This window comes from Balaenoptera ricei, chromosome 4, assembly GCF_028023285.1.
Source record: "Balaenoptera ricei isolate mBalRic1 chromosome 4, mBalRic1.hap2, whole genome shotgun sequence".
Lineage (NCBI taxonomy): Eukaryota > Metazoa > Chordata > Mammalia > Artiodactyla > Balaenopteridae > Balaenoptera > Balaenoptera ricei.
The window spans coordinates 89,857,875-89,916,128 of NC_082642.1; the positions used below are offsets into that span (position 1 = coordinate 89,857,875).

Here is a 58,254-nt window from a genome sequence, read left to right on the forward strand (position 1 = left end):
ACGAGGCTCTTACGGGCTCCCAGTGAATGAGGGGAGATGGCCACACACAGATCCTTATAGGACACCGAGCCAAGAGTTCTGATGGGACAGACAGGGACAAGGGGCCCTGGCAGCACAACCGGAGAAATGTGTGAACCTAGGTGGATGAGCGCTTGCCAGGCACAGAAAGCGGAAGTTAGAAGAAACAAAGATCTGGAATCACAGAAGCACTCGTGTGGTAGGAAACGGTGGCTGGACAGGGGTGCGGGGAGGTAGGGGAGAGCCCAGAGGAAGCGCTGGACGGGTGGCCTCAGGGGATGGTGTTATCTCCGTGACCAGGTCTCAGGTTCTAGAGAGCAGACCTGTATCTTGCCCCTCCTTATGTGCGCCGGGCAAGGGTTGCTTTCCTCGTTTTCCAGGCCAGTGTTTCCCTCCCCGTTATAACTCAGTGGCTACTGTTGGGTGCTTGGAATACATTAACTGTATTTCTGTAAGATGCACACACTGTCTATGATGGCAAGTCACTGCCCCCCCAGTCCCATCCTTCCCTGCCAGAACCAGAGAGGCCCGTCGGGGCACGGAGCATCCCTGGGTGCGGGGCAGGCCTCCGGAAGGACTCAGCCTGGAGGGAAGGTGCCCAGGTCTCCTCTCGGCCTGCCCACCCCTCTCACTTACTTGCTTCCCCTCAGAACCTCGGGGTTGACATTGGCCGTGGAGGTGAGGGACAGCTGGTCAGAGAAGGATGGTAGAGGTGCAGAAAACAAACATCAGGCCCATGTTTTGGAGGAGTGGTTTGGCTGCTGAAGGCCTTGGGGTTGTGAGGACTCTGTCATGTCTGATAGTCATTGTCTGTTTAACCACAGCCTAATTCACAGGTGAAAAGCCTAACAGCTTCCGCTAATATGCAATTATTTCTCTTTGTCTCATTTACAGAGTTCCCATTTGGAATAATTCCTATTTTTAACTCCTTTGTTTCTCTACTAGATGTTTTTAAATTTCAAGTATTAAATATTTCCAAATATGCCATCTATCTATCCATCCATTCATTTACTCATCAACAAATATTTCCTGCATTCCTACTGTATACCTGGCACTGTGCTAGGAGCTAGAGGTATAGTCATGAGCAAAAGAGAAATGGATTACCAGGCATGGAGGCTGCTTAAAGTCAGATCAGCTATTGTTCCATCTATTGTCCTCCCACTAAAATAAAAGAGTGGCTTCCCGCCCCCCACCCCCCCACCCCCCCCACCCCCGGCCGAATAAAACATTTTCCTTCTTTACTAAAAGAACATTTTCATTATGGAATTTCTGGAACATAGGAAAATAGCATCTTCAGCTCATTTGTAGCCTGACACTTGAATACAACCAGTGCTTAACATCTTGGTATTTGTCTTGTCTTTGTTTTTGTTTTTGTTTGGTTTTTACTGTATTCACTTCATCATAGATTCATAAGCATAGTCCATTGAGTACATGTGCCAAATATTCTTAACCATTGCCCTTTGGTTGAGTATCGAAGCAGTTCCTACTTTCCTTCTATAATTCTTATTGCCAAAGCTAATTGTCCTAAATATATTACTATTTAACCAGCTCCTCTCAGTGCTTTGCATTTAATCTGGTGCATTCCTTTAAAAAATAGTAATTACCTGTCACGCTATTTTAGCAAATTATTTATTAAGGATATCTAAATATAAGAACCTTTTTTCTTGAACTGTGCACATTTTGGTAAAAATGAAATCCTTAATGAAACCTATAGAAGCCTGATAGTACTGAATTCTCCAGAAATATAGAAAGTTCAGGAAAACAGGTATTTCTGCCACTGATTGTATGACCTTAGGCAAGTCCTGGTCCTTCCCTGGTCCTGAGTTTCACAGACCGTAAAGGAGGGGGTTGGAGGAGGGTCCTTGTCCCCTGCCTCTATTAGTCTGTGTTCCGTCCCTGGGAGGAGAAGACGGATGCTTTGACTCTGCCCGCAGCTGCCATCTGTGCTCCCCTCCCTTGTCCCTCTTGTCTTCTCTGTCTAAGGAGCCCAGGGTTATAAGCAGAAGCCCTAGTTTGAACCCCAGCTCTGCTACTCACATTCAACCTCATCCCTGTCTTTTAATCTCTCAGGAACATCAGTCTCCTCCTCTTGAAATGGGAGTGAGCAATTGTGAGGGAGTCGACATGTCAGGGCTTCCAGCTGTGAGATCTAATTAGCTGTTCACTTTTGCTCCTTCCCCCGGAGCCCCAGTTGGAGGTGAGTCCTCCTTCTGTACCTCCTGCTGTGTGCAGAGGAAAAACTACCAGTCCCTCCCTGTAGGCAGCTTATACATGGAGGGGGCTCATCAAGGAGGTGGTTAGAAAATACAGCGGTGGGCTGGAGGGTAAGCACAGCCAGCTTCTGAGTGGGGGGCTAGGGTGGCTGGTCTAGGAAGGACTGGGCAGATTTAGCCACATGTAGGCCTCAGGGCAGCAGCATTAAGTGTTCTGGGGCCAAAGCCACTTGGTTTGGTGCTGGCTTTCCTGCCCGACCCTCCACACGTCATCTTTTAAACCCAAGGAGCCCTTGGGCTGCCAGTGGCTCATTCTAGTGTGGTACCCATCCAGTGAATTTTTTGTTTTGGTTAAATATTATGTTGTGAGACTCTAGTCTCGCTTAAAGCCTATGGAGAATGTTGGTTTTGTTTGTTTGTTTTAGCAGGCAATGGATTTACAATGACAAGTTCCTACTTGCCTTGTGAGCTGGGGTTCCAATGTCAGTTCAATTTTCAAGTCTTTGCTAGTGCGTTGTAATGCTATTTGGATCTGCCCATGTGTGCATCACCCAGTGGGCAATTTGGGACCTGGGTGGCAGACTGTCTCTTTCCTTTGGTGTACTGTTTAGGGAAAGACCAGGCATATGCAGTGTGGGCATGAGCCCAGGAGTTCCTCTACAATTTTATAGGGTCGATTTCTGGAGCCTCCTCCTCCTCACAATCTCCTTGGCACTTTCTGGTTCCCAGGGGCCTCCCTTCCAGGTTCTGTGGCTTGAAAGCCAGGGCTTTGGTACTTCCCTGGTGGCGCAGTGTTTAAGAATCTGCCTGCCAATGCAGGGGACACGGGTTCGAGCCCTGGTCCAGGAAGATCCCACATGCCGTGGAGCAACTAAGCCTGTGCGCCACAACTACTGAGCCTGTGCTCTAGAGCCTGCATGCCACAACTACTGAGACCACATGCTGCAACTACTGAAGCCCACGCGCCTAGAGCCTGTGGTCCGCCACAAGAGAAGCCACCACGATGAGAAGCCTGCGCACCACAACGAAGAGCAGCCCCCGCTCACTGCAACTAGAGAAAGCCTGTGTGCAGTAGCGAAGACCCAACGCAGCCAAAAATAAAATAAAATAAATAAATTTATTTAAAAAAAAAAAAAAAGCCAGGGCTTTAGTTTCCCTGCTCTATCCCACACTTCCCATGACGGCAACTGCCTCTGACCACGCAAAAGGAGAATAAAGAGAGAGAAGAAAAAGCAGTGTGATTCCCCCCATACTTTGGGGGCCACAGATTCTCTGGTCAGAGAGAAGAGTTCTCTCCCTTGGAGCTTTAGGTGCCTGTCCAGCTGTTGCCAGTGCTGCTGTAGGTTTGCCAGGAAACTGAGGTGGAAGAGAATGAAAAAACAACAGAAAATGTAGGAGATCCCCTCCACTCACTCTAACCCATGAGCCCCCCTTTCTGCTCCTTTGACCAGAAGTAGAGAGCTTCTTTGGAGCTCTTTCCGACCACGGCTCCAGGTCAGCTGTCCTAGTCCAGGTCTGGAGAGGCCAGAGCGGAAAAAAGGAAAATTCCCTGCTGGTCTGATATAACTTCAGGTTCCGGTTTTCTTCCCCATCCACCTGCCACCATTTACTTCTCAGAGTCTCCAATAGCGGACCTCAGACTAGGACGGGCACCTGCCTCCCAGGCTAGTGCTCCTGAGGGTACTCCTGCAGAAGAAAGCCACAGGCCAATCAGGATTTACCCCGGTGAGAAAACTTACATTGGCCTTGACACTTAATTAACATCATCACCCTGACGACCCCGTCCCACCCACATACCGACCCCACCTCAAAGGTAAACACTATATTTATGGAGCACCTACTAAGCAGTCGGCACTTTCGCAGACCTTATCTCGTTTAATACGGTAACCCCACAAGCTGGAATTTATTGTCCCATTTTACAGACAAGGAAACTGAGGCTCAGAAAGGTTTGGTAATTTTCCCAAAGGCACAGAAAGAGATAGCACTGGAATCCATAGCTGCTGGCTGCATAAACAACCAGCGTGGCTGCCAAGCTGGGTCCTGGGAACCCAGCCATAAGGAGAGTCAGTCACTGGAAGAAACCACATGATTGCTCGGAATATCACTCGCTGCCCAGAGCTCACCTGAGGGGTGAGCTTGTGCATTTTGGCCACTCTGGGCAATCCCCTTAGAGAGTACTTTCGCCACCCTCCGTCTGCCCTGAGCAGGGTGACCATCCCTCCCCAGTTTCTCTGGCGCATCCCTGTTTATGCCCATTGCTTCTGTGTATTGCTAATAGCAACCCTTTTCACACTCAAAGGTGTGCCAGTACGGACCCGGACCCTAGATTATAGTAGCGTCAGCCTGCCCCTGGGGGATGCTCAGTCATGCCTCTGACCATACGCTCAGCCTTGTTCTCGGGACAGGACAGGCACTAGCTCCTCCGATTAAACCTCCACATTGACCAGAAAATGTTTCCTGAATCTTCCCTCAGCCTCTTCTTCTCCAGCCTGGAGAGTCCCCAGAGGGCTTCTGGCAGGCTGCACGCTGCTGTGCAAAGGGCATGAGCTCTGGAACCCAGAGTTCTGGGTTCTCTACTGGCCACCCCTGGCGAAATATTTAGTCTATTTGAACCTTAGTTTCTTCATCCATAAAGTGGGCATAATAAAACATAAATTTTAAGGTGGTTGTAAGGATGTGATGAAAAAAAGTGTAAAGCACTTGGCACAAATGGCTGTTTCTCCTTTTTCAGGTTGGAGAAGCTGGAGAATAGGGATGCAGAAGAGGGGGCCGGGAGGGGGACTCTCTCTCCTAGTTGGAGGCTAGGATGAGGCTGTTGTGGAGGGACCACCGGGGCCTCCTGCTCAGGACACATCCCGCCCCTCCCCTCCTTGACCTAGAGACTCCTTGGCCCCAGTCTGTGCACATCTCTCTCAGGAAGGAGTCAGTGAGGGTCTGGGTGCTGGGAGACACGGTGGAGGAGGGCCACAGAGGGAAAGAGGCCCAGAGTGGGTTCAAGCACTCAGTGAGAATGTAATGAATACATGAATGAGTGAATGAATGCATTAAAGGATGACCCAAATCCTTCAGAGTCAGAGCAGAAGCCCAGGGCCCTGTGTCAATGTGAGACATCTATGAAAGGCCATCCAGACCTCGAGCTCCCTGAGGGATCCTTCTATGACTGCCTCACAGCTCAGCTCCCTCCGCCTTTCCCACCCCTCACAGGGGTTTCCAACACACCTCAGGCAACCACCTACACGGAAATATCCCTCTCAGGGTGTTTCCTGGGAAACTCAACCTAAGACAATGTTCTAACCGTCATACAAAGGAGAAGTGGAATTTATAATTTATAATGAAGCATGTCATGGCTCAGGTGTGACTGCACCAGGACCTTGTAGCATTGGCCTCTCCTGGGGGCTTGTGAGAAACGCCGGTCTCAGTTCCCCACCTCAGACCTGCTGGAATCCCAATCTGCACCTGAGCACGGTCCCCAGGGGATGAGTGTGCACTGAGTTAGAACACATCACTGAGACATCACAAGGGTCAGGTGTGATTACGAACGTGCACTGACACACAGTTATCTCATGGCCGCTCAGAGACCACAAGTAGCAGTGCTGTCAGTGGTGAGATTTTCTAAATCAGTGAACAAGTCTTGGTAAAGTGCCAAACAAAACACATGAAATTCCCTCAATTCATCCAGTAGTTGCATTCCTGGAAAATTCAGTGTCTCTTAATATCGTGCAAAAAACCCTCCTTTGCCACATGTAGAACAGAGGACATTTCCTCACTGTGCATAACTGCTCCGTGTAAAGCAGAAGATCCCTGGCCTTTTATTTGGGTGAGCCAAAAGTTTCGTTCAGTTTTTTCCGTAAGCTGGCTCTAGTAGCACTTAGTTGTCTTTAACTTCATTTGAAACAATTTTGTTAGACTGTATGCGACAGCTGTCATATCAGCGTGCATTTTAAAGAAGACTTATCAAAATTGGTGAATTTTTGTGTAGCCATTTTAATATTGAAATGGAAGAAAGAAAACAATTTTGGCATATTATGCTTTATTATTTCAAGAAAGGTGAAAACGCAACTGAAACGCAAAAAAAGATTTGTGCAGTGTATGGAGAAGGTGCTGTGACTGATCGAATGTGTCAAAAGTGGTTTGTGAAGTTTCGTGCTGGAGATTTCTCACTGGACGACGCTCCACAGTTGGGTAGACCAGGTGAAGTTGATAACGATCAAATTGAGACATTAATTGAGAACAGTCAACGTTATTACCACGTGGGAGATAGCCGACATACTCAAAATATCCAAATCAAGCCCTGAAAATCATTTGAACCAGCTTGGTTATGTTCATCGCTTTGATGTTTGGGTTCCACATAAGTGAAAAAACCTTCCTGACCATATTTCCAAATGCGATTCTCTACTTAAACGTTATGAAAACGTTCCATTTTTAAAACAAATTGTGAGTGGCGATGAAAAGTGGATACTGTACAATAGCATGGAACGGAAGAGATGGTGGGGCAAGCGAAATGAACCACCACCAACCACGCCAAAGGCTGGTCTTCATCCAAAGAAGGTGATGTTGTGTATATGGTGGGATTGGAAGGGAATCCTCTATTATGAGCTCCTTCTGCAAAACCAAACGATTAATTCCAACAAGTACTGCTCCCAATTAGACCAACTCAAAGCAGCACTTGACAAAAAGCATCCGGAATTAGTCAACAGAAAACGCATAATCTTCCATCAGGATGACGCAAGACCACATGTTTTTTTGATGACCAGGCAAAAACTGTTACAGCTTGGCTGGGAAGTCCTGATTCATCCGCCGTATTCACCAGACATTGTGCCTTTGGATTTCCATTTATTTTGGTCTTTACAAAATTCTCTTAATGGAAAAAATTTCAACTCCCTGGAAGACTGTAAAAGGCACCTGGAACTTCTTTGCTCAAAAAGATAAAAAGTTTTGGGAAGATGGAATTATGAAGTTGCCTGAAAAATGGCAGAAGGTAGTGGAACAAAAGGGTGAATACGTTTTCTATAAAGTTCTTTTTTGTTTGTTTGGTTTTTTGTTTGTTTTTAATAACATTTATTTTCACTAGTTTCCCAAACCCATTGCTGGTCAGTGTTTCTACAAATTCTGTTTCTCTACAATTTAATTCATATGCACATAAATATATATAGGTCATTTTTAAACTTTCATATGTGGAAGAAGATTGGAAACATTTTTATAACAGTCCAGTTAACTCTGGATAATCAGAGGGCAAATATTTATCACTTAATTTATCTTTTTTTTAACATCTTTATTGGAGTATAATTGCTTTACAGTGGTGTGTTAGTTTCTGCTTTATAACAAAGTGAATCAGCTATACATATACATATATCCCCATATCTCCTCCCTCTTGCATCTCCCTCCCACCCTCCCTATCCCACCCCTCTAGGTGGTCAAATAAAGTTCTTGAAAATGAAAACTGTGTCTTTTATTTTTACTTAAAAACCAAAGGCACTTTTTGACCAACCCAATACATCAGTAGCCTCTGGCACAGTGACAACTGAAAACACCCCAGCACTTCCCAAACTGTCCCTTAGGGGTCATTACTGTCCTCGTTGAGAACTGCTAATCCCCTAGAGAAAACCCTGGGCTTAGAAATTTACATGTTATTCATCCACTCTTCCCAATAAGTTTAGGAGGTAAGTATTATTATTCCCTCTCCTGAGCTAAGAAAATCAAGCTCAGAGACGTTAAGCAATTTGTCCACTTTCACGCAGCTAGTAATTGGGGAGCAGGCAAGATTGAACCCAAGTCTGCTTGTCACCAAAGCCCATGTTTCCCTCTATGGGTTGCTTTGCAGGTGTTTAGTTTATCAAGGGTTGTGTAGTCACCAGGGCATGGCCAGGTTTGTTTACAACAGAAAAGAATAAACCTTCTTTAGGGACTAAAGAAGGCAACTGTAGGAACCTGAGGCTGAGAGCAGCTGGGCGTCCCTGGGGAATCCCCACCTGAACTTCCCTGTACCCTCAGAGCCTGGGTGGGCACATGGAACCATGGCCCCAGGACCCCTTCCTCAGGTGGCACACCAAGTGGTCGTCTACCCCACACACCACAGACAGACCCCCAGGGACACCAGCAGGCCCAGATTGGGGAGGTGCCAGTGACGTGGTCTCTGTGGGTCCCTCCCACCCTCCACGCCTGTGTCCCAGATGAGCAGGGAGTGCTCCAGTATCCAGCTGGGATGCCATGCCCTTCACCCGGAATTAACTTGACCCCGAGTGAGGCTTCGAAGGACAGCTAAGTTTGGCAGGTGTACGTGGGAGCTGACAAAGTCAGGAAGGGGCCAAGACGGGAGTGAGCTCTCCTCAAGCTGGCCTGGTGGAGGAGGAGGGCTGAGGGGCGCTCGCTCCGTGTGCACCTACGCTCCTTGCTGGCAGAATCACGCTCAGCTTCTTCAGTGAGTTGGGTTCAGCTGCACCTGAGGTTGTGCGAAAACATGCACAGCCCGACTGCATTAGTCCCGGATCCTCCAAGAAGCAGTCACCAAGGATTGGGATCAAACACCCAAGGTCTTTATTTGGGGAAGTGATTGTGTGAGAGAAAATAAGGAAGGAGCTGGAGGCGCTGGGAGAGCTTCCAGGCCTTGGTGCAAGTCTGAGCCTGAGTGAAGGAGAGAGGGAGAGAACGTGAAGTGGGGTGTCCTAAACCGCCTCCTGCCCCGCCACGGAGCAGTCTGTAGAAGTTTCGACAAAGCCGTCGGGGAATCCTGGAGCCTGTATCTCTCAGGAATGGGTTGATATCCCTGCCACAGTCAGTCACTGTCTGGGAGTTGGGGGCATTTCTGCTCTGACCCTAAGGACCCACCACACACACACACACACAGGCACACCCGCTGGGTTTTGTAGGCCCTTCCATCAATCCAGGGTCCTGGCTCTGCCAGATTTTCCTCCTCCTGGAGTTGGTGAGGAGACTTCAGCAGTGTGAAAGAGGAGGAGAAGATGAAGGAAAACGGCCCTCCATGTCCAGCCTCAGAAAAGCACATCCACAAAACCAGCAAACCTTTCTTTTGTCAGTGTCGACGGCCTTACCACGTTGGTGCACTGCAGGTATCATGCTAAGAGAGTCTCTATTTTGCCCCCTCCATCTTCCTAAAGAGCCCCTCCTAGGAAGAGTGCGGGTGGGGTGAGCACGGTCGTCTGTCCTGCTGTTCATGGGTTAGTAGGAGAAACGTCTGGGAAGGTGTGACTTTGGTCAACCCCAGAGGCGGGGCAGTGTGCTCTGAGGGCTGTTCAGCAGGAGGGGGCGCCCACCGAGGGGGGCCATGCAGCTGGGCAGCATGGCGGTGGGCAAACTGGAGTTGGGGAGCCTGGGGGGGTGATTAGGGAGGAGGGCCCTGCACGGCTCCAGGGAGCAGGTGAGAGGCGCCGGGGCCATGGTGCCGAGCAGGAAGTATGTTGATTTGTGACGGACTTGAAGGGGAGGGGAGAGTCAGCGCCGGATGGAACACCCCCGGGCCGCCGGCACTTCTCTCCTCTGGCTGAGGAGGAGAGCACTCTGGGACCCCACAGGCACCTCCTGCCTCAGCGAGGCCCACTGTTGTCTCTGCTTTCTCTCCAGGACAGCCTGGCCTTGGTCATTCCAGAGCAGCCCAGGGGCTGTGAGACCCCGAGCTGAGTCCTTGCTCCACCTGACTTCCTCCTGTCCTCCTCATGACCCCAGCATCTCTGCCATCCTGTGCTCTCTGAGCCAAGTGAGTAATGCACAGAAACCTCCCCAGGAAGAACAAGACCAGGCTGACCTCCAAAATGGAAACCAAGCCCAAAGGGGTGTGGTTTGCAACCTGGGCGGCCCCTTGTCATAGCTCATGGGTGCCAGGAGAGAGATCTGAGGAAGAGGAAGGAAGGTGAGAAGAGGGGCAGGCGGAGGGAGTGGGTGAGGAGGGATGGGAAGAGATTTCCCGCTGGATTGGGAGCTCCATGAAGGCAGGAGCCAGGTTCGCCTCATGTCCCAGGGCCGGCAAGCAACTGGCATGTAGTAAGCACTCAATGAACGTTTGTTGATTGATTGATCGATCCACCAATTGATTGATTTTGAACAAGTTCATCTAGAGGGGCTGTGCAAAGGATGGTGAAAATGTTTGTTTTTTTTTTTTAATTAACTAATTTATTTTTGGCTGTGTTGGATCTTCGTTGCTGCATGCTGGCTTTCTCTCGTTGCAGCAAGCCGGGGCTACTCTTCATTGCGGTGCTCGGGCTTCTCATTGCGGTGGCTTCTCTTGCGGTGGTCTCTTCTCTTTCACCTCTGGGTGAAAAAGGCAGGAGTCTTTTTGTAGAATAACTGTCCTTTAGAGAACTCTAAGCAGGGGCATGGAGGGGATCTAGAGTGGGCACTTCAGGGAGAGACCTCCAACTGATCCTGTGAGTCAGTCAGTCACCAATGTCCCATAGAGCATTCAAGGAGGAAAGAAGACAGGACGTGAAGGATGCTTCTCTGGGATGTGCTGTGTAGTCATTTCCTGCTGTGTCCTTGCCATGCACATATTCTTCAAAGAGGACACCTGCATGGTCTAGTATGACAGCCACTAGACTTGAAATCTGGCTGGACCAAATTGAGATGTACGATAAGTATAAAGTACACCTGGATTTCAATGAGTGGTAGTATGAGAAAAAACATTAAGTATCTCATTAACACTTTTTCATATTGATATGTTGAAATGAAACTATTTTGGATATAATTGGGTTAAATAAATTATATTGTTAAAATTAATTTCACCTCTTTTTACTTTTAATGTGGCTATTAGAAAATTTAAAATTATATGTGTGGCTTGCGTTATATTTCTCCCGGACAGCACCACCCTGCACACTGTTGCACATCTTGCTTTTTTTCCATGTTGTGGAAATTATTCCAGATCAGTACATATGGAGCTGTCTCATTCTTTCCAATGGCCTCACGGTATGCAATTGTGTAAAGATATTATGATGAGGTTGCAACATGATGCGTTCGTAGGAATTACAAAATCCCCAGGAATTCATTGCTGGGAGCTCTGAGTCTTTCATTACACAATTTAAAGGCACAAAGGGAATTCCAAGTGGGACCTTGCAGGTTGCAGGCAGTGGGAGAACTTAGGGTCAGATGTATGGACCGGTGAGCCATCCACACAGAGAGACCCAGATGCCATTGAGGGGATGCGTCACACGCTGGAGAGAACTAAGACTCAGGTGTGGAGGAAAGCTCACAATTGGGAGGCGAAGGAAGAGGAAGAGGAAACAGGAAGCAAGTAGACAAAGGACTAGTCAGAGTGAGAGAAGAACCAGGATGGCCCAGGGCCACAGAGGTCAGAGAGTGAAAAGCATTTCCTAAAGGAGGAGGGAGTCAAGTGTAGGTGTGCATCATAGGGACACAGGGCCTTTAACTTCTGCAAAGAGTCTTCAGGTTTGTGACTTAAAATCATGATGTGGTTAAAAAAAAAAAAAAAAGCTATTTTCGCACTGAACATACATTAGTCATTTAATATATATTATTGAGTCCCTTCTGTGTGCCAGGCCCTGTTCTGAGGTTGGGTTGAGAGGTAAATAAGATTCCTGCTCTCAGGGAGCTTATAGTTTAGTGTGGAAAAGAGATAATAAACAAGCAAATAAATTTAAAAGACTACAGGTAGATGTAAGTGCTAAGAATGAAATGTGATATCTAGAGACTGGGGTAGGTGGTGGCATGGTGTCATCAAGGAAGGCCTCCCTGTGGAGGTGACACTGAGTGGAGATTGGAACAAGGAGAAGGGGTCAGCCACGTGACCGCCTGAGCCAGAGGTAAATATGAGTGCAACCCAGTGTTCTAACTGCCATGGGGAGACTTGTGAGGGGTCTAGTCCAGTTTGCAGGGTGGGCAAGAGATCAAGAGAGAAAGTGGTCACCAAGGTGAGTCTTGATGGATGAGCTCCTACTTGTCCAGGAGACAGCCTGGCTGGCTCAGGACAGAGCTCAGGCAGTTGGAGTGTAGATGCAAGATGAGGCAGAGGGCCAGGCAGGGCTTCTGTCCTGGAGGGATTTGTAAGCCATGATGAGAAATTTGAACTTTATCCTGAGGGCAGTGGGAAGGCATGGAAGGGTTGTAAGCAGGACAGAGACATGGTCAGCTCTGAAAATAAGGGTCCCTCCCACCGCAATGTAGAGAATGGACAGAAGGGACAGAGCTGGAGGCAGGGTGACAGTTCAGGGGATTGGGGGAGTCATCTGAGTGAGAGAGGAGGGTGTCCTGACTGGGGGTAGGGTCCAGGATGGGAGAAGGGTGGGGAGGAGAGATTTAGAGAGGGATAGAATCGGCAAGACTTCAACCTTGCCTGACTGGATTATGAGGGAGAAAAAGATCAAAGAAGACATCCCGATTTTTGGTATGACACACAGGATGAAGGCTGCTACTCAGTAGATAAACAAGACGGGCATAAGAGCAAGTGTGGGATGAACAGACGGCTGTATAGCTATACAATGGAATATCATTCAGCCATAGAAAGAAATGAAGTACTGATACATGCTACAACATGGATGAACCTTGAAAATTTATGCTAAGTGAAAGAAGTCAGATACAGAAGACCACATATTGTGTGGTTCCGTTTTTGTGAAATGTCCAGAGAATAGGCAAATCCACAGGGATGAGTGGTTGTTAGGGGTTTGGGGGAGAGAGTAATGGGGAGTGACTCCTTAACGGGTACAGCGTTGTTTTGGGGGGCGGTGTGATAAAAATGTTTTGGAATTAGTGGTGATGGTTGCACAGCATGGTAAATATACTAAAACCACTGAACTGTACACTTTAAAATGGTTAAAATGATGAGTTTTATGTTTATGTGAATTTTATCTCAATAAAAAAAGAAAAGGAACAGGTTTGGGATGCAATGATTAGTTGGGGAGAGGTGAATTTGGAGTGTCTGAGACACATCCAGGGGGAAATTGTGGGAGGAGGGAGTTGTGACATTTGACTCATAAAAGAGGCCGCAGGTGGAGTTATCAATACAAACAGAGCCACAGAGAAGCCACTTCAGCCTCAAGCTGTCCCTCTCCTTCTGGTCCATCTTATTTTGGGGGCCCCTGCTCACCGCCTTAGGTCTGTGACCATGGAGACAAAGGTCAGGCTACCCTTCGTGTTAATCATTACTCTTCTTTGTGATGCATATTTCTTATTTTCACGTGAGCCCTAGTGCACACACCGTATAACAGAAAGAGCTACCAAGGCAGCCCCAGCCCACCACGACTTATACATTTTGTCACAGTGCGACCTCAGAGGCAATTCTATGGCACTACAGATTTCCCAGGGGCAATGCTCAGAGTTACTCACTGGTTGGTTTCTCTGGGGTCATATTAAACCCCAGGTCCACCTGAAAGTCTTCCCACACTCACTGTAATCGCAAGAGTGTTCTTTTGTTTTTACTTCTTTGATTCTTATGGACTGAGCTTCTTTTCTACATTTCACATCTCCATTTATAATTCTTTCCGCTCAGCAAGAGGTTTATAGTCATTCAGTTACCACGTAATGCAAATATTTGATCTTTTCATGTGACTCTTCATTTTTTTTTTGGTTGACTGGGTAAAAATCCTACCACTCATTTCTTCTCCCGACTCTTACATTTTTATCATCTCCAAAGAATTAATGGTTTCCTGTTTTCTCTTTATAATGTATCAGGTGTGTATCTATTGACAAATACCCTGCTAGGCTGTGAACTTCTTGAAGGACAGTGTCCCTCTGTGTCCTGTGTCCTAGGCACCCAGTTAGGGCCTGGCATAAGGGAGGGTCCCAACTTGGGGCTATGGAATCACCCCCAAAATGCAAATGGGCTTTAGGTAATGCCCAGGGCCATATGCACAGTTTTTGTCTTCCTTCTTCCTTCAACTTCCTGAGTCCACATAAAGGCCTTTTTTGTAACCATGGTTTGCCCACTTTTGTTTTCCTCCATAATCTTGTCTAACTGGCTCCTAAAGCATAATAGTGGTTATTCAGAGCTCAGAATGAGGGATCCTTCTTAATGCTTGAATAGGGAAGAATCAAGAGACAGACATGGAAACCAGCTCAGGACTCAGAACCAAACAGACGTGACTTCAAATTCTCATTCTCCCTTGTGGTGGTGGAGTGGCCTTGGGTTGATTATTAAGATCACTGCTTTTTAAACTATTTGTGCTGAAGTATTAAGTTTAAAGATTTTTAAATTCATCATAGATCAATATTTTTATACAATACAGTACTTTCTGCAAAAGGCAAAATTACAGCGTAATTGGTAAAAAGATCTGTGGTTGCTAAGGGGAAGGGGGAGGAGGAGGAGTTGAGTAGGTGAAGCACTGGGGTTTTTAGGGCAGTGAAACTGTTCTGTATGATATTGTAGTGGTGGATATATGACACGACCCATGTGTAAAAGCCTGTAATACTTTACAGCACAAAGAGTGAACCTTAATGTGTGCGAATGAAAAAATATTAATTTAGGAGGTCAGGAATCCCAGGACAGGATGCAAAATGTGTCAAAACAATCTAACTGTATTACAAATGTATGAAACAATCTCACTAATAGAGATGGAGGAAATGGTGCTGACATAAGTAACTGTGCAGATGAGTGGCCTATATAAGACTAAAGGCAAAAGAAACTGTATATCAAATTGTTTCTCCTTTGGGTACAGGTTAACAATTCTGATGTACACTGGTATTGAGCAATTAAGCAAACGGTGATGGCAGCAATCAGGTACCTCCCTCTTAGAGTGGGAGGTTACAGGTAAGCAGGGGAGAAAGACAGAGTTATCTATGGAAATGGATTGGTGTTGGAGACATCAGCATGAACTCATGTTTAGCTTAATATAGATACAGATGATTTTATACAAAATATTTATATATATATGTGTGTATGTATGTGGGTTAGTATATACATATATTTTCTTGTTCTGTCAGCTTAGAGATGCTGTGGTAGCAATGGGCACAGCTAGCATCAAGGATCTTGGTTTCTAATGCCATTCTCCAATAAAAAGGAGCCTGGGCTCCTTGGAGAAATGACTAATTCTAGGAATCAGGCAAGAAATACAAAATATGAACTGGAGCATCTTGGTTTTTTTTTTTTAATTTTTTAATTTTATTTTTTTATACAGCAGGTCCTTATTAGTCATCAATTTCATACACATCAGTGTATACATGTCAATCCCAATCTCCCAATTCATTACACCACCACCCCCACCCCGCGGCCGCTTTTCCCCCTTGGTGTCCATACGTTTGTTCTCTACATCTGTGTCTCAATTCCTGCCCTGCGAACCGGTTCATCTATACCATTTTTCTAGGTTCCACATATATGCATTAATGTACAATATTTGTTTTTCTCTTTCTGACTTACTTCATTCTGTATGACACTCTCTAGATCCATCCATGTCTCCACAAATGACCCAATTTCGTTCCCTTTTATGGCTGAGTAATATTCAATTGTATATATGTACTACATCTTCTTTATCCATTCGTCTGTCGAAGGGCATTTAGGTTGCTTCCTGGCTATTGTAAATAGTGCTGCAATGAACACTGGGGTGCATGTGTCTTTTTGAATTACGGTTTCCTCTGGGTATATGCCCAGTAGTGGGATTGCTGGATCATATGGTAATTCTATTTTTAGATTTTTAAGGAACCTCCATACTGTTCTCCATAGTGGCTGTATCAGCTTACATTCCCACCAACAGTGCAAGAGGGTTCTCTTTTCTCCACACCCTCTTCAGCATTTGTTGTTTGTAGATTTTCTGATGAAGCCCATTCTAACTGGTGTGAGGTGATACCTCATTGTAGTTTTGATTTGCATTTCTCTAATAATTAGTGATGTTGAGCAGCTTTTCATGTGCTTCTTGGCCATCTGTATGTCTTCTTTGGAGAAATGTCTATTTAGGTCTTCTGCCCATTTTTGGATTGGGTCGTTTGTTTGTTTGTTTTTAATAATGTGAGTTTTTTTGATTGTTTTTTTAATTATTATTTATTTATTTTTGGCTGTGTTGGGTCTTTGTTTCTGTGCGAGGGCTTTCTCCAGTTGCGGCAAGCGGGGGCCACTCTTCATCACGGTGTGCGGGCCTCTCACTATCGTGGTCTCTCTTGTTGTGGACACAGGCTCCAGACGCGCAGGCTCAGTAGTTGTGGCTCACGGGCCTAGTTGCTCTGCAGCATGTGGGATCTTCCCAGACCACTGCTCAAACCCGTGTCCCCTGCATCGGCAGGCAGATTCTCAACCACTGCGCCACCAGGGAAGCCCGGGATTGTTTGTTTTTTTAATATTGAGCTGCATGAGCTGTTTATATATTTTGGAGATTAATCCTTTGTCAGTTGCTTAGTTGGCAAATATTTTCTCCCATTGTGAGGGTTGTCTTTTCGACTTGTTTATGGTTTCCTTTGCTGTGCAAAAGCTTTGAAGTTTCATTAGGTCCCATTTGTTTATTTTTGTTTCTATTTCCATTACTCTAGGAGGTGGATCAAAAAAGATCTTGCTGTGATTTATGTCAAAGAGTGTTCTTCCTATGTTTTCCTCTAAGAGTTTTATAGTGTCCAGTCTTATATTTAGGTCTCGAATCCATTTTGAGTTTATTTTTGTGTATGATGTTAGGGAGTGTTCTAATTTCATTCTTTTACATGTAGCTGTCCAGTTTTCCCAGCACCACTTATTGAAGAGACTGTCTTTTCTCCATTATATATCCTTGCCTCCTTTGTCATAGATTAGTTGACCATAGGTGTGTGGGTTTACCTCTAGGCTTTCTATCTTGTTCCGTTGATCTATGTTTCTGTTTTTGTGCCAGTACCATATTGTCTTGATTACTGTAGCTTTGTAGTATAGTCTGAAGTCAGGGAGTCTGATTCCTCCAGCTCTGTGTTTTTCCCTCAAGACTGCTTTGGCTATTCGGGGTCTTTTGTGTCTCCATACAAATTTTAAGATTTTTTGTTCTAGTTCTGTAAAAAATGCCATTGGTAATTTGGTAGGAATTGCATTGAATCTGTAGATTGTTTTGGGTAGTATAGTCATTTTCACAATATTGATTCTTCCAATCCAAGAACATGGTATATCTCTCCATCTGTTGGTATCATCTTTAATTTCTTTCATCAGTGTCTTATAGTTTTCTTCATACAGGTCTTTTGTCTCCCTAGGTAGGTTTATTCCTAGGTATTTTATTCTTTTTGTTGCAATGGTAAATGGGAGTGTTTCCTTAATTTCTCTTTCAGATTTTTCATCATTAGTGTATAGGAATGCAAGAGATTTCTGTGCATTAATTTTGTATCCTGCAACTTTACCAAATTCATTGATTAGCTCTAGTAGTTTTCTGGTGGCATCTTTAGGTTTCTCTATGTATAGTATCATGTCATCTGCAAACAGTGACAATTTTACTTCTTCTTTTCCAATTTGTATTCCTTTTATTTCTTTTTCTTCTCTGATTGCCATGGCTAGGACTTCCAAAACTATGTTGAATAATAGTGGTGAGAGTGGACATCCTTCTCTTGTTCCTGGTCTTAGAGGAAATGCTTTCAGTTTTTCACCATTGAGAATGATGTTTGCTGTGGGTTTGTTGTATATGGCCTTTATTATGTTGAGGTAGGTTCCCTCTATGCCCATTTTCTGGAGAGTTTTTATCATAAACGGGGTGTTGAATTTTGTCAAAAGCTTTTTCTGCATCCATTGAGATGATCATATGATTTTTATTCTTCAATTTGTTAATATGATGTATCATGTATCACATTGATTGATTTGCGTATGTTGAAGAATCCTTGCATCCCTGGGATAAATCCCACTTGATCATGGTGTATGATCCTTTTAATGTGTTGTTGGATTCTGTTTGCTAGTATTTTGTTGAGGATTTTTGCATCTATATTCATCAGTGATATTGGTCTGTAATTTTCTTTTTTTGTAGTATCTTTGTCTGGTTTTGGTATCAGGGTGATGGTGGCCTCATAGAATGAGTTTGAGAGTGTTCCTTTCTCTGCAATTTTTTGGAAGAGTTTGAGAAGGATGGGTGTTAGCTCTTCTCTAAATGTTTGATAGAATTCACCTGTGAAGCCTTCTGGTCCTGGACTTTTGTTTGTTGGAAGATTTTTAATCACAGTTTCAATATCATTACTTGTGATTGGTCTGTTCATATTTTCTATTTCTTCCTGGTTCAGTCTTGGAAAGTTATACCTTTCTAAGAATTTGTCCATTTCTTCCAGGTTGTCCATTTTATTGGCATAGAGTTGCTTGCAGTAGTCTCTTAGGATGCTTTGTATTTCTGCGGTGTCTGTTGTAACTTCTCCTTTTTCATTTCTAATTTTATTGATTTGAGTCCTCTCCCTCTTTTTCTTGATGAGTCTCGCTAGTGGTTTATCAATTTTGTTTATCTTCTCAAAGAACCTGCTTTTAGTTTTATTGATCTTTGCTATTGTTTTCTTTGTTTCTACTTTGCATTTATTTCTGCTCTGATATTTATGATTTCTTTCCTTCTGCTGACTTTGGGTTTTGTTTGTTCTTCTTTCTCTAGTTCCTTTAGGTGTAAGGTTAGATTGTTTATTTGGGATTGTTCTTGTTTCTTGAGGTAGGCTTGTATAGCTATAAACTTCCCTCTTAGAACTGCTTTTGCTGCATCCCATAGGTTTTGGATCATCGTGTTTTCATTGTCATTTGTCTCTAGGTATTTTTTGATTTCCTCTTTGATTTCTTCAGTGATCTCTTGGTTATTTAGTAACGTATTGTTTAGCCTCCATGTGTTCGTGTTTTTTACGTTTTTTTCCCTGTAATTCATTTCTAATCTCATAGCGTTGTGGTCAAAAAAGATGCTTGATATGATTTCAATTTTCTTAAATTTACTGAGGCTTGATTTGTGACCCAGGATGTGATCTATCCTGGAGAATGTTCCGTGCGCACTTGAGAAGAAAGTGTAATCTGCTCTTTTTGGATGGAATGTCCTATAAATATCAATTAAATCTATCTGGTCTATTGTGTCTTTCAAAGCTTCTGTTTCCTTATTTATTTTCATTTTGGATGATCTGTCCATTGGTGTAAGTGAGGTGTTAAAGTCCCCTACTATGGTTGTGTTACTGTCGATTTCCTCTTTTATAGCTGTTAGCAGTTGCCTTATGTATTGAGGTGCTCCTATGTTGGGTGCATATATATTTATACTTGTTATATCTGCTTCTTGGATTGATCCCTTGATCATTATGTAGTGTCCTTCCTTGTCTCTTGTAACATTCTTTAATTTAAAGTCTATTTTATCTGATATGAGTATTGCTGCTCTAGCTTTCTTTTGATTTCCATTTGCATGGAATATCTTTTCCCATCCCCTCACTTTCAATCTGTATGTGTCCCTAGGTCTGAAGTGGGTCTCTTGAAGACAGCATATATATGGGTCTTGTTTTTGTATCCATTCTGCAAGCCTGTGTCTTTTGGTTGGAGCATTTAATCCATTCACGTTTAAGGTAATTATCGATATGTATGTCCCTATGACCATTTTCTTAATTGTTTTGGGTTCGTTTTTGTAGGTCCTTTTCTTCTCTTGTGTTTCCCACTTAGAGAAATTCCTTTAGCATTTGTTGTAGAGCTGGTTTGGTGGTGCTGAGTTCTCTTAGCTTTTGCTTGTCTGTAAAGCTTTTGATTTCTCCATCGAATCTGAATGAGATCCTTGCCAGGTAGAGTAATCTTGGTTGGAGGTTCTTCCCTTTCATCACTTTAAGTATATCATGCCACTCCCTTCTGGCTTGTAGGGTTTCTGCTGAGAAATCAGCTGTTAACCTTATGGGAGTTCCCTTGTATGTTGTCGTTTTTCCCTCGCTGCTTTCAATAATTTTTCTTTGTCTTTGATTTTTTCCAATTTGATTACTATGTGTTTTGGTGTGTTTCTCCTTCGGTTTATCCTGTATGGGACTCTCTGCGCTTCCTGGATTTGGGTGGCTATTACCTTTCCCACGTTAGGGAAGTTTTCGACTATAATCTCTTCAAATATTATCTCAGGTCCTTTCTCTCTCTCTTCTCCTTCTGGGACCCCTATAATGCAAATGTTGTTGCATCTAATGTTGTCCCAGAGGTCTCTTAGGCTGTCTTCATTTCTTTTCATTCTTTTTTCTTTAGTCTGTTCCGCAGCAGTGAATTCTACCATTCTGTCTTCCAGGTCACTTATCCATTCTTCTGCTTCAGTTATTCTGCTATTGATTCCTTCTAGTGTAGTTTTCATTTCAGTTATTGTATTGTTCATCTCTGTTTGTTTGTTCTTTAATTCTTCTAAGTCTTTGTTAAACATTTCTTGCATCTTCTCAATCTTTGCCTCCATTGTTTTTCCGAGGTCCTGGATCATCTTCACTATCATTATTCTGAATTCTTTTTCTGGAAGGTTGCCTATCTCCACTTCATTTAGTTGTTTTTCTGGGGTTTTATCTTGTTCCTTCATCTGGTACAAAGCCCTCTTCCTTTTCATCTTGTCTATCTTTCTGTGAATGTGGTTTTTGTTCCACAGGCTGCAGAATTGTAGTTCTTCTTGCTTCTGCTGTCTGCCCTCTGGTAGATGAGTCTATCTAAGAGGCTTGTGCAAGTTTCCTGATGGGAGGTGGAGCATCTTGTAGAAATGCAGAAAGTTAAGGAAGTGCTCATCAATAGATGAATAGATAAAGAAGATGTGGTATACGCACACACACACACACACACACACACACACACTGGAATGTTACTCTGCCATAAAAAAAGAATGAAATCTTGTCATTTGCGACAACATGGATGGACCTAGAAGGTATTATACTAAGGGCAATAAATCAGAAAGAGAAAGACAAATACTGTATGATTCCACTTATATGTGGAATCTAAAAAACAAAACAAATGAACAAGCATAACTAAACAGAAACTTGAGTCATAGATACAAAAAACAATCAGGTGGCTGCCAGAGGAGAGGGTGGTGGAGTGATGAGAGAAATAGGTGAGGGAGATTAAGATGTACAAATTTCTAGTTACAAAACAAATGAATCACAGGGATGAAATGTACAGTGTAGGGAATATAATCAATAATAATATAACATCTTTGTATGGTGACAGATGGTAACTAGACTTATTGTGATGATCATTTTGAAATGTATAGAAATATCGAATCACAATGTTGTGAACCAGGAACTAACATAGTGTTGTAGGTTAACTATACTTCAAAAACAAACAAACAAACTCATAGAAAAAGAGATCAGATTTATGGTTACCAGAGGTGGGGGTGGGGGTGAAGGAAAGGGGAATTGAATGAAGATAGCCAAAAGGTAAAAACTTCCAGTTATAAGATACATAACTACTAGGGATGAAATGTTAAACATGATAAATATAATTAATGCCACTGTATGTTATATATGAAAGTTGTTAAGAGAATAAATCCTAAGAGCTCTCATCACAAGGAAAAAATATTTTTTTCTTTTTCTTTTGTATCTGTATGAAATGATGAATATTCACTGAACTTATTGTGGCAATCATTTTCTGATGTAAGTCAAATCATCATGCTGTCATGCTGTACACTTTAAACTTATATGATGCTGTATGTCAATTGTGACTCACCAAAGCTGGAAGGAAAAGAATCAGAAAAAAAGAGAATTACTAGATAAATGAAACATAAAAACCAAAGACATAAAATATTAATCCCAAAATTTTACATGATAATATGCTTATTTTAGTTTTTATTTATCAAATTGTTGGGTATCATTGAACCTATTTTATGATTATAAATCCACAGTGATTGCTTAGAGTATTTTTTCTGATTAAAAATAAATTGTAGCACAATCAGATACCCTTCATCTGACTTTTAATATATTCTAATTCAATTACATAGAGCAGAGACTGGCAAACTTTTTCTGCAAAGGGCCATACAATCTCTGTCCATAGCTATTCAACTCTGCCATGGTAGCATGAAAGCAGCTGTAGACAGTATGGAAACGAATGGATGTGGCTGTGTTCCAATAAAACTTTATTTACAAAAATAGGCAGCAGCTGGATTTGGTCTGTAGCTTGCCAACCCTTCACATTTTAGCCAAACATTTGTGAAATTTATCAGTTTCCCCAAGAGTATTTTGGTTTTCAAATCACTATCTTGTGAAGCAAACTACTCATTTTTTTTCTTTGTGGAATTTTTTTTCAAAAATTTCTTGCTTTCAATGAATATTTCTTGATGGGCCTCATGAATACAGAAGTCTTTCCAATGACATTATAAAGTGAAATAAACATCCCTAGAGGCATGTTTATTAAATACATAGAGGTATTATTTCATTTAGTACCAGAGTTTCAATATTGTCAAAAATCTTCATTTAATTTCCATGAATTTTTTCTCTGATATTGTTCCCTTACATTGATCTATTTACCAGTTCTTAGACCAAGACTATACTTTAAGTTACTATAGTTTTACATTTTGATGTCTGGCTAGTTACTCAAAATTTATTTTTCCATGTGAACTTGAGAATCAAATTTTCAAGTTTTGGGACTTCCCTGGTGGCACAGTGGTTAAGAATCTGCCTGCCAATGCAGGGGACACGGGTTCGAGCCCTGGTCCGGGAGGATCCCACATGCTGCAGAGCAACTAAGCCCGTGCACCACAACTCCTGAGCCCGCATGCCACAACTACTGAAGCCCACGTGCCTAGAGCCCATGCTCCGCAACAAAGAGAGGCCACCGCAATGAGAAGCCTGCGCACCGCAACGAAGAGTAGCCCCCGCTCGCTGCAACTAGGGAAAGCCCACGCGCAGCAATGAAGACCCAATGCAGCCAAAATAAATAAATTAAAAAAAAATTTTTTTTTTCAAGTTTCAAAAAATAACATTAGCATTTTAATTCTAACTGCAGAGATTAATATGGGGAGAATTACATGTTTATACTATTAACGCTTTTCATCTGGGAACATGACATGTCTTCCTATTTATTCAGGACTTTCTTTTTTAAATCCTTCGTTAACAGTTTAAAAGCTTTCCCCATATGACTTTCTCACAATTCTTTTAAAGTTTATTCCTAGCTGTTTTATGCCAAATGTTTATTATATAAGAGAGAAGCAACTTCTCTGTCACAGTGCTGTAGAAGTTCCCAAACACCTCCTCTCAGTTTCTGTAGTTATCTCACGGTGACCAGCATAGGTCTGAGGGCTACATTTGGGAATGCACCCATTTGGACCTCTCTGAGCCTCAGTCTCCTCTGGGCTGACATAGGATGGTAACCCCCTTCTCGGGGATTGTTATGAGGGAAGGTAAAGTGTTCCCAGAGGGTACAGAGCAGACCCCTAAGTGAGGGAGGCTTTCTCATGCGCTCCTCAGGGCCCTCGAGGAGGCATGCCTTCTCTGCCTACATCCCCCAAACGCTGTAGTTGTTCCCCATGCTTCCCACCCTCCAATCCCCCCTTCCCAGATCCAAGTCAGGAGGGGGTGGGGAGAGGGGAATCTCCCTCCTGGATGTGATGTGACTCCAAGGTACAAGAACTTGGGCACAGAAGCTCCTTGACAACCAGCCTATTTCCAATACTCATTCGCACCTGCTCTTATTCGGTGTCTTCCTCTGTGTCCTTTCTCCCTCATTTCCACATCCTTCTGCCTCTTCTGCCCCATTTCACAGACTATGCCATCTCCATGGCCTTCCTCCTCTGGTACATCCTCGGAGCCATCTTTCCCCCTTCACTCCTTTCTACTCTCAAGCCTTCTTTAATTGCTGGTTGTCACTCTGGGAACCCAGGACGAGTCAACACTTTTTATGCGCGCCTTCTCCCATCTTTGGTTCCTCCCAGTGGGAGATTGTTGAGCGCTCCTGCCAGCCTCAGCCACTCCCCAGCCTCAGCCCCACCCTGGTCACCTCTCACATCCCCTCCACTTCTCTTGCTTGGTGGCTGCCTGGCCCTGTGTGCCTCTGCAGGCTGGTGCTCACGTGTGTCCCTTGCCTCTGGCACAATAAGTCATTGGGCCCCCGAGACTTCCCGTCATTTGCAACCTGCCTTGACCCACCTCCACTGAACTCCTCAGTCTGTTCTGCATCTTCCCAGCTTCTGCCCTTGAGTCTTATTTTCCTGCCGGCCTCAACCTGCCCCTCAGACCTCACTCTTGGCCCTGCTTCACTGTCTATGAGCATCTGTGTCACATTGTCCCACTGGCTGTGCTGTGGTCTGTAGCACTATCCAGTCTGGCCTGAGACCTTACACTCCCCTAGGACGTGACAGGTGTGTGTCCCTGGTGAAGGGATTTGCAGACTGTCCTGGTTGTCAGGGCTGCACAGGCCTCACCTTTTTCTGTCTCTGCCAGAGAGCCCTCTCCTTTCTTTGCCTGGTTAATCCCTACAGTCTTGAAAGATTCAGCTAAGGTGTCACCTCCTACAGGAAGCCTTCCCAGATATGTGCTTACCTGTCAGGCTGGCTCAGCTGGGAATGCCAGGAGGACAGAGACTGTGTCTTTCCAGGCCTAGGCAGAGCTGAAACTTAGAAAATATTTGTCCACTGAAAAGAAAATCACTTGCTTGTGATTTACTTGGCGCTTGGCCTCACATCTCCCTGGGCCCACCACACATAATATCTTTTGAAGAACAGCTTCTTTGATTACATTTATGTACTGTGGGGCAGGGTTTTGTGACAGCCATGAAAATGCACTGCTCAGGTCTCCTGCTGCAAGGAGCATAACTGACTGACAACCCAGTTGCTGCTCCTCTATGTCTACCGCCACCTTTGCCCAGAGGCCATTCCTTCCCCCTACCCTCCACCCTAGGCTGCTCCTAACCAATGCCTGAGCACAGTGAGAGTATAATGCAGGCCCATTCCAGCAAACCGTGGAGCTTCTCCATTGCATGACTCTGGCTGGAGGACACCCTATTGGCCTGATGAGAACCATCTTAGAACTGGGCTGTGACCTAGGACTCTTCCTACCCAGTCCTTTTTCCTTTCCTCTTTCCCTGAATTGTGGTCCAAAGGCTGCTCTCACCCTCTCTGGTTCCCTCCCTGTGGTAGCCAGTCTCCAAGATGGCGCTCAATGATCCCCACCTCCCAGTATTCGTGTTCCTGTGCAGTCCCCTCCCACATTGTACCAGGTTCGGTCTGTGTGACCAGTAGAATATAGCACAAGTGATAGTATGTCATTTCTGAGATAAGGCTATAAAAGGCACTGTGGCTTCTGTCTTGGTTGCTCTCTCCCTCTCTCTCGCTCAGATAACTTGCTCTGGGGGAAGCCAGCTGCCATGTTGTTGAGCAGCTCTAGCCCACACAGTAAGGAGCTGAGACCTCCAGCCAAGAGTCACCTGAGTGAGCTTGGAAGCCTTTAGCTGACCGTTTCCCCGGCTGACTGCTCAACTGCAACCTTCCAAGAGGCCCTGAGCCAGAAGCACCTAGCTTAGTCTCTCCAGATTCCTGACTCTCAGAAACTGTGAAATAATACATGTTTGTTGTTTTAAGTCACTAAGTTTTGGAGTAATCTGATCTGCAGTAATAGATAACAAATCTACTCCCCTTCTTTCAGAGGCTTTTCCTCCAATTAATCTTTTGCATGTCTAATCCTGTCATAGCAACAGTTTTCAGAGGACTGAAACAACATAGGTGTCAACAGATGACAATAAAAACAGGTAACAGTGGTGGACACTTCTAATCATGTATCATTTTAGCTAATCTTCACAACAGTCCTATGATAAACTATTATTGTCTCCATTTTATAGATGAGGAAACCAAGGCACAGCAATGTTAACTCTTTTGAATGTGGAGAGAGAACTTAGAATAGCAGAAAGAGCTGTGTTTACCACAGGGGCTGCTAGTTACGGCTCAGCTGTGTGACTCTGGACAAACCGGTTCACTCCTCTGGGCCTCAGTTTCTTCATGTCTACCATGAAGGTACTGAAATAATTGGTCTTTAAAGTCCTTTTTAAGGATAACAATAAGGTGTCTCTAGGATTCTGAGAGACTAACAAAACTAACATGTAATAGGTAAGATCATACACACAGACACATACACATGTGTACATATACAAACATATAAGACCCAAATGTCAACTGGAGTCATCCTTTCCTTGAAGTCTAGAGATGGTGGGTTCAAGTCCCATCCCACCTCCCTCATCAAGTTCAATTCTTCTCCCAGATACTGAGAACCCTTTGGTGGTGGGGGATTGGAGGGAATGCTCTTGTGTCAGCCCCCCACACCCTGACCCCTGCTCCAGTTTCCTGCCTGGTGACTTTTTGGGCTCTACCCTGCACAAGGCAGTTCTGCTTTTCTCTCTGTCCCAGTGCCAACCCAAATGTGAGACAAAGCCTTCCTCTCCTGGATCCTGGCCCTGTGCCCCAGCCCCATGAGGCACTCCCCTGTAGCAGAACACTGACTGTGGTCTCCAGGTCACTGGCCGCATGGCACAGCAAACAGCTGCCTGTCACAGAGGGGCAGGCAGTCTTCCTGTCACCTGCCTTAGGCCTGCCCCCAGCACCCCCGACTCCCAGCCACCCAGGCCTCCCCTTCTTGCTGCACAGAGCTGTCAGATAAAATACAGGACGTTCAGTTAAATTTGAATTTCACATGAACAACAAATGATCTTTAGTATAAGTATGTCCCAAATACTGCATGGAATATATAAAATAATTATCTGTTGTTCATATGAAATTCAAATTTTACTGGATATTCTATGTTTTTATTTGTTAAATCTGGCTTCCTCTCCTTTTCCAAGGCTTCTCCTCGCCTCTCCCTCTAAGATCACCCCTGACACTCCAGATTCTATTCACTGTGTAAGTCAGAGCAATTCTGATCTCCCCAGACCTCATCCCCAAACTCAGGTCCATGCCTGTGTTTCTAAATCCCTCACGGACATCTGCTCCCTTATTGGCTCAGTGCACCTGCAGTTTATGGTTTTTTTCTTGAATTCCTTCCTGGTTCTCCTAAACAGCACTTTCATCCCCTGTTGCTGGTATAGAAGTTGTCTTAAACACAAAAAGGCTTCCCAAGCTATCATCAGGGTATAGAAGGGTTATCAGAGCCTTGATAATGCAAATAACACGGATAAAGAAGAATTTGCCAGCAGAAACGGGTCAAAAAGGAAAACAAGAAAGGGGGCCCAAGAAGCTGAACCAGGTGGGGCAGCCTGATGGGAAGGGAGAGGCCCTGGGACAGGAACACGGCTCTCCACTTCCCAGAAACCATAACCCACAGTAGCCCAGCATTAGCCGTCTGATAGTATCAGGGAGTGTGGGGGAAAACAGTTTCACCGTCAAATAAATTTGGAAAATTTCTTGTAAACTTGTTCATTTCACAGCCTTGAATAGGCCAACACACACTGTGAATTTCCAGGAGGGGGTTGAAGTATGCAGCCTTCTCCAAATGCAACTGGCTTTACAGGTCCTTTTTTTGGGAAAGTTATTCATGTGAGAATGTTCTGCTTTGGGAAATGCAGCCTTATACTCCCCTCTCCCCTAATTCTGATTCTAGGCTCACCAAGCTACTTAATTTGAGTGTTCAGATACCCACAAGTTGTGAAGGAAATGCCCTGTCATCAGACGCAAGTGTTCTAATCCTTGCAAAGGGACAGACCCCACTGAAGATGAACAGACTAGAACAGGGGAGAATAAATCAACAGGCATCAAGCATTCAGCCACTTTGGGAGTTTTATCTTATATTTTCAGTTAACTAACTGGCATTTTGGTTTATATACCAGGTGTCCTCCAGTGGGTGTGGTTAGCAGGAATCATTTCCCCAGAGGCTGGGGCACTGACAAGACCTCACTCTTGGCCGCTGGGCTGAGAGGATGGGCCCGGCCAACGTGATCAGTAGGCTCCTTGTCACCTCCCATGGAGCACCTTCCAACTCTAGAATTATGGGCTTTAGGAAATGTGGATCTTTCATAAATGTTAAATTTACTGAGGATCAAAGGGGTCATCATGGGTCAACCATCTTAGCAACAGGCAAAATAGGCAGCTAGTGGCCTGAGGTGTATGAGGGAGGAGAGAATTGAGAAAAAGGGGAAGGATGACAAAGAAGAGGAGAGATGAATCAGGGAGGTGCATAATTAGACACGGACAGGAGATTTGGTAGGTGCCCAATATAGCAGGGCAGTGGGGAGCAGAGAGGTGTGGGAAACAGGAGGGCAGAGGAACCAGGCTGCTGTGGGCTGGGGCTTCAGAGCAGTTTCAGGTTGAATGCAGGAGAACAAGCCAGGAGGAGATGCATGTCCTAGCCTGGGAAGGCCGAGAGATGGCTGTGGGTCTGCACAGCTACCTGGAGTTCTGCAGTAGTGGACAGAGTGTGGAGACCATCCCTGCGGGAGGCACCTGCTCTCAGCTCTCACATGGGGAGAAGGGGCAGGTGAGGGCCTGACTGGGGTGCTGAGTGATGGCAAAAAACCTCTGAGGACTGAGAAGTCAAAGCCTCCCATGCCCCATCTTCCCTTTCATCAGCCACTGCCCTGGTCTTACTCCTCTGATCCAACCTGGTTGTAAGAGGAGAGAGAGCTTCTTGTGGGCCTGTGGAGACCAGCAAGGTCCCTCTCTAGGGGAGCCCCACCTTTGCCCCCACCTCTGCCAGGATATCATGCTGCTGATTCCATTTCCTCTGCCTGGCCCCGGGGTCTGAGCCCACAGTCACCTCCTCTCTGCTTGTGACAGCCCCATCCTGCACCCCATTCCCCACCCAGTTCTCACAGCAGCCCAGATTGAAACTGAATTTGAAACATTCCCTTACTTCCTTGTTCCTCTTGGCACTGGGATCACTGCCGTCTCAGCCCCCAAAATCCATGGTGCCAGCACCCTCTGGAATCAGGGACCCACCCAACCTGACTCAGAGTCCCACAGTGTTTGACCTGAAAATGGCTATAGCAACTGACTAGTCCAACCTCATTTCACAAACAGGAACCTGAGACGCAAAGTGGTAGCAGCCGCCCAAAGTCACACAGTGGTGAGACTGTCCAGGTTTCGGTATCTCCATGACCTCCCTGAACCAAAGCAGCGCCCACACAGAGAGCTCCTGTGATCAAAATCCAGAGCTCATTTTTTCCAGCCTCCTGCCTCCAAGGGGTTGATGACAGCAGGGGTCGCTGCTGTTTCATAACCTCTGGAACATGCAAGGACCACTCTGGCTGCCCAGTGGCAAATCCAGTCCTCTTCCTTCCTCAGGCCCTAGCACATATTCCTACTCACTGACTTAACATAGGCCATCAAGTAAATGGTGTCAATCTAAATAAAAAGGTGAAATGAGGTAAGATAAAAATTGTCAAAAAAGATGAGTTTATTCAGGAATAGCAGAGGAATTCCAATTCAGGACACACATGGGCAGGAACGTACAGAAGGGAGAATTCAGTTAGAGTCTGTTAAAATAAAAAACGAATGGAGACCAGCTTTGAAAATTCCTGAGCAGACAAAACCAGTTCAGTCATACAAACAAAGCTCAAGTCAGCTTCTTTTGCGAGACCAACCTGACTTGGGTCATTTCTTCTTCATACCTCTGGAAACCATAAGCAAAATTTCCCAAGGTTGATATGAAGCAACTCCTGACCAACTCTCCATCATTTAAGAAAACTCCAATATTATCAGTTTTCTGTAAATCTGGCACTTACAAAAAAATCAGTCTCTCAGTCCTTAAATTTTGTTTTCCTGAGGGCACAGGCAAGAGATTTTCCATTTTATTTCCTCAGGTTCCATTTTAGATGGAAATTCTTTCACATTTCCCCGCTTTTTTTTTTTTTTTTTAATTATTAGCACCTTTATTTATTTATTTATTTATTTATTTATTTATTTATTTGGCTGTGTTGGGTCTTCGTTTCTGTGCGAAGGCTTTCTCTAGCTGCGGCAAGTGGGGGCCACTCTTCATCGCGGTGCGCGGGCCTCTCACCGTCGTGGCCTCTCTCGTTGCGGAGCACAGGCTCCAGACGCGCAGGCTCAGTAGTTGTGGCTCACGGGCCCAGTTGCTCCGCGGCACGTGGGATCTTCCCAGACCAGGGCTCGAACCCGTGTCCCCTGCATTAGCAGGCAGACTCTCAACCACTGCGCCACCAGGGAAGCCCACATTTCCCCTTTTTGATCAAGATTTTTCACAGAAAGCATTACTCATCAATTATGCCATTCAGGTGTTTTTGTTAATTTTTGTCTAAGGTATAGTTCTTTAAAAGGTTTAAATGGTTTCTGTTTAAATGGTTTGTAAGCATTAAATTAAAGGCCACCCCGGTGGATTCAATGTCCATAGGGAGTCCAGAATTTTGTTTAAAGACGATTTGGAGTCTGCTATAGTAATCATGAACATACTTGGCAGGCTTTTGGGTGCACGCCTGAAATTTGTTCTAGTTTAGTAGTTTAGAGAAAGCCCTTGGAATGGCAAGATGCAACCTTTGAGCATGGTACGAGCTTGGTCATATAACATACGAGCTTGGTCATATAAAAAAGCTGGTGGTTGACTTAATTGGAATTCTAAAGATTGTTTGGGGCTTTCCCAACTAGCAGTTTTCATCCAATGCTGGGCTTGACCTTCTCCAGCAAACATGTGGACTGACTGATAAAGATCGGAGAAGTCAGGTTGATAAATTTGAATTGCAATACTGAATTCTTCAGCGAATCTGAGGATCCTCAGTTACCTTGGGAAAAATCTTTTATTATAGCTCTAAATTCAGCTTTGGTCCATGGTACTTAAGAAATCCTCAGGAGGCCTAATTTTATTTATTTATTTTTAATTGAAGTATAGTTGATTTACAATATTGTACTAGTTTCAGGTGTACAGCAAAGTAATTCAGTAATATATTTTTTTTCCAGATTATTTTCCATTATAGGTTTTTATGAGATATTGGATATTGTCACCTGTGTTATACAGTAAATCTTTGTTGCTTATCTATTTTATGTATAGTAGTATGTATCTGTTAATCCCATAAGGCCTAATTTTATTTTATTTTTAAAAATAAATTTATTTATTTAATTATTTTTGGCTGCGTTGGTTATTGTTGCTGCCTGTGGGCTTTCTCTAGTTGCGGTGAGCAGGGGCTACTCTTCGTTGTGGTGCACGGGCTTCTCATTGTGGTGGCTTCTCTTGTTGCAAAGCACGGGCTCTAGGCACGCAGGCTTCAGTAGTTGTGGTGCACGGGCTTAGCTGTGGCATGTGCGATCTTCCCAAACCAGGGAATGAACCTGTGTCCCCTGCTTTGGCAGGCAGATTCTTAACCACTGTGCCACCAGGGAAGTCCCAGGAGGCTTAATTTTAAAAGGGAATGTTTTAACAGGCTCAGTTGGTTAGTTTCAGCACTAGAGAAGAAAGGGAGTTCAGATAAAGGAAGGAGATTAGAAAACAGCAAAGGTGATATAGAGGAGGCAGAGTAATGGGATTAGGGAAACATTGGCTGGTGCTGCTGAGGAAGAGGCCTCAAATGCTTTTTAAAAATCTGGGCTAAGTGAAATAAGTCAGAGAAAGACAAATTCTGTATATCACTCTTATATGTGGAATGCAAAAAATACAACAAACTAGTGAATATAACAAAAAGGAAACAGACTCACAGATATAGAGAACAAACTAGTGGCTACCAGTGGGGAGAAGGGTGGAGGGAGGGGCAAGATAGGGGTAGGGGATTAAGAGATACAAACTATTAGGTATAAAATAAATAAACTACGAAGATATATTGTACAACACAGGGAATATAGCCAATGTTTTATAATAACCGTAAATGGAGTATAACATTTAAATATTGTGAATCATTATGTTATACTCCTATAACATATAATATTGTACATCAACTATATCTCAATAAAAAAACTAGAAAAAAATTTAAAATCTCCTTGTGTATTTGCGTCTGTTAACTTAGAAATAGTATTTTGTAAAGAAGCAGTGTTAGAATTCTGAATACTTTAATTTACTTATTTTTATTATATATTTATTTATTTATTTTTGGCTGTGTTGGGTCTTCGTTTCTGTGCGAGGGCTTTCTCCAGCTGCGGCAAGCGGGGGCCACTCTTCATCGCGGTGCGCGGGCCTCCCACCATCGCGGCCCCTCCCGTTGCGGAGCACAGGCTCCAGACGCGCAGGCTCAGCAGCTGTGGCTCACGGGCCCAGCCGCTCCGCGGCATGCGGGATCTTCCCAGACCAGGGCTCGAACCCGTGTCCCCTGCATTGGCAGGCAGACTCTCAACCACTGCGCCACCAGGGAAGCCCAGAATTCTGAATACTTTAGAAGCCTTTAGTTACCAAGTAAAATAGCTATTCCATTCATATGTTTAGTTCTATTGACACAGTCTTCTAATTTAGTCCATAGAAAAACAAGTTTGGGGAGACCCAGGGTTCCCCATAATGGCCATTGAAGTTCTAAATTATCTTTAGTAAGTTTGGTCCATTTAGTCAAAAATGCATCTGAGGAGAGACCATAATTTTTTAACATAAAACCAGCCAGGGTCCTTGAAGGAGGGCCACCCTTAGAGCATTCAGATGACCGGGATCACATATCTCAGAGGTTTTCTTCAGAACAAAAGAAAATTCCTAAATAGCCTGAAGGGGGTGGTTTCAGAGTTGGGAGTTGTGTTTTGTTTCACAGAGTGCCTTTCATGGGATTCTCTCTCTCTCTCTCTTTTTTTTTTCCCCCTGGCAGACAGCCTTTGTCTCAGTTGTTTGACCCGTGACCCCATCCCTTGTTACACAGAAATTGTCTTGCAGTTGGCAGGCGACCTAATGTCAATCTGGCCTGTCCACAACCAACTTAGCTCTCATGGGAGTCTTGCTTCAAGATCGAAATCTCTCATAACAAGGAGCGGGGAGTGCTCTGATAGTGTTTATTTGCTTGACCTGTGCCCACTGATTATTTATTTACTTATTCATTCATTCATTCATTCATTTTTGCTCTCAAGAATTCCAAAGGAATTATACCAAAATTCTAGCGTGCTTCCAATAAGAAAACAAACAAGTACTCTCCACAAAGGACAAAGACTTTAAATAGAGCCCAAGTAAAGTCATAAAGTTGGAGAACTCAACCAAAGGGAGGGACCTCAGAATCTGAGCATAGACTCACCAAACTGGAAGTCATGGGTAACACATGGAAGCGATGAGTACAAGGGGCTCAGTGCAGGCACCTGGCTGTATTCTGAGGGTCGTAGTCCTTTAGAGGTCGTTTCCTTTGGATCTTACTTCAGATGCCAAGGAATGTTGATCTAAATAAAAAGGTAAAATGAGGCAAGCTCAAAATTGTCAAAAAGATGAGTTTATTCCTGAATAGCAGAAGAATTGCAATTGAGGACACGAAAACTGTAGTAAGCTACAGGCAAGTCTGATGAGGATTTGGGGTAGTCTGTATTTATGGGCAGGGACTGTAGAGAGTAGGGGACTCAGTTAGAATTTGCTAAAATAAAAAACAAACAGAGACCAGCTTTGAAAATTCCCCAAGCAGACAAAACCAGTCCAGTCATACAAACGAAGCTCAGTTCAGCTCATTTTGCAAGACCAACCTGACCTGGGTCATTTCTTCTTCATGCCTGTGGAAACTATAAGCAAAAATTTCCAAGGTTGATATGAAGCAACCCCTGATCACCTCTGTACCATTTAAGAAAATTCCAATATTATCACTCTTCTGTTAATCAGGGATTTATGAAAAATCAGTTTCTTGGTCCTTAAGTTTTGTTTTCCTGGGGGCCCATACATGAGATTTTCCATGTTATAGCTTCAGGTTCCATTGTACATTGAAATTCTTTCACGGTGGCTTCACCTAGGTGAGCCTCAGTGTATTCACTGGGGAAGAAATAGAATGGTCCCAGTAGACACTTCCTCTTCACAGTGGTACAGTATTTGTAAAGCCAAAATGAGATTCAGATGCAAAAGTACTTGGGACGGGAACATGTGAGGCCCTCACAAGGTGATGGGGAAAGGAGACCTGAGTCTTGGCTCTGCTCAGGCCAGTGGCTGTGGCTGCCCTGACCCCCTACCTCCGAGCCACAGGGATTCTGGCTGACACTGTTCCCTCACCTGGAGGGTCCTTCCTCCAGCCCTCAGTGCACCCATCTGACACCACCTTCCTTTTAGGAAGAGACAGTGTCCCCTGCTTTGGGAATCAGATGGAACTGGTTCCAATCTGTGCCAGCTAGCATGCTGCATGGTCTTGGTCTCAACAGCTTCCCCTCCTCTTAGGAAAAGTCTGAGATCCTTCAGATGGCTGATGAGACCTACATCTGTACTCCTTGAAGTGTCTGTTTCTGGCTACCTGCCTCAGCATCACTTGAGGAAACAGGTAAAAGTGCAGGTGCTCTGGCTGAGACTTGGTGGAGGGTGGGCTCCAGAGCCAGCCTTGAAATCAGCTCCCCCAGGAGATCCTTATGCCTGCAGAGCTTGAAAACCTGAAGGATCTGACTCCTACCCAGCTCTCTAGCTTCATTCCACTCATTCCCCTGCCTTGGCCCCAATCCCTCTGGCCTTCTTTCAGATCCTTGATGAGGCCAAGTTTCTAGTCACCTCAAGGCCTTAGCACATGCCATCGCTCTGCTCACAGCCATCTTGCCCCACCCCTCCCTGGCTAACTCCTGCTCCTCCTTTAGCTCCTGCCTGCCCCCCGCTAAAGTAAGTGCTCCTGCTGTATATCCCTAGAATGCTCTCTACTTTCTTTCATGGCACTTATCACAATTTTATTTTTTTAATCTCTTTTCTCTGGCAACTTTACTATATAACTTTTCAAAATCAATTTCAGTAGATAAAATTTGCATGAAATAAAATGCATGTATTTAAAATCTACAACTTGATGAGTTTTAACAAATGAATATTGCCATATATAAGCACCACTATAATTGAGATAACAAATCATTCCTATCATGCCAAAACATGCTTTTTGCAGCCAATCTCTGTCCCAGGAAACCACAGCTCTGCTTTATGTGACTATAGTCTTGCCTTTTCTAGAATTTCATATACATGGGATTATACATTATCATGCTTTTATATCTGATTTCTTTTGCTTGGTCTAATTTTTTTTTTTAATCAATCATCAATTTTATACACATCAGTGTATACATGTCAATACCAATCACCCCATTCAGCACGCCACCATCCCCACCTCACCGCGGTTTTCCCCCCTTGGTGTCCATACGTTTCACAATTACTGTTTGCTTGCCTTTCTGTTTAATATCTGCTTCCAGACCAGACTGAGGAGGGCAGAGACTGGCAGTCTTGCTCCCCACTGCCTTTATCTCTGCTTCTAGTCTCATACCTTGCACAGACAGGTGCTCAATAGACATTATTTGTACAAAAAATTAACATCTGTGTTTAATTTTCTCATCTGTAAAACAGGATAAACACCTACTTCAAAAAGTTTCGATGATTAGAGATAATACATCAAAATGCCAAACATAGTGGATACTAAATAAATCATAGCTTAAAAAAAAAAAAAAAAAGACCAGAAAAATTAGATAACCAGCACAAAAGAGCTGGCATAGACCTTTACGCTTAGTAGCAAGTAAATTCCAGGAGGATGGTTCTGTTTTATTCCCCTACCTGTGCAGGAGGTGGCTGGCACAGGTACCAGTCATCAGGAACATTTGGAGCCTCTGGGGGAAGGGGGAAGTGAAAGGCAGAGGCTTGTGTGGCTTCGGGCTGCTTGCTGGAGGGACATGCCTCATCCCAGAGCTGGCCGAGGCCCAGAGGAGCTGGCGGGCAGGTGGCGGGCATTGCCTGTGTGATGCACAGAGGCAGGCTTATCTCTGCTCAAGCAGAGGGAAGACAGCATGCTGAGGTCCCTGGGTGAATGTAAGTCTAGCTGGCCATCATGGGCAACATAGCTTAGTCATGACAAACAAGATCTGTGCTGACGCATCTCACTCCACCAGACCACGGGATCCCCATGGCAGGTGGCTGGGTCTTCCTTCCTTCCTTTCCTTCTTTGTATCTATCTTTCTTCTTTTTCTTTTTTGTCAAATGAGAGTTAAGTATTTATTATCTGATAATGCTTTTAGTTTATTTTTCTGCAATGATTATTTGGGGAAAGAGTGTTTTCAGGGAGGAAAAAGTGACACACTTACAAGGTTCCCAAAATTGGACAGAATGTTTATGAATAGAGCTCTTCCTTTAGGATATTTCTACCAGTAAGCTCCTAGCACCTAAATTTTCACATGATGCACCACAACCTTTTCAAAACGACTGCCAACTTCTACAACCCAACAGCTTTTCAACCCACCCAAGTAAGGGCGGTGGACACAAGGTACAATGGGGCAGACTCAAGCGAAGAGTGAAATGTCAGTGTAACCCCCGAGGAAGGAGCTGTGGCAGCTTAAAACTCAGGATGTCTCTGAAAATATCAACACAATCAATGAGATACGAAACTGAATTTTCTCGATTTTTGTGGTGTTTAGTGTTTCTGTTAAAGTGATTCATAATTTTTGTGGTGGATTTAAGTTAAGAAGAAAGAAGGACAAAAATCCCAGAGCCACCTGCCAAGCACCTATTAAACAAAACCTAAAGTAGTTTTGATTCTCCTCAGTCAAGCCTTTTGGCCTAGGAGATAGATAACTGCAAAACCAACCTGGATAGGCTAAATAAGGATGCAAAAGCCAAAATAAAGAAAAATACACAATCAATGGCTTGATGTTACATATGGCTGTAATGCGGAAATACTGTAAATGGCAATATAGTGTTAATACTGTCAACTAATCAGAAACTTCTGAAAACAGGCAAGGCCTAAACCATAAGAATAAATATAGCTTATGTTTTAAGTCTGTCAGCTTGGGATTGAAACTATTCCATGTCTGGTAGTGTACACCCTGAAAAAAAAATGCACAGCTAAAACAGATGAGACAGAAAGTACCCCAAACTTAAAAGACAAGAGCATATCTCTTAAAGATAAAAATCCTTACTGGAACCACAGAACTTACTGAAGGAGGGCCATTCCACTTAAGTTTTCTTTTCATTTTAAAACCCTATTTTCCCCAACTCTATGTACCACCAGTCCCTACATTCAGGAAACCTGCACAACCCTCTTACATAGTCTCATCCACCAGAGGACAGAAAGCAGAAGCAAAAAGAACTACATTCCTGCAGCTTGTGGAACAAAAACCACATTCACAGAAAGATAGACAAGATGAAAAGGCAGAGAGCTATGTACCAGATGAAGGAACAAGAAAAAACCCCAGAAAAACAACTAAATGAAGTGGAGATAGGCAACCTTCCAGAAAAAGAATTCAGAATAATGATAGTGAAGATGATCCAGGACCTCGGAAAAACAATGGAGGTAAAGATCGAGAAGATGCAAGAAATGTTTAAGAAAGACCTAGAAGAATTAAAGAACAAACAAACAGAGATGAACAATACAATAACTGAAATGAAAACTACACTAGACGGAATCAATAGCAGAATAACTGAAGCAGAAGAACGGATAAGTGACCTGGAAGACAGAATGGTGGAATTCACTGCTGTGGAACAGAATAAAGAAAAAAGAATGAAAAGAAATGAAGACAGCCTAAGAGACCTCTGGGACAACATTAGATGCTCAACATTCACATTATAGGGGTCCCAGAAGGAGAAGAGAGAGAGAAAGGACCCGAGAAAGTATTTGAAGAGATTATAGTTGAAAACTTCCCTAACATGGGAAAGGCAATAGCCACCCAAGTCCAGGAAGCGCAGAGAGTCCCATACAGGATAAACCCAAGGAGAAACACGCTGAGACACATAGTAATCAAACTGGCAGAAATTAAAGACAAAGAAAAATTATTGGAAGCAGCAAGGGAAAAACGACAAATAACATACAAGGGAACTCCCATAAGGTTAACAGCTGATTTCTCAGCAGAAACCCTACAAGCCAGAAGGGAGTGGCATGATATACTTAAAGTGATGAAAGGGAAGAACCTCCAACCAAGATTACTCTACCCGGCAAGGATCTCATTCAGATTCGATGGAGAAATCAAAAGCTTTACAGACAAGCAAAAGCTAAGAGAATTCAGCACCACCAAACCAGCTCTACAACAAATGCTAAAGGAACTTCTCTAAGTGGGAAACACAAGAGAAGAAAAGGACCTACAAAAACGAACCCAAAACACTTAAGAAAATGGTAATAGGGACATACATATCGATAATTACCTTAAATGTGAATGGATTAAATACTCCAACCAAAAGACACAGGCTTGCTGAATGGATACAAAAACAAGACCCATATATATGCTGTCTACAAGAGACCCACTTCAGACCTAGGGACACATACAGACTGAAAGTGAGGGGATGGGAAAAGATATTCCATGCGAATTGAAATCAAAAGAAAGCTGGAGTAGCAATATTCATATCGATAAAATAGACTTTAAAATAAAGAATGTTACAAGAGACAAGGAAGGACACTACATAATGATCAAGGGATCAATCCAAGAAGGAGATATAACAATTATAAATATATATGCACCCAACATAAGAGCACCTGAATACATAAGGCAACTGCTAACAGCTAAAAAACAGGAAATCGACAGTAACACAATAATAGTGGGGGACTTTAACACCTCACTTACACCAATGGACAGATCATCCAAAATGAAAATAAATAAGGAAACAGAAGCTTTAAATGACACAATAGACCAGTTAGATTTAATTGATATTTATAGGACATTCCATCCAAAAAGAGCAGATTACACTTTCTTCTCAGGTGCGCATGGAACATTCTTCAGGATAGATCACATCCTGGGTCACAAATCAAGCCTCAGTAAATTTAAGAAAATTGAAATCATATCAAGCATCTTTTCTGACCACAACGTTATGAGATTAGTAATGAATTACAGGGGAAAAAACGTAAAAAACACAAACACATGGAGGATAAACACTACATTACTAAATAACCAAGAGATCACTGAAGAAATCAAAGAGGAAATCAAAAAATACCTAGAGACAAATGACAGTGAAAACACGACAATCCAAAACCTATGGGATGCAGTGAAAGCAGTTCTAAGAGGGAAGTTTATAGCTATACAAGCCTACCTCAAGAAACAAGAACAATCTCAAATAAACAATCTAACCTTACACCTAAAGGAACTAGAGAAAGAAGAACAAACAAAACCCAAAGTCAGCAGAAGGAAAGAAATCATAAATATCAGAGCAGAAATAAATGCAATAGAAACACAGAAAACAATAGCAAAGATCAATAAAACTAAAAGCAGGTTCTTTGAGAAGAAAAACAAAATTGATAAACCATTAGCCAGACTCATCAAGAAAAAGAGGGAGAGGACTCTAACCAATAAAGTTAGAAATGAAAAAGGAAAAGTTACAACAGACAATGCAGAAATACAAAGCATCCTAAGAGACTACTACAAGCAACTCTATGCCAAAAAAATGAACAACCTGGAAGAAATGGACAAATTCTTAGAAAGGTATAACCTTCCAAGACTGAACCAGGAAGAAACAGAAAATATGAACAGACCAATCACAAGTAATGAAATTGAAACTGTGATTAAAAATCTTCCAACAAACAAAAGTCCAGCACCAGATGGCTTCACAGGTGAATTCTATCAAACATTTAGAGAAGAGCTAACACCCATCCTTCTCAAACTCTTCCAAAAAATTGCAGAGGAAGGAACACTCCCAAACTCATTCTATGAGGTCACCATCACCCTGATACCAAAACCAGACAAAGATACTACAAAAAAAGAAAACTACAGACCAATATCACTGATGAATATAGATGCAAACATCCTCAACAAAACACTAGCAAACAGAATCCAACAACACATTAAAAGGACCACACACCATGATCAAGGGGGATTTATCCCAGGGATGCAAGGATTCTTCAATATACGCAAATCAATCAATGTGATACATCTTTTTAACAGATTGAAGAATAAAAACCATATGATCATCTCAATAGATGCAGAAAAAGCTTTTGACAAAATTCAACACCCATTTATGATAAAAACTCTCCAGAAAGTCGGCATAGAGGGAACCTACTTCAACATAATAAAGGCCAAATATGACAAACCCACAGCAAACATCATTCTCAATGGTGAAAAACTGAAAGCATTTCCTCTAAGACCAGGAACAAGACAAGGATGTCCACTCTCACCACTCCCATTTACCATTGCATCCAAAAGAATAAAATACCTAGGAATAAACCTACCTAGGGAGACAAAAGACCTGTATGCAGAAAACTATAAGGCACTTTTGAAAGAAATTAAAGATGATACCAACAGATGGAGAGATATACCATGTTCTTGGATAGGAAGAATCAATATGGTGAAAATGACTATACTACCAAAGCAATCTACAGATTCAATGCAATCCCTACCAAATTACCAATGGCATTTTTTACAGAACTAGAACAAAAAATCTTAAAATTTGTATGGAGACACAAAAGACCCCGAATAGCCAAAGCAGTCTTGAGGGAAAAAAAAGGAGCTAGAGGAATCAGACTCTGACTTCAGACTATACTACAAAGCTACAGTAATCAAGACAACATGGTACTGGCACAGAAACAGAAACATAGATCAATGGAGCAAGATAGAAAGCCCAGAGATAAACCCACACACCTATGGTCATCTAATCTATGACAAAGGAGGCAAGGATATATAATGGACAAAAGACAGTCTCTTCAATAAGTGGTGCTGGGAAAACTGGACAGCTACATATAAAAGAATGAAATTAGAATGCTCCCTAACACCATACACAAAAATAAACTCAAAATGGATTCGAGACCTAAATGTAAGACTGGACACTATAAAACTCTTAGAGGAAAACATAGGAAGAACCCTCTTTGACATAAATCACAGCAAGATCTTTTTTGATCCACCTCCTAGAGTAATGGAAATAAAAACAAAAATAAACAAATGGGACCTAATGAAACTTCAAAGCTTTTGCACAGCAAAGGAAACCATAAACAAGACGAAAAGACACCCCTCAGAATGGGAGAAAATATTTGCAAATGAATCAATGGACAAAGGATTAATCTCCAAAATATCTAAACAGCTCATGCAGCTCAATATTAAAAAAACAAACAACCCAATCCAAAAGTGGGCAGAAGACCTAAATAGACATTTCTCCAAAGAAGACATACAGATGGCCAAGAAGCACATGGAAAGCTGCTCAACAGCATTAATTATTAGAGAAATGCAAATGAAAACTACAATGAGGTATCACCTCACTCCAGTTAGAATGGACATCATCAGAAAATCTACAAACAACAAATGCTGGAGAGGGTGTGGAGAAAAGGGAACCCTCTTGCACTGTTGGTGGGAATGTAAACTGATACAACCACTATGGAGAACAGTATGGAGGTTCCTTAAAAATCTAAAAATAGAATTACCATATGATCCAGCAATCCCACTACTGGGCATATAGCCAGAGAAAAGCATAATTCAAAAAGACACATGCACCCCAATCTTCATTGCAGCACTATTTACAATAGCTAGGTCATGGAAGCAACCTAAATGCCCATGGACAGAGAAATGGATAAAGAAGACGTGGTACCTATATACAATGGAATATTACTCAGCCATAAAAAAGGAATGAAATTGGGTCATTTGTGGAGACGTGGATGGATCTAGAGACTGTCATACAGAGTGAAGTAAGTCAGAAAGAGAAAAACAAATATCGTATATTAACGCATATATGTGGAACCTAGAAAAATGGTACAGATGAACCGGTTTTCAGGGCAGAAATTGAGACACAGATGTAGAGAACCAACGTATGGACACCAAGGGGGGAAAGCGGCCAGGGGGTCGGGGTGGTGGTGTGATGAATTGGGCGATTGGAATTGACATGTATACACTGATGTGTATAAAATTGATGACTAATAAGAAAAAAAACAAAACAAACAAAAAAACCCCCTATTTTCTAGCAACAAGTTAAAGACAGCTCCACTTGCATTAATCTACAGAACCGTCCATATGCCAGTGTGAGGCTGCTATTCCAATACCAGCACAGCTAGTCTGCCTTTCCACTAGTCGTATTTTGGCAAAAATGTCAAAGACAGGACAGGTCGGTGGGTTTCTCCCTAAGAAGGTCATCCCGTCATCCCTCTCTTTCCCTCCCCAACACGATCCCCAGCTCACGCAAAAAAAATAAATAAATAAAGATTGCAGTAGTAGCCTCAGCGTGCGCTGCCGGTCTGCCGACATCGTCTTGCTGATCACTTGTCCAGAGCGTTAGGTTGTCGCGAGGAGCTGCATATGAGCGTGGACTCCCTGTAGGAGTCTCCACCATTGAGAGTGTCAAGCTTGGCAATAGCGCCATTGAAAGTGGTCTTGGCCAAGTGGCGGGCTTGCTCTGTGGCATTCTGGATCTCATAGTAGAAAACGCAGTAGTTAACGGCCAGGCCTAATCTAATGGGGTGAGTGGGCTGAGTGTGCCCTTTGCTGACCTCATGGGCTTCGCTACAGGTCTTCTCAGATGACTCCTCGAAGGTCACCCTCTTCTCTCCAGTGGTGGCTTTGGCCAGGTAGCGGTAATAGTCCCCTTTCATATTCAGGTAGAACACTTTGCTCTCATACTGGCTGTCCTGGCAATTCTTGATCAGGTAGTTATCCAGCAGGCTCAGCTCATCCTGACGCACCACCTTCCAGCTCCTTCTCTATTTTTTCACGGTAAGCACGCACCATGTCTCCCTTCTCGTTACCCTCTGCAGATGTCTTCTGCTCAGTGCTACTAATGACCCTCCAGGAGGAACGGCGTGCCCCAGCTACACTCCTGTAGGCCACAGAGAGAAGGTTTCCTTCTTCGCTAGACACTGGCTCATTCAGCTCTGTCACGTTCTTCGCGGCCGCGGCCTGCTCCACCAGCCGGGCTTCTGCACCAGTTGCTCGCGGTCCACCATCTTCACGGGCTGTTTCGGGCCGGGCGAGGAGACCGGGGTGGCCTGGAGCCCGGGTGCCGGAGGGACCGACCCAGGCTGCGGCTAGAGCTGCGACCCTGGGACCGGGCGCGAGGCATCTGCCGGGTCTTTCTTATTCTCTGGGGGTCTCCCCTGCACCCACCACAGAGCCGGGCACACAGTGGGTGCTCCCTTAATGATATCGGATGAATCTGTGGATTCATTAATGAGCAAAATGGCCTGGCATGGTGGCTTCAGTCTTGGGGGAGGGTCGTGGGCGTGTGTGTGACACTTTAATGGACCGGGGGCGGGGAGAGGATGACTTAAGAAGAGACAGGGGAGGCAAGGGCCTCAGAACTGGGAGTGGGGGTGGTCAAGGAGTTGAAGGGGTGGGGAGGCAGGCCTGGACTCAGCGAGACTTGGTGGCTGCCTTCAAACGTCTGAAGTGCTGCCCTGGAGGAGGGAGTTGGGGGCTGATCGGGCATGATGAGAAGCCAGAACTCATTAAATATAAGGAAGTCTGTCTAAGAGTTTGTACTGTCAAACACCAGCACAAAGGTAGTGAGTTCCCCATCACTAGAAGGGCTCAGCCAGGGCTGGGCAGTGCTTGGTGGGGCTACTGTAGAATAATGTCTCAAACTTTTTTTTTCCAAACTACAACCCATATAAAAGTATAGTTCATGCTGTAGTCCTCCTCTACACATGCACAGAGAGTTTTTTAAAATGCTAGTGCTGACCCACTCTGTTCGCATGAGACCCTACTGTCTGGTGCTCAGCACAAGCCTGGGGAATGCATCACACTAGTTGGTCCCAAGGCCCTGTCAGGTCTGGGACCCTGTGGCTGTCTTCTCAAGGAATTCCAACTCCTGTTAATAGTCAGAGGAGAAAAACTCATTTAGGAAGGTAAATCTTCGTTTTAAAAACTCACAGAACATTTACTCTTTTCTTATAAAAGAGTACTTAGTGTTGAATATACCAAAGAGCAAAAAGAATGAATGTTACCGACCACTCAGAGCATGCCAATGTTAATATTTGGGTATATTTTATTCCAGGCCTTCTTTTTTTTCTCATTGTATATAGCTCTTTTAAAAACTTTTGCAATAACATGGCATAAATGATTTTGTGAACGTTTTACTGCACACTGTTTTATTGTTTTCCCGATTGCTGTATATTCTTCCACAGGATTATTTTTAATGAATGCATTATATTTCATTGTACTGATGCATCATAAGAACTTAACCAAATTCTAGTTGTCATCAATTAGGCAATTTCCAGTTTTTGCTATGTACGTATGTCTTAGTATACTTGGCCTGTAATTTCATTTGGATAAATTCCTAGAAGTGAATTTTGAAAAGTAGAAGTAAAATCTTAAGACTTTCATTATATATTAACAAATTACTTTCCAGAAATATACGAATTTATAATCCCAAGAGCAATTATGAATGTGAGCTTCTCTATATGCTCACCAATCCTGGCTATTGTCATTTATTTGAAATCTTTACAAATGTGATTTTTTTAAAAAACTGGTATCTTGTTTTGATTTTACATTTCTTTAAATACTAGTGGGATTGAAAACCTCTGGGTATTTCTTTGTTTATTCATGTCCTTTGCTCCCATCTTTATTTTATTTTAAAGTATTATTATTACTTTGTAACAATAATATATGATATTTAATATATAAACAGTAAATATATATATTTATAAACATATAAATATTATGTTTATATATTAAGGATATCTTGCAAATATGTTGCAAATATTTTTCTTCAGTTATTTAAAATTGCTTTTCAAGTTGACTTATGCTTTTTGTTTTACATACAGGGTTAACCTTCTTTTAAAATATTGCCAAATGTATTTGAAATGTTTGGACTTTGCATGTGATTCTTCTTTCTTCACTGCCCCCTCTGCCTCTTCCCTCCCCACCATGCACACTACAGATGTAGATAAGCAAGTACTCTTTATGCTTGGTGAGGGTTATCTCATTTTCCAATCTCATTTTTTTTCTGCCACTCTCCACGTCACAGTCAGGTTATGACCATATAGTTAAACAGAAGGGTCATGGGAGAAAAGGCAGCTGTGGATATTCTATGTTCTAGATTACTCATCCCTATAATCCCAAACTGCAGCCATGTTGGGGATTCAGGCCCCACTCTCCTTCCTGGGCACAAAGGCCTGTCACCCTGACTCTGCCCCACGTGGGACAGAGGGGGGTTAACCTGCACTCCTCCTGGTGTCCTCACCCCTGTCCCTGATGGGCTTGTTGGGGAGATTCCAGGGTGGAAAGGCTTTCGAAGCCCTGCCTCTTGGGCCGGGCACAGCCATTCCTGTCTGGGATCGGGCCTCTCACAAGCCCCCAACCTCCATCTGCCTTTCCAGCCCTGACCGCTCCACCAGCACACTCTCTTTCAAACTACAGGTGCTTTCACCGTTGGAGGAGGTTAAGTAGCAAGAGTGAAAAGCTGTGGAGAGAGACAGAGCTGTGTTCTAACTCTGGCTCTGGCCCCTGTTAGCTGCAAAATCCTGGACAAGTTACTTAACCTCTGAGTTACTCAGAGACACTTAGTTAGTTATCTGCATGCAAGTAATTTATTTACATATATGAGGCAGGACAGCAAATAGGCTGTTGGTAATGAACAAAAGCAAAACAGGATTTTTTTTTTTTTAATGTATTTATTTATTTATTTTTGGCTGTGTTGGGTCTTTGCTGCTGCGCTGGCTTTCTCTAGTTGCAGTAAGCGGGGGCTACTCTTCGTTGAGGTCCGTGGGCTTCTCATTGTGGTGGCTTCTCTTGTTGTGGAACACGGGCTCTAGGGCACACAGGCTTCAGTAGTTGTGGCACACAGGCTCAGTAGTTGTGACTCGCGAGCTCTAGAGTGCAGGCTCAGTAGTTGTGGCATATGGGCTTAGTTGTTCCGCGGCATATGGGATCTTCCGGGACCAGGGATTGAACCCGTGTCCCCTGCATTGGCAGGCGGATTCTTAACCATTGCGCCACCAAGGAAGCCCAGGATTTTTAAAAGACGGGAGAGGAAAATTTTTTCTGGGAACTGTGATTTTGTTTTTATATTTTCTTTGTCACTTGATAAGTGGGTGGCTGGGTGAGAGGCCCATTTAGGCAATCAGCCCTGAGCAGACTGGCTGGGCCTTGGAAGGCAGCAGTTTTCATTGTTTATGGATTCTCTGGGAAGCTTGAGAGTTTAGCATGTGGTATACAGGAGGGCAGACTCTGTGAGGTCCGCCATGCCCCTCATGTAGGCTGAGTCCTCACCACTCCCTCATGGGAATCTCTCCCAGTAACCACCTCCCGGGTTAGAACTGTGAAGGCTTTATGGGTAAATACCTGTAAACGTTAAAACAGTACAGTCGGGTCTGCTATAATGCTTGTCTCAGAAATACTAATTTGTTCCAGTGCAATTGATATATGAGGGAACAATTCGAACCTACTGCAAATTTCACATTTGCTGATGAATGATTTCATCTTCGGGAAACACTAGGTGAAAGCAGAAATCTGCACCCAGGTGAACCAAGCCGCCTAGGAATACAAAAAACACACATGGCCACACCCCAGACATCTCCAGCTACCTCAGTTCACCATATCCTTCCATATCTGGTATCACATAACTGATACCCTCGACCGTCCACCATAACACGCAGCCACCCATGTCCAGGAGCCAACATCCCTTCCAACACCCACATCCAGAAGCCAGCTTCAGGTCTTTCTTGAGGTAAAGTGCCATACTTATTATAGTACTGATGAACTTCTTAACCATTCAATGTGTAAAACCATGCTACTGTTTTTACTAGGTGTATTTTTTACGTATCATTGACAAAGTTTTTGAGTGTTGTGCCCCAACCTCGTTTTCCCCATAAGCCCTGTGATTTTTATTCCACGATTTTGCAGAGCGCTGTGAATTTTAGAAACACATATGCAGTACTATAGCCAGGACCAGCTACATAATATGTGGGGTCCAATGCAAAATGAAAATGTGGGCCCCCTTGTAAATAAAAACATTTATTGAGAATCATCAGGGGTCAGGCACTGTGCTGGGCGCGGGGACCTGGGGGAAGGGAGTACATGGCACTTGAATGAGTCGCCCTAGTAAACCCAAGGTAGGGGAAAGAGCCAACAAGCTGAGCCAGCTGGACTTGGGTTTCCCTGGTGTCGGATGTTGGGAGACAATTCTCCTTTGGTCTCTCCTGTTTCTGCAAGTCTCTGGAGCAGAGGTACTGACAGCCTTTTGTTCTCCACTATCTTTTCAAGGATGTTTATAAAGTGTGAACAGCCTTGGAAAACAGAGATAGTGTCTCCCTCTGGGACAGAAGACTAATTTGTTTGCCATCCAATATAACAAAGATAACATCTACATTGGGGGAAAGGTTGGGCAGGTTTTCTTGCAGCCCCTTACAAAGATTGGTGTTTTCTAAGGTCAGGGTTCCTCAGCTATGATACAAATCCATTGTGTCCCAGCATTCACTTGGGCCTACCTCTGCACTGCCCAGTGGGACTTTGGGGGCAAGGGAAGCCAATGTGAACATGAAGTTCAGGCTACTTGCTGCTCCTTGAGTAATAAAGTCCTTTGTCTCTCTCTTCTACCTGAATCCGTGAAACTGTGCAGGCCAGTCCAGGAGAGACCAGAAGGAGAGGCCAGGCTGGGGCACTGGGCACCTGGGAAACACCTGACTGACCAGGATGGCAGTCAAGGAAGCTAAGGTTTGCCTGGGAAAGAGCCTCAGCAAAGACCTGATGAATAAGCTTCATTCAAACCCTGAGGCACTGTGAGGACCAGCCAGGTAGAGTTGGAAATGGAAAAGACAGCTGCAGGGAGAAGGGAGCCGGGGCAGGAACCCCTGGGGGCAACTCGAGGGAGGGCCTCCTCCTTAGCAAGCAGGTGTAGGCCACCTGGAAGTGTGGTCAGAGCTTCCTGATTTGGGGGTGGGAGATGGCGGCAAAGCCAGTGAGGAAGGGTCTGAGGTCTCAAGGAATCTTTGGGCACCGGAGGGAAGCCGGGAGCCTCTGGCCAGTGCTGTTCCTGTAGAAAGCCCCTCCTCCCAGAGATGACGACTTTCACACCCTGGTTCCCACCTACCTTCCCTCTCTCCCTCCCCTCCACGAACTCAAAGTCCTCCATCCCAGGTAGAAAACAGAAACACCCACCCAAGGAAACCCCCAAACACAAATGCCTTCTGCACAAAGTCCCCCTCCTAACCCTCGCCTCCCAACACAGCAAGCTGGGAGCTGTTGCTCCTTGCAAAGCAGGCTCCTGGGATGCTCCTCAGGCCCTTCTCCGCAATTTCCCTCCTTTCTGAGGCTTCTCTCACTCAGGACAGTCATTCTGGAGTCCAGCCAGGTACCCAAAGGATTTCACCTCCATTCCAGGAAATTTGGGTGAGTCAGCTGCGAGTACTTCCCACGTTTCTCATAGCGCCATGCAAGCTGGCAGCACCAAACTGCTAACACCTTGTAGGAACCCTAGTTTCACTGCCTCATTTACTCTTATTACCACTCCTTCCATGCCCACACCTGGGCGGCATCCACAGGGGCTGGACTCCTGATCTGCCTCAGTCAGAACGACCATCTTCCTGTGTTCTGGGGACTCTGCCCACAGCAGCCCTTTCCCGTGGTTCGGTAGTTCAGGGTCTGACCTGGATGCCTGAATCAAACCTGTTAGTTTGCTCAGCTCTTCCCTTCTGGCCTCCGCATTTTCTCCTTGCCTTCCTCACCCGCTGTACTCATCTGATGAAAAGCTGTACTTTAGGTCCTGAGAAGAGAACAAGAAGTCGTTGCTTTTTGTTTGTTTGTTTGTTTCTAATACATTGATCATTTATACAGAAACACAGACTCACGGATATGGATAAAAGCACCAGTGAATTTTGATTTTGCCTCTCATTCCTGCCGAGGGCTGGTGGGGAAGGAAGGAGAGGCTCTAACCAAAGAATAAGGGTTTGGGTTTCATGTTCTTCATTTTTTTTTTTTTTTTCCTTTGCTTCCAGTTTATTTTGACATCTATAGTAACAAGAGTCATAACATGGGTTTTAATTAAATACCATAAAGCAGTTGGGAAGAAACAACTCCCTTAATTGTTTTACTGGTAGAAAACCCTCTGGTCAAAAATCTCACCTAAACTCAGACACATATATCTGTTGTCACCTTGATATCGTCACTTGAGTATCTCATCGGTACCTCCTACCTCAATACATCCCCAAACTCGAATGAATGACTGTAGGTCTGATTTGCCAGGTACAGGCTCAGTTTATGTTGTTGTCCCAGTTGCTCCAATGGTGCCTCCTTTCATTTTCAAATGTGTGCTGCTCGGGACAGAAATACTATGGTCACCCTACTGAAAAGAGACTCATGTCTTCCCCTCCTGCAACCTCCCTCCATTCCTCCAACTTACTACTCCACTGATGTTCCCTTTCTCAGTTACTGGCACCATCCTCCTTCCTGTGGCTCAAAGGAGAGCAGAAGAATGACCCTCTCCCATCAAGCCTTGTGGGTTCTATCTCTGAAACCTTTCTCCAACCAAGCATTTCTCCACCTCCCTGCCACTGTACTTCTCCATACACCATCATCTCTTGCCTGGGCTATTCTATGAGGCCTCTTCTCTCATCTAGTCTCGCTCCTTCGCAACTTGATTTCCACCTTTTTTGAACCAAAAGTCGGATCGCGTCACCCCTGCTTAAATCCTTGTAATGGTCTCTCATTGCCCTTGGATGAGGAGTGCCAAAAGGAGCAGGCTTTTGTGATAGGCCCTAGTGTGATAGGCCCAACGAACCATGAGTTTCATGTTCTTAATCCTTTAGGCAAAGTACACTGATCTTTACTCCGATGCCATGGGGGGGGGGGTGGGGGGGTCCTCTGAAAGCCAGGTCCTTACAGGTGTGTGCCTGCTCTTGGCAGAGGGGCAAACTAACCAAGGGCGGTGGCCTAACTATCTCAAAGGGACCAGGGGTTTGGGGTTTGGCTGCCCAGGACTGTTAAAAGCGATCAGACATTCAGGGGCTCTCCAGGCAATAACAGTCATGAAACATTTCAAAGCATTTTTAGAAAGCCAATCTCACACTTAAATTAGGCTAATACGATAAGTGTAAATTATATATACTAGTATATCACATATCACAATAATTTAATAATTATACAATATATATTATTTATTATAAGATATTGGAGCCTACATTTGAAGTCCTGACGTACAGGTTGCATCCAGGGCCTGTAGGCTTTCACTACTCTGTGAGATAGTCTAGTGTCAGAATAAGAAAAAAGCCCTCAAAAATATCCTTCCAGGACTGGCCTCTTCCCTGCCCTTGCATGTTATGCTTCTTAGTAGCATGGATTAGAAAAAAGATTAGGTGGATTCAGTACGATTGCTTCTGAGTCTCGGAACCTCATTGTCTCGAACAGGCCCCTCTCCCCCAGCCTCTAAAGCACAGTCCTTGAAGAACTTCACTGACTTGCAAAATCACTGCATAAAATGAGCTTATCTGCGTAAGATTAACACCAACTCGCTGGATCTAGCCTAGCTGACCATCTCCCAGTTTACCAGTTTACCAAGACCCTGGTGGGGATAGTAACCTCACAAGCCTGTGGCCAGGCTTGCCCACCCCCACTGACCATCTCCCTTCCAGAGCAATTCACCCAGCAAGAATCCTACTATAACCCCCTCACTTTCATGAGCTGGCCTCTCCACCCAGAACAACCCCAGACTCTTACTTGAAACCACTTTTTGGCTCTTTTTCTATGTCCGCCTTCCCTGTGGGGGACACTGTTTGTTGAGAACCTTCTATGTGCTAAGCTCATAGGAATGATTATTATTATTCCCATTGTGTAGGTGCGGAGACTGAGGTTCAGCTAGGAAGCAGCTGGCCCTCGGTGACTCCAGAGCCCTTGCTCTTTCCCCAGGAGCACTCACTCTGCCTTCGGGGGGCTCACACCCTCCTTCCCCGAAGGAGAACAAGCCAGGTGACTCCTCCCTCAGGCTAATCTCTTGGACCTGGGGCCAGGTCCTGGCAGTTTATTCTGGACCTGGTACCTCGCGACTAAATCAATCTCTAGACTCCAGAATGAATGTGAACTTCATTTCAGTGAAAACTTTATCTTGCCGGCCTTGCGGCCACGTGGGGAGCAGAGTTATCAATCATAATCCTCTTGCCTCTCTCCCCCTCCTCTGTCCCAGGGCTCCAGGGCTCCAGGGAGTGTGTGTGGGAACTGGGGAGAGAGAACATTCCAAGTGCACCTGAAGAAGTCATTTCAAGGGGGCAGGGCAAGGTGGGAAGTTACTTTCTCCCATCGAGGGAGCGTCTGGGTCTGTGTAGATGAAAGAGAAAATGTCTGGATCTAGTTCTTCCCCGCCCTTGGAGAGTGGTGTGTGCGTGTGTGCGCAGGGCAGGGGTGGGGGGCGGGGAGTGGGCTGACCAGCCCAGCTGCGGAATGCCTGAGGACAGGGTGGGGTGGTTTATTTTTAAATATATTGTCCTGTCCCTCACCCCTTGCCCACCCTTATTTTCTTCTCCACATTGAGAAGGAAACCAGGAAGTGTGACACTTTCACTCAGCTGTAGTAAGCCCACACTGGAGAGCGAGTGCAAGGCTGAAATCGCGGTGGCGGTGGCGGGGGTAGGTGCGGTCAGCTCCCTGCTCTTCTGCTGTCTCCACTTCCCTGGGCAGTGGAGGGTGGTCTCGGCATGGCAGGAGGCCGCCAGGCTGGGGGCTCCTGGGTCTGCTGCGTGCCCAGCTTCCCCCCTCCCCTGGGAAGTTAGATCAGGTGATTAGTCCCGCCCATTTCCCTGGGTCACCCAGCCTGGCTTGTGGCTCAGGGGTGACGAAGGCAGGCATTTGGGAATTTCCAGGGCCAGCCCGGGGGGAAGTGGCTCACCTGCCGGGCTTCCCTGCGGAGGCCGTTTGTCCTCTACCGCAACGACCCACACGTACCCTTCGCAAGCTTTCTTCAAAGGGGTTTTATTGGGCTGGATAAGTGTCCCCCCAAACTCATGTCGCCTCAGAATGTGACCGTATTTGGAAATACAGTCTTCACGGATGTCATCAGCTAAGTTAAACTGAGGTCCTACTGGATTAGTGTGGACAGTACTCCAATGACTTTTGTCCTTATAAGAAGAGAAAAGAGACAGAGACACACAGCGGGAAGATGGCCATGTGGTGACGGAGGCAGAGACTGGAGTGATGCAGCTGCAAGCCAAGAAATGCCAAGGATGCCGTCAACCACCAGACGGTAGAGAAGGCAAGGAAGGATTCTTCCCCGGAGCCTTTGCAGGGAGTGTGCTCTTGCCAGCAACTTGATTTAGGATTTCCGGCCTCCAGAACTGGGAGAGAATACACTTCTGCTGTTTTAAGCCACCAAGTTTGTGGTACTTTGTCACGGCAGCCCTAGGAAACGAATACGAGAGAGATCCTCTTGGACTGCCCTCAGTGGGTCTGTTCCATTGCTCAACATACCCCCAGACCTCAGGACCGCAAACCCAGAGGGCCCATCAGTAAATGCCCCTCCCCCCCTACCTAGATCCCTCTAGACTGTGACCCTGTGAGGGCAGGGGCTATATCTTATTCATCTCAGCATCCCCTGTGCTGGGCACAGTGCCTGGCACACAGGTTCACAGACTAACAGGGCTGTTGGAGTGCCAGGCTGACCCTGAGTTTTGCTGCCTCCACTGTACCCTGGGGAGCAGGGCTTGCTGGGCCTCCCTGGCTCTGCTCTCCTTCCCTCCCCTTGGCCGACCCCTCCAGCTTCGGCTAGCTCCTCTCCGCAGGGAGCTGGGGAGAAGGAGAGGACCTCACTTCCCAGCTAGGTTTTGCTCCAGGTCTATTTCCATTTTCTTCTTCTCTGATCCTCTGCTTAAGTTCCCCCACCCCATCCCCTTCTCTTTCAAATTCCTTCTGGATTACTTTCTCTAGAATATCACCTGGGCTATGTATCAAGTCTCAGTTCTTCAAATGAGAGGCCTGGCAGCTGGTCCTGGATCAGGGCTGGGAGCTCACCCAGGAAGGCATCCTTGAGGGACTCTGTTTCCCAGTCCACCTGCAGAGTCCTTAATCCACCCATCAATTTTAGCTCACCTGACTAATGATCTCATTTTACTGTTGGTTTTGCCTCTACCGTTAGACTGTCAGCATTAGACCCCAAGTGTCTGAGAATACGCTCACACGCTGTAGACTTAGCTAATTCATGTTCATTGACTTCCTGCTGTAGGAGAAGGAAGATCAGAGCAGTGTAGCAAAGCATACCAGTCCTGATTCTTGCTTAAGGAAATGAGCTTAAATAGGCAATCACCTCTGCATTACTTGTAACAGGGACAAGTAAATAGCCCGTGTCCAACTTAATTAAATAAATTATATGGCAGTCCACTCAATGGAACATCATGCTGACTTTAAAAATGTGTGCGTGAAGTGTTTCATAACAATGAGAGGAAATGTTTATGTTTAAAGTTATGTGGTAAAGTAGAATCCAAATTTATCTATGATGTGATAGATTAAAGCTATGTATATGAGCTGTTCCTGGAGAAGTAGCTAGAAATCTATCAGTGTATTAAGAGGGGTTTTTCAAACGTACTGATGATGTTTTTCTCCTCTCTACTTTAAAATATTTTCCGTATCTGCTATCGTGAGCATGTATTACTTTCATAAGGGGAAAAAACCAGCGATGGTAAACTTTATTTGAAAAAACTCTTTAAGGCCTGGGCTGGGCTCTCTGTCAGAACCCTGTGTTGGAAGCTTCTGCTGGCCGCCCTGTCTAAGAGGGCAGGAGGCCCCATCATGACAGTCCTTACTGAGCATTGCCTGTGGACAGAGGTTTAGGCTAGAGGCAGCGGGTCTGACTGGGGTGCTAGGAGTGCACAAGACAACCTAATAACCATGGGAGGAAGAGTGCAGAGCAGAATGAACACTGGGGGCGTGGGCGCAAGCCCGCATCTGCCGCTGACCAACCGTGTGACCTGGGACACTCCCTTCTCTGTGGGCCGGCACCTCTTCCACGGCAGAATGAGCAGTGTGGACTCCATGATGGCCAAGGTTCTTCCGGCTCTAAAATTATGTTGAGACTCTTTTTTTCTTTCAGAATTTGAGAAGGGAAGCCTACCCGTAGGTCACAGATAGTGAATCTGAGCCCCTAGGTGCTGGCTTTTTGACTGAGCACTGTTGCTAATTTCCAGGACTGAGTTTTCTTCTCCTTAAAGTGGAGTGAATGGATAAATTTAGACTCCTGGGCCTCAAGTCAGTCTGCCCCTTCACCCCTGCCCGGGCACTCAGCACGGAGTCTCCTTCCTGGGGACCCCAGGCCTGGAAGATGTTGCTTGGGGAGGCATTAGTCCCCCTCCGCCGCAGAGGGAAAATGAGAAATGAACTAACTGGCGTGAGAACGCAGGGCACTTTTAGAGAAAGGGCCTTGAAGCCCAATCCTGGGAGAATGACAGGGGCCTTTCTGTGGCCCAAACACCAGGGCCCTGGCTTCCACCACGGCCTGGGAGTCAAGATCTCACAAGCAGAGCTTCCCCTTTGTCACCTTGGCTCCCTCCTCCACAGTGGCCTGACACCAACACATAGCACACTCCCGTGGCGGGTCCAGCCATGGGGGAGCCCCCGCCCCAAACGGCGTCAATCCCATTGGTCTGTATGTTTTGCAGCCTGGGAATCTTGTCCTTGCAGGCAGATCTCCCCCTCCTCTGTGTAGCAGAAGCCACGCCCACCAAGACCATAACCACCACCCCCTCCCCTTGCTGGACTGTTGAGTACAGAGCAGTGGTCAGAGAACTTGGAGTTGTGCAGATCTGGATTTGAAACCCAGCTCAGATGGTCAGTCTCTATATCATAAAATGGTCATCCTCTTTTAAGTGAGTGTCTCAGGTTGGGTCCTGCTGGAAGCAAACACTGAGATGGAGTGAAATGGAAAAGTTTATGGGGAATAACACCTGTGAAAGGAAAAGGCAGGAGGCAGGATTGGGCGGGAGCCAGCACAGCTGACAAAGCCACGAAGTCCCTACAGGTTCTGTGGGATGCGCTGAGGCGCAGACTGCCTCTTAAAGGAATCCTGTGGGACTGGAACTAGCCAAGTCCTTGCACCACTGCCTTGCTCAGTCATTGACCTGAGGGTCACCATGAGAAGAGAGTGCTCTTGGCTTGAAAGTTGAGGTGCACCTGAAGGAGCTAACAGCTGGCGCTACCAACTAACCACTCTCCTTGCAGCCAACAGTGTATCCATTCTTAAAGGCGTATCTCTGCGTCTACCTTGGGGAAATAACAGTTCAGCATATAAGCCCCCACCAGCAGAGGATAAGCGCTTAGGGCATGTTAATTCCATTCTTTGGCTTTGGAGCCAAGCAGACCTAGGCTCGAATTCCAGCTTTGCAACTTCCTCGTGTGACCTGGGCAGGAGTGATTCAGGGCAGTTAGCATTCCCCAGTTCCACCTGATCACACAACCTGGACCGTGACTCAGTCATGACGAGAGTGCGTGTTCATCTCCCTGAACGTCAGTTTTCTCAGATGTGAGATGGGGATGGTGATATGTACCTTGCAGGGCTACGGGGACATACACAGGGCCTGGCACTCTAGTTCAAGCCTTAAGATTGAACAAATCAGGATGAATAATATCTGACTTCCTGCCCCATCTCAATCTAGGTGTTTTAAGGCTGGCCAGGAGTAACTTTATTAGCAGCATGAGGGTCTATCAGGGCATAAATTATATGGAGGTAAGCAATTTTAACCCCACCCCCAGATGAGAGTCTCCCACTTTGGGTAGCCTAGGAGAGAAGTCTCCTTTAAAGATCTTGACACGCTGCCCAGAACCCAGGCTGAGTCTATTCAGGCCACATCTGTATCTTCCTTCCATGTGAAAATGTCATAATCTTATCCTTGCTCCAATTTACTGATACCCCAAGTCAAGACTGAACTCTCTGGCCCCCCCATGGAATATCAACCTCAATTTGGTTTCAGATTCTTGCCCCCGAGTACGCCCAGCAGTCTGCAGGCCTAGGAGGTCTCCACCAGACAGACCTCCGGGAATCTACTCATCTCTTCCCTTCTCACTCACCCCTCTCTGTCTCCATCAGATGCCTTGGGAGGGGAGAAGGAAGGACAAATAGAGAAAGAGGGGCATTTGTCATAGAGACCCAGAAGCATACCAACCCTGGAAAACGGGCAAGCCAAGAGGTAGCTGGGCTCAAAGGGAAATGGGAAAGGAACTGGAGGCAGGCAGGGAGAAGATGAATTAGATTCACACGTGCCAACGTCCTAAAACCCAAAAGGGATGCAAGAAAGACTCAGTATGCAAATGAGCCTGGAATTCTTTTCCAGACTCCTCTTCATGCCCTGCTTCCCTCACTTGTTTCTACCTTCAGGGATGATGTCAGGATGAAACGAGAGGCCAAGTGCCCTCTACAGGTGTCTTCACACCTATAAAGCACTTTTACGTGTTTGAGCTCATTTTATTTTCACAACCTTTTGGGTAGGTGTTATTTGACATAGACTTTTGTTTGACTGAACTTTAGTCAGGCTCCTAAACTTCCTTCTAGGCCCATCTGTGCACTTCCCTGTAAAATCCAGTTTTAGCAAGAGCCCTGCCAAGTCAGTTTAGCAAGAGTGTCCCATCCTCAATATCTGGAAATCTCAATGTCTGATCAGGCGCCTCACCCTCCTCCATCCCTCCAAGGTGATGTCTGATCACCCTGGCCTGTCTTCGGCCAAAAGTCCTGTTAGGTTGGTTTAGCCAGAATCCCCTCACCCCTGATGTTTTTTCTTAGTAATTTTCTATCCTCTGACCCTTACCCTGCTTCTTGGCTATAAATTCCCACTTGCTCATGCTATATTTAGAGTTGAGCCTGGGCCTATACTGAGGTCCCTTTTCTCATATTGCAAGAGCCCTGAATAAAATTTGTTTTTATGCTTTAACTACCTGTCCAGCTCTGTTTTTTCTTTGACATATTATCCTTATTTTATAGATGAGGAAAATAAGTCTCCAAGAGGCTGTGACTTGCCTTGGGTGGCAGATCTGGGATTCAAGCTCAGGTATCCTGAGCCCAGTTGGAGTCTTGGCCACCACAGTAGCTTCTGGAGAACACTCTGCACCTCCAGCGTTCCTTGCATTGGAAAGTGGGAGGTTTGCTGTGTTAGGTCGACAAGATGTCCAACTCTTACTTTGGTCTAACGTGGAATGCTTTTTTCTCTTCTAAATACGAAACTGTAGTCCAGTAAATGTCACCAAACAAAACACATAGCAAGTTAATAGAAAGAACTCATGAGCAAGAACTGACACAGAAAAAATGATTAAGAGACCAAGTTGGCCTTGGTGTCTATGTACATTTTTTTCAGTGATATCTTCCTCGTATCCTGTCCCACTGCTCTATGCTTAAAATTCCTCTTTACCCTTATGAATTTCCTTCTCCTGGGTAAGAATGGGATCAACGGGTCCATACAGAGGTGGGACTGTTGGGGGGACAATGCTACTTCTCTGAAGTAGTTGCACTATAACTGGAAAGTCCAGCCTTTGGGCTTTGGCTGTAATTGGGATTTCAGCTTCAGAAAGCAAGTAGCTGACAAGGTGGTGGAGCCTTCCTGGTCCTCTGAGACGGCACCACAGTGTAGCCATCCACTCCTCTTTGGATGGCTCCAGGTTTCTGCCTGGGAACGTGGAAATGCCGATTCCTCATCCTAGGCTGTGCAGTGAGAGCCTGAGCTCCCTGCCTGGGGACCAGTCACTCCACAGACCCCACACTCAGGGAATCAAGTCTGGAGAAACCAGAAGCAGGGGTTCACGCCGTGGCAAAGTGTGGGGGGACATCGCTGTTGCTGTCCTTTGCAGAACTATACCAGCTACCTTCTTTCACCTTCAAACTCTGCCTGGCACAAAATCAGTTTGGAGTTCCTGTCGCTTCTTGGTTATGCTTGTGAGTCCCAAGAGGTCAAAATGGGGTGCCCTGGTCTCCAAGGTCTCCAGGAGCAGCCACTACTTCCTTGTGGGCTCACAATTCCTTCTCCCCAGGTTCTACTCTCTACCGCACTACCCACCCCAGATCGCTCAAGCAGCTTCCCCAGGTTGCCTTGGGCTTTCTGGACCCTGGCTCTGTTGCGTCCTCTGCTAGAAAGAGGAAATCCACCATTTGGTGAGGGTCTACCCTGTGCCCAGCACTGAGCAGATGTTCCCAGCCCAGTGTTCCATCCCACAAGTAGCATACGGGGTATTTCTGATTCCCACCTCTCACCCCACATTGCTCCCCCTACTTGCCATGTTTCTTAGGATCTCCACAAATTTCACTCTCCTATTCATATAGCCCCAAACTCACTCCCTCTTAGCACCTCTCTTCCCCATTCTGCCCTGCCCTTCCTCCTGAAATGACCCGGTGGCTCCCGCTGTGTCAGTCTGAAACGCCAGCAAGACAGGGGCAGCCCAGGACACCAGGCAGGAGGGTGGGCCCCCCATTTCCATGTG

The 58,254-nt window shown here is 44.9% G+C and overlaps 1 pseudogene; it reads right to left on the minus strand.

The window, feature by feature from the left end:
* Positions 1-3,896: 3,896 nt before the first annotated feature.
* Positions 3,897-42,831, minus strand: LOC132364384 (14-3-3 protein gamma-like; annotated as a pseudogene).
* Between the last annotated feature and the right edge of the window lie 15,423 nt (positions 42,832-58,254).